General features: G+C 48.0%; 8 protein-coding genes, 1 non-coding gene and 1 pseudogene across 14 annotated transcripts in view; 4 read left to right on the forward strand and 6 right to left on the reverse strand.

Annotated features, from left to right (window-relative positions):
• LOC112899742 (vacuolar iron transporter homolog 2-like) overlaps positions 1 to 1013 on the reverse strand; it is a 1102-nt gene extending 89 nt beyond the window's left edge. Inside the window, exon 1 of the mRNA XM_025968338.1 lies at positions 1 to 1013. This exon is cut by the window's left edge and continues 89 nt beyond it. Coding sequence (XP_025824123.1) covers positions 151 to 930 — 780 coding nt within the window. The 5' untranslated portion in view covers positions 931 to 1013 and the 3' untranslated portion in view covers positions 1 to 150.
• A 2698-nt stretch (positions 1014 to 3711) lies between these two features.
• Positions 3712 to 7941, reverse strand: LOC112899741 (autophagy-related protein 13a-like). Of its 4 annotated transcripts, none has more exons than XR_003230100.1 (4): positions 6531 to 7934; positions 5625 to 5752; positions 4151 to 4515; positions 3712 to 4066 (listed from the first exon to the last, which is right to left on the reverse strand). XR_003230100.1 is itself a non-coding variant. In XM_025968337.1 (3 exons), the coding sequence occupies exons 1-3, from the start codon at positions 7611 to 7613 to the stop codon at positions 4224 to 4226; spliced, it is 1497 nt and encodes a 498-aa protein (XP_025824122.1). In that variant the 5' UTR covers positions 7614 to 7941; the 3' UTR covers positions 3712 to 4223. The 4 variants fall into 4 exon arrangements, 2 of the variants coding, with proteins under 2 accessions (XP_025824122.1, XP_025824121.1); XR_003230098.1 differs by having other exon boundaries at positions 3712 to 4071; XM_025968337.1 differs by having other exon boundaries at positions 3712 to 4509; positions 6531 to 7941.
• A 2550-nt stretch (positions 7942 to 10491) lies between these two features.
• On the reverse strand, positions 10492 to 16166 carry LOC112899849 (kinesin-like protein KIN-7F). The gene is given in 16 exon segments (XM_025968485.1): positions 10492 to 10915; positions 10998 to 11314; positions 11486 to 12349; positions 12439 to 12546; positions 12712 to 12912; positions 12914 to 12982; positions 12985 to 13039; positions 13173 to 13297; positions 13375 to 13440; positions 13555 to 13622; positions 13697 to 13778; positions 13876 to 13989; positions 14088 to 14188; positions 14286 to 14375; positions 14944 to 15232; positions 15853 to 16166. Coding segments are annotated over 15 exon segments (2832 nt in total). The 5' UTR covers positions 15191 to 15232; positions 15853 to 16166; the 3' UTR covers positions 10492 to 10590.
• An 8984-nt stretch (positions 16167 to 25150) lies between these two features.
• Positions 25151 to 26068, forward strand: LOC112901401. Its single transcript, XM_025970311.1, has 3 exons — positions 25151 to 25391; positions 25470 to 25587; positions 25710 to 26068. Exons 1-3 carry the CDS (start codon positions 25216 to 25218, stop codon positions 25941 to 25943), a joined length of 528 nt encoding a protein of 175 aa, XP_025826096.1. The 5' UTR covers positions 25151 to 25215; the 3' UTR covers positions 25944 to 26068.
• A 645-nt stretch (positions 26069 to 26713) lies between these two features.
• On the forward strand, positions 26714 to 27867 carry LOC112900374 (NAD(P)H-quinone oxidoreductase subunit M, chloroplastic). Its single transcript, XM_025969205.1, has 2 exons — positions 26714 to 27240; positions 27437 to 27867. Exons 1-2 carry the CDS (start codon positions 26776 to 26778, stop codon positions 27611 to 27613), a joined length of 642 nt encoding a protein of 213 aa, XP_025824990.1. The 5' UTR covers positions 26714 to 26775; the 3' UTR covers positions 27614 to 27867.
• An 87-nt stretch (positions 27868 to 27954) lies between these two features.
• On the reverse strand, positions 27955 to 31686 carry LOC112900373. Of its 2 annotated transcripts, none has more exons than XM_025969204.1 (6): positions 30914 to 31686; positions 30690 to 30788; positions 30444 to 30560; positions 29485 to 29716; positions 28458 to 28540; positions 27955 to 28086 (listed from the first exon to the last, which is right to left on the reverse strand). In XM_025969204.1, exons 1-6 carry the CDS (start codon positions 31634 to 31636, stop codon positions 28012 to 28014), a joined length of 1329 nt encoding a protein of 442 aa, XP_025824989.1. In that variant the 5' UTR covers positions 31637 to 31686; the 3' UTR covers positions 27955 to 28011. The 2 variants fall into 2 exon arrangements, with proteins under 2 accessions (XP_025824989.1, XP_025824987.1); XM_025969202.1 differs by having other exon boundaries at positions 30690 to 30794.
• Positions 31687 to 33483: 1797 nt separating this feature from the next.
• Positions 33484 to 36663, reverse strand: LOC112898869. 2 transcript variants are annotated; one of them, XM_025967173.1, is made up of 4 exons: positions 35922 to 36663; positions 35399 to 35642; positions 34342 to 34418; positions 33484 to 33914 (listed from the first exon to the last, which is right to left on the reverse strand). In XM_025967173.1, exons 1-4 carry the CDS (start codon positions 36627 to 36629, stop codon positions 33837 to 33839), a joined length of 1107 nt encoding a protein of 368 aa, XP_025822958.1. In that variant the 5' UTR covers positions 36630 to 36663; the 3' UTR covers positions 33484 to 33836. The 2 variants fall into 2 exon arrangements, with proteins under 2 accessions (XP_025822958.1, XP_025822959.1); XM_025967174.1 differs by lacking the exons at positions 33484 to 33914; positions 34342 to 34418 and adding an exon at positions 34426 to 35055.
• Positions 36664 to 39614: 2951 nt separating this feature from the next.
• On the forward strand, positions 39615 to 41555 carry LOC112900940 (annotated as a pseudogene).
• A 5379-nt stretch (positions 41556 to 46934) lies between these two features.
• Positions 46935 to 47006, forward strand: TRNAP-CGG. The gene has a single exon. It is a non-coding gene; the product is annotated as a tRNA-Pro (tRNA).
• Positions 47007 to 47711: 705 nt separating this feature from the next.
• Positions 47712 to 52118, reverse strand: LOC112901299 (SH3 domain-containing protein 2-like). Its single transcript, XM_025970179.1, has 10 exons — positions 51828 to 52118; positions 50659 to 50772; positions 50508 to 50577; positions 50236 to 50387; positions 49647 to 49748; positions 48980 to 49180; positions 48821 to 48883; positions 48533 to 48688; positions 48350 to 48424; positions 47712 to 48085 (listed from the first exon to the last, which is right to left on the reverse strand). The coding sequence occupies exons 1-10, from the start codon at positions 51879 to 51881 to the stop codon at positions 47969 to 47971; spliced, it is 1104 nt and encodes a 367-aa protein (XP_025825964.1). The 5' UTR covers positions 51882 to 52118; the 3' UTR covers positions 47712 to 47968.
• Between the last annotated feature and the right edge of the window lie 15480 nt (positions 52119 to 67598).

Raw genomic sequence — 67598 nt, forward strand, 5'->3', positions numbered from 1 at the left:
TATTCCCCTTTCCCCGTCCAGGCGACTGCTAGTTTGCTACACTCGATCAAAGACATGCAGGGTTTTTTTCATCACATCCCGATCGATGTCAAGAGCTTAGGCCCCTGGCTCTCATTATTCGATTCCCCCATTAGCCCCAGCCGCCAGCCATCACACCGACGAGACGTCAATGTGGAACACCACCCCGAACAGCCGGAGCACGCCGTAGGTGACGAGCATGGCGAACCAGCCGCCCAGCAGCACCCTCAGCACGGACCTCCGCATGCTCGAGCCACCCAGGTACGCGCCCGCCGCGCCGAACCCGGCCAGGCCGACGCCGCTGGCGGCGGACACCGCGATGAGCCTGGCCCACAGCGACGGCACGAACACCCCGGACAGCAGCGGCAGGATGGCGCCGAACGCGAACGCCAGCGCGGACGCGAGCGCGGCCTGCGTCGGGCTCGGCAGGGCGTCCCTGGCGCCCTCGTCGCCGTCGGTGCCGTCGCGCTTCAGCTGCGAGACCTCGATGTCATACTGCGCGTACACGGACACGAACTCGCCGATGGCCATGCTGCAGGCGCCGGCCACGAGCCCGGCCATGCCGGAGACGAGCATGGCCTTGCGCGACCTGTTGACGGCGCCGACGCCGATCATGAGGGAGGCCACGGAGACGAGGCCATCGTTGGCGCCCAGGACGGCCGCGCGGAGCCACTGCGCGCGCGCCATGTAGTCGACGCCGCCGTCCCCGCCGTCGCCCGGATCGGCTGCGACCGCGGCCGCGGCCGCGTTCGTCGTCGGCTCACCACCCGCCTCGACGTCGAGGATGACGACCGCCGCCGGCGGAAGCACGGCACCTCCCGCCTTCTTGCCGTCGGGAGAGCCACCGGCCGCAGCAGCCTCCGCCGCCGCCGCAGCGGTGGCGTGGACGTGGGAGCTGAGGTGAGGGTCCATGGAATGGAACGGATCGAAGCCGCAGGCGAGCGGAGGCGGCCGAGGAGGAGTGGGCAGAAGACTGCTGTGGACAGATCGATGGAGATGGGGATCGGAGCGTGGCTGCCACACGCCCCGGGGCGGGGTATTTATAGCGGAATCCGCTAGGGTTCTCAGGAATGGAGGGCCGGGATCGCGCCGCCTGTGGCGAGCACGCGCCCCCATGCTGAGGTGTGCCGTGTACGTGAGCCGCCGCCGCGGATCCCGCGCGCACGGCGGCACACCACATCCGTTGCAGCCGCTGCCGCCGACGACATCCCCCCAAGGCTATGACGCGGCACGCATCCCACTGCTGGCCTCGCTAGTTTGTTTGACTAATTCACGTAATCTCTTTAGGTATATGTACTACAAGTGCATTGCCTGCCGGCCAATATATAATATACGTATATACATGTACGTATCTAAATACGCATATCTACTTGCTTCGAAAAAAAATATGCATACCTACCTTTTTAAAAAATGCATATCTAAAGAATATCCGAAAACGAATGATAATTCACCCACGAGATCGATGGCCTAACTGTTAGCACTGGTCTTATGGTCCAGTCGGAGCGCATTACCGCCCGGGTCACCACTAACCTCGTGGGGTTAGCATTGATCTAATAGTTAACTGATCTAGTGGTGGTACAAATCCACGTCGAGCACAGCGCGGCTGTCTTGCACTTTATTAGCTAGGCCGTTCGGGCATGGCAATGGTCGAGAACTGTAGCGATTTCTGCATCTTTTACTCGGGAAAAACTTCAGTCGAGCGCCGAGTGGGGGACACAGAAATGCTCGAGCTGTTCGTGTCTTGTATAAAAAAACTGCGGAATGTTCGTGGCGCGGCCACTGGCGTCAGGAAAAAGGTCAGATGGGCGCGTGGCCACCACGGGTAGTGCGTCCGATCCCTCGTGGAGTAGACACCGGGCTATCGCCATCATCAGCAAAGTGCGCGAGGAATTATGCGACGCATTAGGCTTCAGGGGGCCTGATGGCATTCGACACATACGGCTCGTGAACTTGGACGGTATATAGTTCGAGGACATCGTCGTAAGGACAAGAGCAATTTTAATTAGTAAATTACTTAAAGCGTATGCCATCCAGCCCGCACTGATTAGGAATTTTGGGAAGTGTTGCATGCTCGGTCGATCCACACCGTTGGATGCGTGCGGCCGGGTAATCTTTTGCGTGCGACCATTTGAGTGCGAGTCGCAAAATAGGCGGCCGTTTTTAAGGTAACGGACAAGTCTTGCGAGATTGGATTTTTTTTTTCAGTTATAGTTACTTGCTAGTCATGGTGTTGCTTACGATGAACACTTTGCGTACAACTATTTGAGGGAGAGCCACGATCCGGGTGGCGGTTTTAAAGATGGGCGGATATTGCAGGATTAGGCTAGCTGTTTCAGTTTTGTTACGGTGATGCTTCCATCACAATACAACTGATTAACTTGCACAATCTAATTCAAAAAAAATATCACCAGACAACAAAAATTTTGGCAAATTACTCTATAAGAAAATAATTTTGGCAAAATTGTTTGGTTTGAGCCTATAAACATCTGACCTATCCAGATAACGAATGTCATCCCGGGCGCCATAGCTGATAGGAATTGTTCGGAGGATGCAAGCAACAATACATTATTATGTGCATGCCGAAATACCAATGTATGCGTACAAGGAAATACTTTACGTGCAACCATTTGCGCGTGAGCCGCAACCAAGGCGACAGTTTTATTAGACTGCCATCCAGTAAGGCAAAGTGCAGGCCTCGCTTTTCAGTTTCATTTGCCAAGCCATGGTGGTGCTTCCTTTGCAGCTAGTGCTAGTTGCCATCGGGCGCGTCATCCGTACGTGATGCTACTATAGTTGCACTGCAAACGCATGTTCGTTACAGTTGGTTTGGATAATAAGAGAGGTGGCGCGTCACCTGATCTTCCGAGCGCGGAAGCCCCGGCCGGTTCAGGAGCAAAGGCACGACTATACTCCACCGGTGGGGTTATTTTCAGGTTTGGCTAGTGATGATGTAGCCATGGTGGCGCTCCGGACCCGACCGGTGCTCTCCTTGGCAACTTGGCATCTTGGAGAGGCGAGGACGTGCGCGTCCATCGTGATGATGCACCTCCCTGACTCCATCGGCGGTTGCATGGTCTGTTCGTCTGGCGAAAAGCGGCGTCGCGTCACCCGACTCCATCGGCGGTTCGCGCCCGACCCGACTATTGAGAAGAGGTGGGTGGTAGGTACGCGCCTGACTATTTGCTTGCGGTTGGCGGCCGGGCCAGGCAAATGCAGATGCGGCCCGCGGGCCTCTATGGAACACCCGCAGCTACCACACTGCGCGTGTGGTAGCCACGCGAACAGGTTCCCAGCCCACCTATAAAACAGCAGCGCTCGGGTTGGGCCTGTGCAGGGGATCGCGATTTAGCGCTGGCTGGTTGTCCCGAGGCCCAGAGGACGAGTGGCTGAGAAGCAGACAGACAGGTCACAGGGAAGAGAGCTGGGAAACTCTCTGACCAAGACCGCCGGTCAGGCGCAGGCCGCCTCCTACCGATCCACAAGACAACAGCATCAGCAACATTTCAAACCGGCGAGAGACTAGCGCGTTTGTTGAAGAGCAGGTAGGTATAGATGAAATAAATCCGAGCTCCTCTTTGGGAAATTCTCGCCTTGTTTACCTCACATCTGGTTCTCCGGACCGTGAACAGCGACGAAAGGTTTTTATTTTCTTGAACTCCTTCATGTCATTTTGCATTAAGATAGGAAAAAGGATAAACACCAAATCACAACACACGATATATCTAATCCTCTTTAACTAATGCAGACAGCCAATCCATAACTTTCCAGATCAAACAGAAAGATTAAAGAAAACTAGTCTTCTGAAGCGCGAGCGATTCTCCAAAGATTGGTGTCTACTGAACCACTTGGTTCCGAGCAGTTACATAATTTACAAACGCACACCCACACACGAGCAATTCATCCATCACAGGCTCCCTCCCACCTACGCGTATCTACGGCTTCACCTCCCATATACACAAAATAGTATGAACAGCGGCAGATCACGGCCCTCACCCTTTAAGAACGATGAGTGGGTGATTCTGTTGCTGAAATAGATTGAAGCTGGTTCCTTCTCTTCAAACCAAAGCACCAATTTCAGCAGTCATATATACATGAGCACCTCAACAGAAGAGAGGATGTTGGCTTAGCTCACCGTGCATACTGCATTGTTGTTTGGGGTCTCTTATCAGCGGTGATGTTAAGAGAAACAAAGGAAGGAATGGTGGCTATGGTTTCCCTGGTGGCTCTTGATGTTTTGCGCTGCTCCGGGACTGCAGTCGCTCCCTTATCTCTTTGAAGGACTGGAGCTCCTCAAGTGCGTCAGATGTCCTACGGGACGTGGTGGAGCTTGCTGAGGCTGCTTCGCTGGACTCAGCCCTTGATGTTTGTAATGAATAGCTAGGATCTCGCAGTGGACGCGCGTTCCTCAGCAGGTAGACTAGAGAACCGACTTGTGCATCTTGAGATTTATGGGACGACGAACCTGCCTGATCACTTGTTTCCTTCCCATCACTGCTCCTGTATAATCCAAAGAAAACAATTAGATTCCTAAGAAACTCGACAGTGGAAATAATATTGATAACAGGTGGTCAGTCAACACCAAAACATTGCCAACGGATGGATTATAAGGTGTATTTCCTGACAAACAAATTGGATAACCTTGTTTTGTTGATTGGACAGGGAGACAGGCATATAAAGATATGGCCGTATTATTTACTGCACAACTGAAACTCTGGTTAGTGCAGGGAGCTGTCAAAAGGGACTGCCTTATGCTATCAAGTCGACTGAGTAACATCTTGCTAACAATAAATATAAGACAGATTATTGAGGAATGAGTGTTGCGCGGCGCACCAAATAGCACTGTATTGCAAAATTTGCCAATACATAGTCATGATTCATGATCACTAGCCAATAGCCATTACAAAAGTCTGTGGTGCAACTATGGAAACGCCACTTGGGTGCAAGGCCATCTAGGATGCGTTCGTCACAGTTGCAGCAACGGAACAAAAGCTTTCAGCTGCAGGCCCAAACTAATTGCCAATTAATTGTGCTACTACTGATGGCTGATTTCCAATATTATATTCTGTACACTAATAAAAACACTATAAAAACACTAACTTATTAACTACTCTATGAAGTTTGTTCATGCCAAGGTCTTTAAATACTCATAGTAAACAACAAATTGATGATGTACAGAATTTTGACAGGATCATTCATGTGTCTGCGTACAAGAGCTGAAAGCTTGCACATCAGTCAAGAATATAGCTCTAACATTATTTACCAGCTAGATCCATGAGTGGTTGGCTAAATTTGCTCAATCTTCTAATTTTCACAGAAGCCTGCCCCAACTTTCTTGGGAGTAAAAGGCTTTTTTGTTGTTGTAATCTCTACAGACAGAATACTCCATGAAATTCCTTTATCCAATGCACTACCGCGCTACCAAATGACAGTAGTCGACCTATCTATATAGAAGGAAGTTGTAACTGTACTACTGCCTACTGAGCACACAAAAGGTACAATATTTCATTCTATGTTCTTTTAGTCAGGACCAGATAAAGCCACTAGGGTTGAATTACTGAAAATCAAATAGCAAAATGATCTAGAAATGATATTACTTTTAAACATACCCAGGTTGGGAGACTGGGGGATCAACATCATCCACGAAAAAAGGATAATCATCCAGATCGTCTTGCCGAGGGGAATCACATGAGGAGAGTGCAGAGAACCTGCCAGATTCATCTTTGTTGTCCTTGCCCTGGACTCAGCAAACAGTGTCAATGGAGAGTAACAGATCAACTTAATTAACATTATACAATTGGAAATCAAACTTGCTGAGAGCTATTTCAATTTATAATTAAGATTTAGTAGACTGCATAGAGTAAATTTAAGCCAGTACAGTACAGAAGAAGTACCAAGACAGAAAATTACTCAGAAAATAGAACAGAAGGTCCAGAATCCAAAGCGGTTTTTGGCAACATGAATAAAATGAGATAAATTGAGTATCTTGTTATAGGTTATTGGTTCAATACAAGATTAGGTATCTTTGTATGTGCCATGGAAATTTCCATCAAACATGGTAACTGAGTGAAGTTTGGTAAATAAACTCAGCAAGAAACATGACCTAAAAGATTAGGTTTGAATTTAATGTTCATGCAAATAGCTGTAGTTGTGATTCTTGGGCTCTGAATAACCCATTTTTATATCTGTTGTCTGCGTATTTCTGCTCCACCTTGCTCTAGAATATGAATTGGTGAACTGAGGGTGCAAAATATGAACATGTTAAACTAAATGTAGTAACTAAAGAGCAAAGATTATAAGCTGACAATTAGTGCCTTATCTACTCAGATTCCAACACATATAAACAGGTAATTCTAGGTCAGGGCTTCAGGTATCCTAGATGAATTTGGTGTCATTTTCAAAGCTCTCCCGGTCAGAAAGATTCAATCAAATAAACTATGAATAATTGACGCTCACACATAATTATGGATACAGCTGAGCATATGCAGATCAGTAGAAGTAGAGTCATGAATCACCTTATGTCTGGGTGACAATCTCCCAATCAACCGGCCCATCTCTGATGGAGACTCTTGAGCACCTGCTGCCCCCATGTCTCCTCTTCTCGGAGATGGCGGTGGCAGCGTGTTCTGGCGGTGCACAGGGCTCCTCCTCTCAACCAGCTGCGGTATTGGCATTGGCGCTGATTCCCCCCTAGTGAGACGCTTCTGCAGGTACCCACCTGGAAAATGAGGCGGCGAGGGCGTGGGCGAGGCGTAAAACACCTGCTGTGCCGGCGTGTACGGCCAGAACACAGGCGGAGCCCAGCTGTGCGGGCGCTGCAGCTGATAGGACGGTGGGAAGGCGGAGCCCGTGGCTTCGGTAAGCGAGGCCGGGAAGGCGCGCATGGGCTCGGCGGCTGGGCTGCCGACGTAGTCAGGGATTATCCTGGAGGGCGAAAGGGAGGTGATCTCCAGGTTGAAGGAGGCAAGGCTGGGGAGGTACTGGACGGAGACGACGAGGCGGCCGAGCTGGGTCTCGACGGGGATGAAGCGGTGGGAGCGCATGGCGGCCTCCTGGGGGCGCGAGAACGGCTCGGCGAAGGTGTCGACGTGGTGAACCATCTCGTAGTTGTAGGAGTGGTTGGCGCAGAGGAGGCGGAAGACGCGGTACGCCGGGAGGACGCGGAGCACGGCGTACACCGACCTGAGCAGCGTGAAGCAGTGCTTGTACGCCCGGTTCACGGCCACCTCCTCGCCGCCCGCGGCGTCCGGCCAGGGCTCGCACGCCACAGTCCACCTCTCCACCACCTCCCCTCCCGCTCCCGCTCCCGCTCCAACGCCGGCAGGGGACAGCAGGACGTCCACCACGAGCGGCTCCCCGGGGGCCAGCGGCTCCAGGCGGTCGGCCGCCTCGGGCGGCGGCGGCGGGTCGTGTAGCGGGAGGTGGAACCACCTGTCCCTCTTCCGGAACGCCGAAGCCGCCGCTGGCGCCGCCGCGGCGGCGAGCGGGCAAGGCGCGCGCACGGCGAGGACGGCGTGGAGCACCTTGAGGTGGAACTGCTCGACCATCAGCTCCGCGCCGGCGCGCCCGCCCCCCGCGGAGTCGGACATCCCGGACATTGCCGGCGACGCCGATCCCGAACCGCCCGAGCGCCGCCCGGCCCCTCCTCCTCCTCGTTCAAGCTCTGGCCCAAGCTGCTGCCGCGCGGCATGGCTGGCGCTCGCGGCAGTAAGACTGCATAAATCCGATCCGCTGGTGATCGGCCTGCGCGGGTGCCTGGATCGGACCGATCGAAGGATCCGTGCGCCGCTGACAGGAGATGAGAGGAGAGGTTGGAGGAGTTGGGGATTTGGGTGGGGAGAGGGAGAGGAGGTTGTTTATCTGCAGGCAGGGGGGATTAAGGATCGCTGGCTCCGCGCTGGGTTTGGGTTAATACGTCGCTGTTTGGTGTCGTCACGATGGGATGATTATGGCGGTGCCGGTGAAGACGAACCCAGGGACTTTATGCGACGATAAATGCGATTTTTCAAAAAATTAAGATGCCAACCCTCATCATAAAATAAATTAAATTAAATCCTTTTTGATCGAAGGCGATTGATTCCATGGGACCGATGAGCTTGTCAACTAATTTCGCATTTTATTTGTGTTCCTTTTTCTTTTTTTCAGGGACTGGACAGAAAATTCCAACGAAAAACAAAGCGACATGGTCATTTAATTCTTGTTTTGTCTATACACTGTACACGTTTCTTTCGTAGATACTCCTATTACTACTACACCGACAATAAAGACTATTTAGATATATTCCAAGTAAGTCTTTTAACTCTGACCATAAAAAAAACTACAGGTTGACAACACAAAATAATGTTAGGTGCATCATGAAATCACTTTTATATGGCATACATAATTCTCTATACTTTATGGTACATAGTGTTATTATATTCTATCATCCGTATTGATATCCTAACCTAGTGTATTCGGGATCGGAGAATTAACTAAACTTAACACGCACATGAAATTGACGTACTATTGTTCTTTATTTTATTTTAACGAAGAAGAAGATAAGATAGTTGGCCTGCGATTAGAGAATTGCGCCTGTCTGTTCAGTAGCGTAAGACGGAGGTGCCGTGCATTCTTTCGAGTGCTCTATCTATCTTTACTGCGTTGTTCGATTTTTCTTCTTTCCGCGACAACAAAGAGTTGATGTAGATGAAACTGGGATGCTTCTGTGCCTTTTGTGGGATGCTCCGTAGATTCTGTCAGCGCCTAATTTTTCTTTTCAGCGCAACTTCTTCTTGTTTTTCTTAATGAAGGATTGATTGGCCATCCCTGCCTTTTCTTTAATCTATCACGTCTTCCTTTCTGCAAGGAGATTCTCTCTCCTTCATAGGCAGGAGTACATCTTTGACAAAGCAAAGTTCCGATTGATGATTGCTGCTCAACCGATGCATCATCCTGAAAAACCTTCCCTGAAAGCAAATGCATGTGACTCAGCCGGTGGGCAAGATTGCAAGAAGCTTATCCATCAGAAAGGGTTTGAGAACATGAACACAAGATCAACTACCCTGAAACTACCTGCCGGCGCCTGAATGAAACAACTGCCTTGTTGGTAGGACGGCTTTGGAGCGATCTGCTTGACTGCGTCATGATCGAATTAATCGTTCACTTGCACCTGCAAGAAACAACGACCTGGAGCGACGGAAATGCAGCGCACTTGCGCATATAATACCAGACGCCCACAAGATAGATGTTCCTTCCACCGCCGTAATGGCACCAAGTTCAGTGGCAGATCCCCTTCCTTGTCATCCAGCATTATAAAAACTGCTTACCAAGTTACCAACCATTCTGATTTCTGAAGCATTACTTGTTCGGACAACATTCCGGCGAAGTCATGTTCTATGCCTTTTACCGCGTCCTGATCTGATCCCGGGGAGATCTCAACGAGTTGTCAAGTTCAGAACAGCTCACTGCGCACGTGGGTGTATCGACGACGAGCACCACCCAGTCTGACATGCTAGAATTCTGGACTCTGGAGGCTCGTAACAGAAATTTTTTTTTTAGAGTTTCAGGGAGGGGACACGTTCCCCGTCCTGTCCACATGAATTGCAGCAGGACCATCAGATCACTGATCCCATGTTTCGGTTAACAATTCAGAGCATCTGACTCTCGTATCATCTCGTTTTCTCTGTTTCGTGATTCGGTCTTACTGCACTAAAAAAATAGAGATGCCTATCTGTAAAAATACTGATTAATTGTGATTTTTTCTGTACAAAGTCAAACTTGGAAGTTCTCAAAACGTTCTTTTGTAAAGTTCTCAAAGGTTGTGACCAACGGATGTAGAATGCGTTCTGGGCTCCAACTGCATCTTGAAGTTCTCAAGGAGGCCCTGCCACTTCGTGGACGTCATGGTGTGGGCCGCGGTCGAAGAGGCCACGCTGGGGGGAACGGCCCACGGGGCGGCGGTCGATCCCGTCCCTGTCGCCGACTCCGGCAACGGCAGCGAGAGACCTATCTTAAAGTAATAATAAAAAGACTATCTTAAAAAAAACCGGCAGCGGAAGACGACGAGACGTGACATTGGATGGTCTATGGATATCTAGCTCGGTCACATTGATCACGGATCGTCACGGCGTTGGCTCTGTCAGCGAGAAAGAAACAGTGGTGCCGTTGTTTGTTTCTCTTAGAACTTAAAACTTGTACTTTCTCGTTCCAAATTGTAAATTATTTTAACAAATCTAGATATATAAATTTTGCTAAATTGTAAATTATTTTAACAAATCTAGATATATAAATTTTGCTATGCATCTAGTTATACATTATATTTATATATATAGCAAAATTTATATATCTTAATTTGATAAAATAAACTATAATTTGGAACGGAGGGAATATCCCACTCAATTTCTTCTCGATGGTTCGTAAATTGCATGTAATTTTAGAAAGCGTAAAGCTTGATATGTAAATGCTACGGAATTTCATCGCGATCCATGGCACGACTCGTCACAAAAGAATGTTCACGAATTTCTATTTCCAAGAGGGCAGCACCATTCTAGTACATAAACAACGGAAAAAGGAACATCTTTTTTGTCAGCAGTTCGATCAGTCCAGAGAAGAACGGCCATATCGCCAGCTATTGTGCGATCTCCGGGTGAACTGCTGCGGCGCGAAGCTGAGTCCAAACATCTCCCTCAGGGCCTTCCCCGGCTCCAGGAGCCCGATCATCCTGGCGACGAGGGACGCGCTCTCCCTGACATGCTCCAGGTCCTTGGTCTCGGTCCAGAGGCGCCGAGCCACCTGCAGCCGTCTCCTCTTGGAGGACAGCGAGACCCCCCACTTGGTGTACATGCTCTCCCGTTCCTGGATCGTCAGCCGCTTCTGCATCTGCCGGCAGAGCATCTCCCTCTCCCGTTGCAGCTTCTTTGCACTGCATGAGTGCATATCAGGTCACTGAGTTCGGTTGATGCGACGAAGCAAAGTTGTGCGGAAATATGGTGAAGCTGAGTTACCTTGAAACCAGAGAAGTGTTCAGGCCGGCTGCTACCACATTACGTCCCATGCTTCCGTTGGAGTAGGTATCTTTGAGGAATGATAGCCTCCTAAGCTCTACTTCCATGTAGATCGCGTCGGCTGGGTCCCCTTTAAACAGCAAGAAGAAGTAAGTCCTGTGGACCAAGGAAACGTTGCATCCATGCCACAGGTCAATGATCTCTTGCTGTTTCTTCTCGAATTCCAACGGCCAGCGTGAGGGTGATTGCAAGGCATCCGTTATCGGATCCAGTCCCACACTCCTTATGGTTCCTTCTGCTAATTCTCCATTCTCACCCTGAGAATCATTACATTATTCTAATGAGTAGAAATCAAATTATAGTAAAGCATAGCATCATGTCAGCTAATTAAAACTGTAGGACAATAACTGCATTCTGAATATTATGGAATTTGAAATAGTAAAATGAGTTGTGTCAGCATGAGCACAAAAACATTTCCAGTTACGCACCTGATCACCGCGTTGCTTCTGATACTGAACCTGGGCCATTTCTTTTAGCTCCGCGACAAATTCACCTATGCCAGCGAATTCTGTGTCACCAGCAACAGAGCCATTTGCCTTGAGTCCATCCCTTGCAGTGGTAATTTCAGAAAGCATTGACCCTGCCCTTGATAAAGTTTCACTCTCTGCGTCATAATTTAGTGCAGATACCCTTCTTTGACACCCTTCAGGTCTCCCTGGGTGGTCCATGAAATGTCTGCTTGGAGGGGTGCAATCTTCCTTCTCCAAGTCTTCGAACAAAGTAGAACCCATCAAAGACCTACAGCTCCTACTTCTGCCAATTACTTTTGAGCTTGACGAATTACGTGTAGAGGATCCCAGATCCATGACAAGATTGGCAAATGGTTTTTTGACATTCTCCAAATGTTGTTCTAGGGTAATAGGAGATACATCATGCTGTCTAGAATTCACAGATGGATTTGGATCATTATTCCCATGCATACTAGAACCCACATTTGAATCTTGCAGACTACTGCTTCCCATAGCGGACGACTCTAAACATTCATTTTCTTCTGTTTCATTTGTCTCTATACACCTGACTTCTTTGCAAAGATCCTCTGAATCTTCATTAGATACTTGAGAGTGATCATCTCTGCCGTTAGTTGGGGGCATCCCACTGAATGGAGGACTGCAGACTGAATAGCCAAGTGGTAAATGTGCATTATTTTCAGATTGCTGCGACCTATAATCCCTTTGTGCTATCTGTCGTCCTTGAAACCTGAAACTTTGGCCACTGCTGACCACTTCTGATGCTGTCGATTGCTCATCCTCACATGGCTGAGGAACATCGAAAGTAAAGTTTCTTCCAGAAGCCTATATTTGTGCAGAGATAAAAATATCTTTTGTTATGAGCAACAACTAAGACTAGTGAACTAGAGTAGAAAGCAGTAAAGTGCATGTACCACGGGGTGCTTCGAACCATGGTTATCTCCAACAACCTGGAGCAAGTCTTGCAGTCTAGATTGAGCAAGATCACGTTGTAACTTCAATTCCTTAATTTCTTTCTCCATCTGCAAAGAAGAACACATGAAACTTTTGTGGAGGTAAGGAAGTTGTCCTATTTTGGCACTTAAAACAACTGGAATGGTAATAGTTCACTATGGTTTTTAAGTTGCTCCATGTACAAAGAAGTGCTGAAATGAGTACAGGAAAAAACAGTCAGAAGTAGCAGTTACCTTTCGGATTTGGTTGTCTTTTTCCTTCACCAATGTTTCAAGACCGGAATATGAAGTTGGGCATCGCAATTCACTCTCCAACCTTGCAAGTTCTCTTTGCAATTGCTTAACTAGTGCTTTATCAGACATAACCACGTTGACCTGGGCATTCGTGACCACTTCCTTTGCACAACTTGCAAACAACAGAGTATTTCTTGACTGTTCCATATGGCTTCGAGCTGGGCTCATTGTACAAATAATTGCTGTTCTTGCATTGCCTCCCAGAGAAGGCTGTAATATGCGTGTGAGCTTTGAATCTCGGTATGGTATGTGCCCATTTCTTACCTTGCTGCATAAATGAAAAGAGTTAAACAATGAAAGTTAAGGTTGATCTTGGCGGTAATAAACAAGGCTTCCATCCTACAAGGAGCAAACTAAACTAGAACTCAAGACAGTGCAAAACGTCGAGTTAAGGTTGTAACCTTAGTTTCCGTATGACAGTTCCCAGGGTAAGTAGACTTCTATTGATATGACAACCTTCCTTCAGCCTAGTACCAGCTGATAATGCCTGAGATGCACGTTCACTTCCAGCCAAATCAACGAAGTTCTGCACAGACAACAAAACATGATTACACTTCCCATTTTATGATATGAAAGAAATATGAGCAAAATATTAGTTCTTACCACACTAGCAACAAGTGTAGTTGACTTGTCCTTACCCACAAACTCACGAGCAGAACTTTCAATAGTCTGAAAGAATCAAAACAAGTAATAAATGATGAAATTAGGCAGCAACTATTTTTACACAAATCTGCCTAAGACCTTTTCATTCTATTTGTACATGCCATCAATTAGAAGGCAAACCAGCTTAAGTATCTGATGTGATCTGGAGCTGTTTTCGTTTAAGTATGTCTCCCCAGTTCTCCTTTGAGCTGGTACAATCACACAAAATACACAGAGATGTCAGTAATCACCATATATTAAACGAAGGACAAATAGTACCCACCTTCACACACAGAAATAAGTTCTTTAAGGTGGTCCGAGTCCCTCAAGATAACCTCAGTAAGGTTTTCTACATATGTTCCCTTCTGTAGAATACATAACATCAAACTATTATCAGTGCATGGGCACAGCAGGATACTTTTTACCACCCCTCTTTTAAATAAAGGTAAGTGTTGCTCTGACCTCCGCATCGTCCCAAAGCCTAAGAGATGTGCTTTCTGCAGTAAGAAGATCCCTTACAACTTCATTATATATTTCAATTGCTGAAAATTTCAATACAAATGCTCTCTCCTCATGCTGTAAAAAAAGGCATGCTTATCAGTTCACAAACCAGCACACAGTAGAATTTCAAGACCTGTTATGAATTAAAGCACTAGGAAGAATTCTTCGGTTACCTTGGCAATGTAATCATAGATATCTGCTGCTGTATGTTCCGTTATTCCAGTCATGGTGTATGTCTTTCCACTACTTGTTTGACCATATGCAAAAACACTTGCTATTACAGGCAAATAAAGGGGGAAAACACATTTTAGTGAGTTCATGGAACACTTTGATTTAAATAAATCAGAGTAAGATAGGCAGCATGGACTTACAGTTAATACCACTAACTACAGAGAGGGCAACTGCCTTGGCCCCTTCCTCATATACTTCTTTGGTATTGCAATCAGAACGGAATACCCTATCTGCAAAGGAACAGAATTGTGTCAAAGAAGCTGCACCAGGACATAGCTGGAAAGTAATGCATACTTGTGAAAAGAGCAAACTAAAGCCTCACTGACAATCTGTACTATAGTGAGATGAAAATCTGTCCACTAGACTAGGATCATCCAGGTTAATTTGTAAACTGTAGTTAGTGATTTAGTTCAATTTCAGGCGAGTTTCTTTATGGTAGCTTCTTAAGGGACATTCTTGCTGCACCGACATAGTGGCTTCAAGTTGTTGTTGCTGTTGTTGTTGTTGTCGTCGTCGTCGTCGTCAGAGCATTACTCAACTTAGTCGAGTATATATCGCAATAGACAACTGATGATCTGGGAAAGGAGTTCAGACAGATATCAAAGTTTCGAGCAGCGCCTTCTCCAAAATACAGCTGACAATTGGTATGTGAATGTACCAATTGGACAGCCAATTTCTGAGGAAAACTTGCAGAGCTAACAAAGCATGCATACAGGAAGACCAAAACAAATGAATATATAGCGATACAATTTGGTAACGAAGGGCACCAACCAGATTTGATATTTGAGAACTACTAACCAAATGAATATGCAGTCGGTGCAGTCGGCCGGTCTGGGAATGTGCTCCGGGAGATGATGGTAGTGTCGTTGATGCACTCCCACTCTGCCAGGTCCCCCCTCGCAATCTCCTTGTCGCTCAGCGGCCTCAGCCTCACCGAGACCAGTATCTTCTCCAGCCTCCCCGCACCGCCTCCCCCGCCATTGGCCACCTCGGCCCCGTCCACCTTGCCCCATTGCACCGGCTCGTCGCCTCCAATCGCCCCCATCTCTCCCTCCCCCTCTCCTCCCCTTCCCCTGCGCTACACCATCTGCCAAGATCACAGCATTATAAGCGACAGGCAAGCGCACCCACATCGAAAACAAACAAAAAGCCAGCGAAAGCAACTGAAAGGGGAATTCGAGCGCCCCCGCCCGCCCGCCCTACTCGAGTGATCTGGAACGGGGGAGCGGAGCTAGCTAGCGACGCTGCCGGGCGGGCAGGTAGTTGCTCTAGTAGGTGGCGGAGCGGAGGCGGCACGGCCGTGCGGGCACTCCTCGCGGTCGCGGGTCCCCTGCTGCAGCTGATTAGGACGGTGGTTAGCGTGTCGCCCACTCCTACATCGGAATCACACTGATTAGGCCGGGGACGACAAGCAGGCCCGAATCTACCAGCGTAGCCCACTCATGGCAATGTGTTGACCCTTCCTGCTTCCCGAGAACACCGGCAGAGAGCCAGCCGGCCATTTCTTACGATCCCACCGACGGGAGCAGGATCGCCGAGCACATGGCGGGACAACCTCCCTACCGCTGGTAGTTTACCCGCGCCTCGCCTCGCCAGCCATCGCGGTGGCACCAAGCTAGTGCTAGATCGCAATCACCACGGCGAACCTGTAATGCTCAAGCGACAGCGACGAGGGAGCTGGTAGCAAGGGGGCGGAGTGAAATTTACCAGGCCTAGAGACGGGCCCGTGGCGCCGGCAGCGCCGCACACGGCGCCGGGGCTGAGCTCGGCGGCGGCCAGGGGGGCGGGCGCTGCTTGCTTGTGCTGCGGAGTGTTTCCCGGGCAGGAGAATCGGGAAGAGGAGGATTTGGCACTGGCGGTTGGGGGAGCGAGCGAGCGAGGGGAAGCACGCCAGGCCAAGGCACCCCGCGGCGAGCACCACCTCCCCCACGATCTGGTCGTGTCCGCTTGGGAGGATCGCACAGGACGGTGGCTAGCCTTTCCGTCCCCTTCCCCCGGCTTCCTTTTTCCTCGCCTGCTGGCTTTTGCGTTTTACCCCACACCCCGCACGGAGAGGGGACCGTTGATTTCCCCTTGTTTTTTCTACCGCCTACTTCGCCGCACGTTTTGCGCGCAGGCCCTCGGCTCGCAACCGTATTGCGGCTTCGAACTCGCCATTGCTCTGTGCCCCAGTGGCTGCGGCTCATCATGCAGGAGTCTTGCCGAAGCAGATTTGCGGCTAGTGGATAGGAGCAGGATATGGTTGGTTTATGATAATCGGCCTGGCTTGATCACCGGGATGAAGAAAAGGGGGAAGATTCAGGCTGATGGGGACCGGCGGCTACACTGCCTTGGTGGTAAAGCAAATTCTGTTCTGTGGGTAGCTGCACCGAGCGAGGTTACTTGGGTTTCACTCGAGGTGTGTCGCTCGTTTAGCCGTGCATCGGCTTGCCTTACTTTTCACTTTTTGCAAACGCACTTGCATCTCGGGCGGTTCCGTTGCTGGCGTGGAAAAACTGGATCAGGCCGCATCGCTCACCGAACTGACAAACTGATGAGCGCCAAGTCTCACTCACGCATCGCTCTATCCCGTGCAATCTGGGTCAGAAACTTTGTCGTACCATGAACGTGTGTACGTACGAGTGCAACTGCTCACAAAAGCCAACAGGCAGCAGTGGGCTGTGCACAGCACAGCAATGCAGTCCCGCCCGCGGCGCGACATAAAAGCCTCTGAATTTCTCGCCACCCAGCCATACCCAGCGGCTGCGCATTTCAAAGCAGTGCAACTGGCACAAGCGGAGCAGAACTGTCGATACGCGGGCTCACAGCACAGGTCGCTCCCAAGTCTTTGCAGTTTCGACGAGTCGTTGGCGGATACAGACCCGCGGAGAGCGCGCGACGAGGCGACGACCGACGAGGGGAGGAAGAAACCGTCAGCTGGTACGAGAAAACCGTGCAGGGGCCAGGGGGTGTCGTGCGTCACGCCGACGGCGGCCGCGTGTTTTCCTGCCGCTCGGAGCGACGCGAGCGAAGGCTTTGTTTGATTAAGGGTGCCTTTGGATTTAGCAGGAGTCACGTCGGATATTTATAACTATAAAATTAATTAAATTAATTATATAAATGGAGACTAATTCACAAGATAAATCTATTAAATCCACCATTAGCACATATTTACCGTAGCACAACATTATCAAATCAGAGACTAAATAGATTTGGTGGATTCATCTCGCAAATTAATCTCTGTTTATACAATAGATTTTATAATTAATATATATTTAATATTTTTAATTAATATTCAAATATTCAATTTGACGAGACTAATATTTAATCCGGAGAAACTAAACAACTCTAAATCTCCCGGCCGGCCGGGTGGAGCGGCGGCCAGGTGCCCGCGGCTCCGTCGGTTGCCGCGGCCGGCACCGCGGGTATGGACAACGGAGGCGACAAGCGCTCCGATCTATGTGTCACCAAAAGCTGCTACGTAGGATTCTGAGATAGCCGGAACCGGTATGGGCGGGAGAGGAGATTGCACGGGAGCACTGTATTTCCTCTTGAAAAAAAAAAGATAATTCAGTGTTCGATCACGTCGATGGTTCGTATCATATGCATGGGTTAACATCTGTTTTCTTTTGTCACTGAACGAAAGACGAAATACCTTGGCCAGGGGCGTATTTGCTATTCCGAGAGAGTTAAGGGGTGTAGTTTAGAAGCTGGATGCAGATACTTGACGCAGTCCCGTCCTCGTGCCAGATCAAGAAATTTCTGTTCTTTTTCTCTGCCGGGGTCCAGTGGGCGACTGGCGTACTTTGGCATGGCAGTAAAAACATGTGCCGAGAATTCTTTCCTTCAGTGAGCCATGCGCTGGGGTCCAGCGACCTGCAGAGTGCCTGAGTGCGCGCGCTCCAAGGGACATCGAAAATTCCCAACTCATTTGAGATTCGGTAGGCTCGGGCGCTCGGCCTTCTGCTTCTTTGGCGAGCTGCAATTCGTGCATCCAGAATGGAATCCGCTCTGCTGCGGCGCCAGAATCGATCGTCAATTCTGGTGCATAGACAAGTTGACATGTTGGTGCAATAAAATTTTGCGACGCGTTAGCTTTTTGATTCTTTCTGCGCTGTCGTCCTGCGGTCCTGTGCGTGCGATGTTGAAACTTGAAAGCTACCGTCCTGACAGAGGGGAGAGGAGACGGTGCTGATTGACGCCGAGCGTGCATGCTTACCTTAGCTTCAACTCTAATCAAAGTGGAGTGTCTGCCGTCGACCATATCGCGGGTAAACATCGATCGAGTACCACTGCTGCTTACTCTTCTGAGCCCGTGTGATTTTGAGACGCATCGCCATGTGAGCACTGCAGCTTTTACCACGACGCAGACTACTCATCAAGGTGAAATCACTTGTCGCAGCTGCCACCGGGTTGGTCGTGCGAGCACTGCACTGCCCGCTGACCAAGCTTTCTGGGTGATCATGCACTGCACCCGGCCCGTTCAATCATTCCGCTCTCGCTCGGCCTGTCAACTACTGCCTGCGCTTTCCTAACAAAATCACTGCAGCGAGTCCAGCTAACACCGGACACCAATAATTGTGTTCTGCGAATGCAGTAACGTACTACCTGTATATCTCTTTCTAGGAACACACAACTCAACACTGTCCCGGAAATCCTAGTCAGAAACTGTATTTTCAAGAGAAAACAACTCGATCATATCCCAAACTGCGCGTACGTACGAATACGAGTACTCGGCAAAGCGGGGACTGTCGTTGTAGACGACACGTCGTATTGTGCACACTGCACAGAGAATCCGAGAAAGCCTTTGATCCCTCGGCAGCAGCTCCACTGCGCACTGTGCACGGGACACTGCGTCAGGCCGACGAGAGCCGCGTGCCTTCTTACTTCTCCCGCTTGGAGCGAAGCGAACCCGGCGCGCGCCGGCAGGGACCGACGAACCCCCGCCCAGGTGCGCGCGGTTTTTGTCGGTAGCCGCGGACGGGCGCAGGGCTGAGGCGACAACCAACAGCCTCTTCAATCGATCGCAGGGTGCGTTCGTTTTCTTCCTCCAGAGTCTGGATCCGGCACATAAAAAGAATCTTGCTATTTAGAAGTATTAAATAAAATCTGTTTATAAAACTTTTTACACAGATGCGTGCTAATTCACGAGACAAATTTAATAAGCCTAATTAATCCATAATTTGCCACAGTGATGCTACAGTAATCATCTGCTAATCATGGACTAATATACCTCATTAGATTCGTCTTGCGAATTAGCCCTGGGGTTCTGCAATTAGTGTCGGTGTTTAACCGGCTGCCCACCGAGGGATATACCCAAGGTGTTAAGTTTTGGGTGAGGGAACGCCGAGATCAGAAACTCGAAGGTGCAAAGAACACAAGACTTTAGACAGGTTCGGGCCGCACGGAGCGTAACACCCTACGTCCTGCATGGTGGTTTGTATTATCTTTGGTGTAGAATGACCTAATGATCTTCTGTTTTGAGGGGGGTCCCTGACCTCCCTTGTATATCCGAGAGGTCAGAGTTACAAAGATGCTAACCAACCCCCTCCGAAGAATCCCACCAGAACTGATCTCGAGTAGATCCTCTCTGTGTTGGTTAGCTCTATCTCCTATTTAAACGGGATGAATAAGAGATAAACAAGATGAATAAGAGATAAGACGGACTTAATCTCTTAGACCTCTTTAAACTACGTTATGTGCCCAGCCCGGTGACCCCGAGTCTGACAAGCCGCCGAGCTCTTCGTAGCTGAGTACTGCAGGCTTATCGAGTACTTTCGAAACAGTCTTCGACTTCTTCTGGATCTTCGTCTTGAAGTCCTTCTTCGAGTACTTGCTGGGCTGCATCGAGGCTATGAGGTGCTCATGCCCCGAATTTTTATTATGGTGTGCGATTTAAAAATCGCACTCCATATGGAGTAGCCCTCGAGCCTTAGGTTGAATCGGAGAATCAGGCTGAGGGTCCCATTAGACTGTAACCCTCCTTATCCTTCAAAGAAATTTGAAAAATAAGTAGTCGATGCCACGTACCCCGCAGCCCCCGAGCCTTAAATCCAAATCCCACAAATATGGAGATAAGGATCTAAAAACCGTGGCATTGGTGTTACTCTGGAATTCTGATAAAAACTCTTCGCCTCTGCATAGTGAAATTAACCCTCCCGCTGGTTTATTTAACCGTGCGGTGGCTTAGAGTTTCTTCTGCACTCTCAGTCTTCATATGAGTCGTTTTCGAGTAGTTTTACGGCGTCCAGCCCCCGAGCTTACAAGCCAGGAGAGCCGAATGAGTCATGTCGAGTAGTGTGCATCGCCCAGCCCCCGAGCCTGAGAACTAGCGAAACTACGATGGCACGCCGCGCTGCCTGGAAGGTTGTTGCTGAATCTTGATCTGAAAAAAAGACAATGCACACATTATGTAGCATAATGCGAAGATACCGAGTAGTACTCAGTAATAATATAAATACACCAAAATTTATTCGGTGTAAAAATTTCGCGTCTTGCTCTTGCTAGGCCATGTAATTTCCCCGGGCAGTTAGCCTGTTACGTTTAAGCACCTGATCCCTGATGGCCGTAGACCATAGCGTAGGGAGCTTAGCCGCATGCACGCGTAGGAGCATAGGCTTACAGAAGAGTCGAGGTTTCACGGATTAAGGCGTGTGCTACCCGAGTACTTTAGCAACCGTTAAGAGAAGACAAATAAGTTGTCATGCGACAAAGAGGATGCGCAGTGCGCAAAGATAGTCGGCGAAGTGTAGCTCTGGAGGGTTTCATGCCCATCGAGAGACGTACACGGACAAGTAATCGATCATGGTGTAGCCCTCGAGGGTTTCATGCCCGTCGAGAGGCGTACGAAAAAAGGTAGCCGATCTTGTGAAGAACAAGTCGGAAAAGGTATAAATCACTTAGCTTGATTTGTGGACGAATGTCGACGAAGCCGTGGAGCTCGTTGATGAAGCTGCGACGATTTGTTGATGAAGCTCGACTAGTTGGAACCGATTCCGACTAGTTTTCAAGTCGAGATGAGTAGTTGATGTAGTCGTCGGCGAGCTGCCGATCGTCCTCGCGAAGTCGAAGTAGTCGAACACGTTGCTGCCGCGCGCGGATATTGCGGCACGAGCCGAAGTTGAGCCGGGTCGTCGAGGTCGACGGCCGCGGTGCATCGACGCTGTAGCACAAGGTGAAGTCGAGCCGAGTAGTCGAGATTGATGTAGCCGTTCGCTGAAGGATCCGATCTCGAACTTGATGAATCGATCCGTCGATGCACATGCGTGAAGGTAGCAATCCACCACCTGGTGAACTAGAAAGATGCCATCAAGTTCGCCGGCGGATCTTCGACGTGCTCCCCTACCTGGCGCGCCAGCTGTCGGTGTTTAACCGGCTGCCCACCGAGGGATATACCCAAGGTGGTAAGTTTTGGGTGAGGGAACGCCGAGATCACGAACTCGAAGGTGCAAAGAACACAAGACTTTAGACAGGTTCGGGCCGCACGGAGCGTAACACCCTATGTCCTGTATGGTGGTTTGTATTCTCTTTGGTGTAGAATAACCTAATGATCTTCTGTTTTGAGGGGGGTCCCTGACCTCCCTTATATATCCGAGAGGTCAGAGTTACAAAGATGCTAACCAACCCCTCCGAGGAATCCCACCAGAACTGATCTCGAGTAGATCCTCTCTGTGTTGGTTAGCTCTATCTCCTATTTAAACGGGATGAATAAGAGATAAACAAGATGAATAAGAGATAAGACGGACTTAATCTCTTAGACCTCTTTAAACTACGTTATGTGCCCAGCCCGGTGACCCCGGGTCTGACAATTAGTTTTGTAATTAGACTTTATTTAATACTTCTAAATGATAATATTCTCTTTGATGTGACACCTCTAAACTTTAGATTCTAGAAAACGAACGCACACTCCGACGAGAAAAAATAACATTTGTCCCCCACACCCTAAAAGAATGGTTTGATCTCTAGCACACTAAACTCATCGATTTTGCTTGCAGCACACCTTGAATACTTAGAGTTCTCTACGCCACACCATTGCAAACAAAATAATAATTTCCACATGAGATGAGTGGTAAAAAGATCACTTTACCCTCTCTTGTCTAACGCCAGCTTCGTGTGAATCTTTCTTTCCCTTCCACTGGCTGCGCATGGTCGCGACCACCCCTCCTACCTTCCGTGTGCCCTTTTGCTGGCGGCATGCCTCTTGAGTGGCGACGTGAGCGAGCGTCGCATGGAGCGGCGGCGCGGGGTGCAGGAGGGCGAAGGCAAGGAGAGGCCACTACGTCTTGCTGGGCGTGTGCAAGTTCGAGCCCACCGTGGCTTGCTCGAGGGGGCCAGTCACATCAACGAGGTTAGCCATTTAAAGAAGAAAGAGAGGGCTCAAATGGAGGAAATCGGCTTGGAGAGCACCAACGGAGGAGACCAGCTCGCGGTGCTCCATATCCAAGATGAGCAGCAGCCAGCAATGCAGAGGGTAGCAAGAAGACCAGAGCGTTGAACTATATCTGTCCTCCAGCTTAGAGGAAGAAGAAAGCCATGGGCAACAAAATCTTTTAACTCATCGTTTATCTTCCAAATGATTATTTTATTTGGTGGAGTGTCTTGTAGATAAAATTACAAAATCGCAGTGTCCATCAAACAAATTCGCCGAGTGAAGTGTGCTGTGGACTAAACCACATTTTCTCAGTGTCCTACGGACAAAAAACCCAAAAAACATCCACTTCCCTTACTAGGTTTGTAACGCCGAAACTTTGAGATACCAGAGTTTTGCTTAATTTTCTTGGTGGCACAGCTAAATCACTAGCGAAAATGTGCAATTTTCTTGGCGGTTCTCATCACCTATAAAAAAAATACATTTCTTTAGCTTTTATTAGCACCTCCAAGTAGCGACCACAGTTCTTCTTGGGAGTTATATTATAGGGATGTTTGGTATTCCGGAGAAGTAAGAATATTGAATCTTTGTACATCTTTTTACATTTGGGAACATGGCATCTAGCTTGCATTTGTATGCATGCCAAGGAAGGCCCGTGTGATAGTTGCTTCACAACGAGGTAACGTGCTTAAAATTCCTTCTTGGTTGAGTTGACCAGAGTTCAGTATAAGATAAAACTGCCTCTCAGTTATCTTGCAACCTTATGAAAATAATTTATAAATATACGACCTACGCAAACAATGTACCACATGTGAAAGTAAGTTAGTCCAGTTGGCATCCCCCAATCATAACACCATAACAAGAATATATAACTATATTATAATCATATTACCTGTGAGATTGTATGAGAGCTAGTTGCCATTTTTATAAGCTAGTGACGTGCTCCTTAATTAATTGCCTCCGAGAAAATAAGCAGTAATGCTTAACTGAAGGAGTCTATTGAAAAGCAGCCCAGCATTGACAATTTTACATTGTCAAGTAGGGGGATCACGAGTCAGGTGAAAGCCAAGGTACTAATGCAATGTACTACAACAGGTCGGTCGACGGGTAAGGAGATTGGTACCAATCCTACGTGGATGTCAAAGTCTACCATGATCGTGATTCCGTAATTTCCTCATCGATTTCTTGCAAGAAGTTGATGGGTGATCAATCATGTCATGGAACTTGGAATCGATCAAATCACTAATAAGGGAACATATTATTTGCTAAATCATGAACATCGACGACGGCACCGTCATGTACATTTTGAGTTAATATTAATAATGATTAAAGTGAACAATTTAAAAGCATGTATATAGAGTATTTTATTTCTTGTAATTTCAAAAGTAAGTACTTTAGACACGGGTTTAGTGGTTGCTTTAAGTTATTATTATTATAATAGTACACGTGGGTAAGTTTATTCCGATTTAGCGCTTACTTTGTGTTATTTTTAGTATGATGAACCTATGTAAGACATTTAGGTGTAAAATTTAGGGGTTTATTTACAATGGCAGGAATGGATACTTTAGATGTATACTTGTGGTGTCACCTTAGTTTATTTTTCATAGAAGTGGGTAACCAGTAGAAAATTAGATCCAACGATTAAGGGTCTGTTTGGATCCACCAACTAAAATTTCTAGCTAAATTTAGCTGTTAGGGATCCAAACGACCTATCTAAAAGACCAGCTAAAGTTTAGATGAGTTTAGCTGTTTCAACATAGCTAAAGCTAGCTAAATTTTAGCTGGATCTATTAGCTGGAGGATCCAAACACATCAGCTAAAATTTAGCTGGGAGGACTTTTAGCTGGCTAAAGTTTAGCTTTAAAATTTTAGCCAGTTAAATTTTAGTTGGGTGGATCCAAACAGGTCCTGATTGTTGCCGGTAACCACAACAAAATAAATTATCGGATATTTTCTTTTCCGTACAAACCTCTCTGTTGTTTCTGGTGTGTTCTATGAGTATTAATGTGAATCGTCCAAAAAAAAGAGTTCAGCCTAAAACAATTATTGTTGTCCTTTTTTGAAATTACTTATTGTTGTCCCGGACTGGAAGGCTGGAACAAAATACTTAAGAGTGCAGTATTTGAGACATATTTGGGAACAAAATACTTAGCAGTTTGCTCTAGAATGGGTCAACGTCCTCGCAGTTCCTTGTTCGGGTTCATGGAACAAAATTCCTTGTTTGTAAAACGCGTTGCAGATCCGAGTGAAATCAATCCAGTCAGCATCCCGATCCTAAACCCATGAGCAGAAGATACGTACTGTAACAGAACCTGTCGCCATTTTCTAGAGGCTAATGCTCCGAAAAAAACAGGTACTGCTTCGCAGCAAAGAAGCAGCCGAGCATCGACATCGTCAGATCAGGGCATCACGGGTCTGGCAAACGCATGACGAAGCAGGTCAGCAACAGGCACGTCGGTGGACGACGAGTAAGGGGATTGGTATCGATCCTACGTGGAGGTCAAGGTCGTCTCACGGCATCTGGATTCCTGATTTCGCTATCCATTTCTTGCAAGACTTAGCTTAGATGGTTAATTGTGGTTGCAAGTCTACTGCAACTGGCACGCGCAATCTATAAATACATGGCCTCTATTTTCTTCCCCGCGACCTGAACCAGAAGTGCCGGCCATCGATTCAGCGGTCGACAGCTTTGTACGTAATTCTCCCGGGGAAAAAAAAACACCATGGCCATGGGGTCCGATGAGGAGCCTGGCGCTGCAGGGCCTGCCCTCCCTCTCGTCCGCCTGAACCACGTCTCGTTCCAGTGCGCCTCCGTCGAAGAGTCGGCCGCCTTCTACCAGCGCGTCCTCGGCTTCCAGCTCGTCACACGCCCGGCGTCCCTCGACTTCGGAGGAGCATGGTGAGCAGCCACTTCGTGCTGTGCCTGCTAGGCGATGGAAATGCTTGATGTTTATTCGCGCAAGGTGAAACATTGCAGGCTGCACAGGTACGGCATGGGGATACACCTGCTGCAGCGTGGCTCGGATCCCGACGCGCCGCCGGTCGCGAGGCCGCCGGCGGCGATCAACCCCAAGGGCAACCACATTTCCTTTCAGGTGAAGGCCGCGGTTTCAGTATACAGGCTCCAGAGCACAATGTTACAGATCCGCCGCCCTCGCTCGTCGTTCCTCCACAGCTAACGTGCGCGCTTTGTTTGCCGATGGCATGCATGGTGCAGTGCGCGGACATGGGGCTCATGAAGGCGAGGCTGGGGGACATGCGGCTGGAGTTCGTCGCGGCGAGGGTGCGCGACGGCGAGACGGTGGTGGAGCAGCTCTTCTTCCACGACCCCGACGGCAACATGATCGAGATCTGCGACTGCGAGAAGCTCCCCGTGGTACCCCTCGCCGATGCAGCATCAGCCGGCCTCCCCGATCTGGTGGTGCCGATGCCAAGGGACGTGCATGGCTAGTCGTTCGTGGTACTTCCTCGTAGCTTAGCACGATTATTTATTTGATTCGTTGGATTTGTGAGTTGTAACAAGAGACAGTTCAGTACGCTACTGTAGCTCATTTAATTTGTTGCCAAATGCCAAGTGTCCATAACACACACAAGTTGGGAAATTTCCGGTTTACTACGTACGTACGCGTCTTCCAAGCTGAATTTGGGGCTAGCCTTTTGAACAGAGGATTCCCTCCCGGGAAAGCTAAAGCCCGTGCAGCAGCGGCAGCTTTCGCTTTGCCTTCCGTGCGACGCGATCATCACGTAGACGAAACATTTCTTTTTTTTTTGAAACGGATAGACGAAAACATTTTCAGCCGTTGCGGATCTACTGCTGCTTTTGCAGTGACGGTAAAAGTGGCTTACTGTTAAGAATAGGCGTGCACCACATGCGAAGCCTTTTTATTTTTCTGAGAAATGACTGACAAGCGACAACACACGAGCTGGTCCAGTATCCGTGAGACACGAAACCGCGTGTGCACAGTGTACTCAGTCGCAAGGCGGCAAACGGGCGCCAGCGTTCACCGCCCAATATTTTCTTGAAGCCTGCTTGGCCCAATGGGCGCAACAACAACACACAACCGGGAGGCGCCAGCATCGTTCACGGCCCAATATTACTGGAAGCCTGCCTGGCCCAATTGTTCGTGTGGCGGAAACAGCCCTTATCCACTCCAAGTACGCGACAGCGGCACGAGCGACGCGCGGTAAGACGCCTGTGGCTGCGGTGCACGGCAGCCGCTGAGAAAAAGGCAGAGGAAACCATCACCGGCCAAGCAGACGCCAAGCAGAAAGCGGCCACAGGCATGGCGACCACGGCGTTCCTGTCCCCGGCCAAGCTGGCGCCGCAGGGGCGCCGGTTCGCGGGCGCCAAGACGCCGGGTCGCGTCAGGTTCCCTCCGGCGCGCGCCCAGCCGCAGGAGCAGCAGGTGAAGGAGGAGGAGGCCGAGGCCGAGGCGGCGGCCGTGCCGCCGGCGCAGGGCGGCGAGGAGCCGGCGAAGGCGAGGAAGGGGGACGCGCAGTCGCTGCCGCGGCAGCCGCTGGCGGAGAGCAAGAACATGAGCCGGGAGTACGGCGGGCAGTGGCTGAGCAGCGCGACGCGGCACGTCCGCATCTACGCGGCGTACATCGACCCGGAGACCAACGCGTTCGACCAGACGCAGATGGACAAGCTGACGCTCATGCTCGACCCCCAGGACGAGTTCGCCTGGACCGACGAGGCCTGCCAGATGGTCTTCAACGAGTTCCAGGACCTCGTCGACCACTACGAGGTAAAGTATCCTCTCTTCACTGCTCTCGCTGCTACATGTCTCAAAAGCAGATAGATTTGAATTCAAATATCATGTTAGAACAAACATGGCAACAGAAATAACATTGCTGAATACTGTGAGGATATAGACCTGTACGATACTAGATGGCTCAGCAGGGCACGTTGATGCTACCTGATTCGTTCCTGCGTTGAAACAGGGGGCCGAGCTGTCGGAGTACACGCTTCGGTTGATCGGATCTGACCTTGAGCACTTCATCCGTAAGATGCTGTACGATGGGGTGCTCAAGTACAACATGAGGTCCAGGGTCCTCAATTTCAGCATGGGCAAGCCCCGGGTCAAGTTCAACAGCAGCCAGATCCCAGAAGCAAAATAGAATGAATCCAGCACTGAAAGAGAATGGTTTCTCCATTCAGTTGCTGAGCGATATGTATACTTTGCAGTTCCTGCATTCCGGGACTCAGACTGCACAGGTGCAAAGTCATACACGATTTCTGTTACAACATTTCGGCACTCTGCACAGTTGTACCCACATAAAGAGTGGCTGGGCAAAATAACTACTGTCTAAACTCTAAACAACACTTCTGTTTCTAGAGCACCGAGATTGGGTACCTGTTCTGCAACCCCATAGTTTTCATAGTTTCTTCTAAATAGTTATTACCGATGACTCCATGAGTATTACCAGCCAAATTTACGCACTAGCTGCCACGCTAAATCAAGAAAAGACTTTGTTTCTGAAACAGGAGGGAGTTTCAGCTAGTATGGGTAACCCTCTCACGTGAAGGAAACAACTCGGTATCTTTTGAAGTCATCTGTCCATGGCCTGAATTGGTCTTCTCGCCCAACATTCTACAAAAGTAATACAGATAGAGATAAGCAATCGAATTTTGCACATATGCTATGCTGTTGCTGAGTAGCATGCACTGCATGCAAGTAAGAAGACAGTACAGAGTAATGGTACAAATCAAATGATTAATCATGAATTCATGAGTGACGTCATTCCTAGCCTCATTTTGACTGTATTTTGTGGAGCTACATTTTGAAGGTAGAGCCTATCTCCACTGAAAAGTACGCCTTTTCTTTTAATTCTACCAAGAGAGCGTTTCTTCTAATCAATAGTTACTTGCTTTAACAAAAGATAGAATTATGAATTTTAGATGTGTGCCAATACACACTCAATTTGCCCAGATTATTATCAATAAAGAAATTGTATGCAGTACCTGCAACCAGAAGAAAAGCCCACGCAAAAGAGCCAAGCGATTGGGATAGTTGTTGTCTTGGAGTCTGAATTGCTCGGCAAGATCTGAAATTCAATAAACAAAGAGGTGTCAGTTAGTACATATGCAAACCAGAAAGTTGGAGAAAAATAGCATTATCCCTCCACTTTTTACAGATCAAGATGCGTAGCCGTACAACATCACAGAAAGAGCAAACACAGCATGCTTCCCTTGGGGCAAATGGAAAAAAAAGTTACAACAAAATATGATGGATCTACTATAGACATTTATGCTAGCATTCAAATCATGGCACTGACATATGCGTATGTGCTGAAAGTTAAAACAAACCAACTGTCAAGCCAACACAATTTATCGTCAGTATATATATATATATATATATATATATATATATATATATATATATATATATATATATAGTACCGCATAAGAAACCATTTCAAAATATCAGAATAAAACTTTAAGTGCTTCAAGTTTCAAAGAAATCTTGCGCTCAGATGAATGCATAGGATGTGAGGCATTAGAACTACAAAATTCCAGTATAGTGCAATAAGACAATGATGACTGTTACAGCAACACAAATAACTTTTCCCCCTTTCAAACAGCTACTGTTTAAGTTTACAAATTAAGAAATCCAGGTGTGGCGTGGAAGGAATATTTCCACAACTATAATCAGATATTAAAGCAAACCATCAATAAGCTCTTTTAGGCATATGCTAATTTAACTAGGGCATAAAACATGCAGACACAAAACAAACAATGAAGCAGCACAGTGCTCGGCTCAAGGTTCAAAATGAAAATAACAATTACAAACAATGGCACATACAAGTTTTATGAGGTATAATAGCTCAGTACAGATCATAGAACGAATTTGCTTTAGCAAGGAGATAAGCAATAAGCGTTACAAAAATTCTACATAAGGAAAACAAAAACGACAACAAAACATAACCAAAGGCCAAACAACAAAAGATTACACTGAAAAAAATGCAGTGTGCATGATATAAAAGCATACCTGGGTAACTATCAAAGTATGACTTGCCCATCTCATGCTTCCAGGGATAGTACACCACATTATTACGGGTCCTTCGTTCCTTGACAATCGGACTGCGATTAGTGGCCAGGGCAACATACCTATCATATTCTTCCTGTTTAAATGGTTTGTTGAGAATCTCCATCAACTCTTTTTTGAAAATTGAATTTGGCCTCTCAATAATATGTGGGGGCCATATAACGCCTTGTAATTCCTGTGAGTAAACATCAGCAGAAACAAGAATACTGCATGAGACATAGATTTGGCCTTATCTTTAAAGAAAAAGTGAAAACAGATCATCGGATATGAACAAACATACTAACTGTATTACAAGAGACATCCGCTAAAATAATCCATTCAGTGCCTAGAAAATAACATTAGAACATCCATATATTACAAAAAGGGAAAACAATTTGAAAGGTATTAGATGATAAAACACAATTATAGTGTTTGCAATTTATTCTTCTATGACGAGCTCATGCAATAAGTATCAAAGTTCTAAGACCTGCATAAAATGATGTTTTTATCGCTAATCTACATTATCTAGAACCATCTTGATTGTTTTTAGTGTACCATGCAAGCCTTGAAATCTATTATGGTATGACAGTTATTTAAAAGGCTAAAACTATTGCGACAAATTATATGTAGTAAATAGGTCACAAGAACAATCAATGTATGGAGAAAGATGGTAAAAGAGAAACACTCTAATTGTAGACTCCTATTTGACAGCTAAGGACGCGTCAGTAAAAATCAGAGGAAAAAAATATTTGTATTCGTGCACCCCTATCTGGAGTTCTAAACAAGCACATAACATATATATGCTAGGAGCCTAGGAAGCATGGCCATTTATCCATTTAACAAACAATGCACACTGGTAAAAACTATAGCATGTACATAAACAAATAATAATTTCAATGACATCTACTATAATAATTTCTAACCGAAGCATTGTGAGGTGTGGCCGGATGTCCCTTGCTTGAGCTTGCTTCCCTGTTACATGGCTGTGACTCTGTTATTCCCTTGATTGGCGCACTCAAATTCTCTCCGTCCTCCTCCATCTATTTGGCCAGGCACAACATAGACGTGACCAGAAAAGAATGATATGGAATCAGTGGCGTCGGACACAAGGAACCTGCTCCTTGAGACATGACAACAATTCACAAGAGATGGGAATGGCATGGTGTTACCTCAAATTCCATAACATTGACAATCTGTAAATCTGATCCAGGCCCCACCTCCTTCCCCTGCGTGTCCTCCTCGCCCTCTTCTTCGCTCACCTCCTCCACCTTCACCTTTAAGCCAGACGAGTTAGAAACAACACAAGCAAAAATAGGGGTTGGGAATAGGTGCGTCAGAGGCATGGAAAACGGACATAACACCAATTCACAAGAGATGGGAATAGCGCCAGTACCTCTAAGTCAAAGACGTTCACGATCTGCAGATCAGAATCAAGCCCCGCCTCTTTCTCTCCGTCCACGTTCTCCTCCTCTTCCGTACCAACACTGTCCTCCCCTGAGTGCCCTGACGCAAGAATGGACACGTCTTCATCTTCCTCAGCGTCGCTATTGTCTACGGACGGCTCGTTCCCCATAAGGATGGTTGCATTCCCCATCTTCACCACGGCTGTGCCTTCATTCACCACACGAACGTGGCGGAGGAAGAGGCGGTAGTCCTCGTCGATGCCAGGCCGGGAGTCGTACCAAGCGGGTTCCCGCGCCGCCGGCGCAGGGTCCTCTTCCACGGGGACCGCGCCGCTCCGGACCTCGACGCGGGGGCTCGGCTCTGGGGCCTTGCGCTTGCCGCCGGAAGAGCGAGGGGAAGCGGCGCCGTACGGGGCCGCGTGCGGGGAATTGCGCGCGGCCAAGGAGTCCCCCTCCGACGGGGGAGGGCCCCGTTGGCCCCCGTACTCGGAGCCGGCGACGGGGTCCCCGACATTGCTGCCGGGGAGGGGTTGCTCGTACCTGATCACCTCGGGAGGGGAGACGCCGTCCTCGGACGGGATGTAGAGCGCGTAGGCGTCGCCGTCCAGGCGGACGTGCTGGAGGAAGAAGAGGTAGTCGGGGTCGACCTTGTCGGCCTCGGGCGCGGCCGCGGCGGCGGCGGAGCGGGTGTAGGGTTTGCCCGGCGGCGGCATGATCGGGGGTTTTCGGCCGCGGCCAGCTGGTTTGGAAGGGTGGGGTGGAGTCCGCGAGGAGGCGCAGTGTAAACAGTAGCGTGACTGTGTCCGTGCCTCTTATATGGTGGGACCATTTGAGCGAGACTTCGCGTAGTCCGCGCTGTCGGCGCCCTCATGTCTATCTTAAGACGCGGTAGATGAGAAGCCTCCTGCGCGAGAAATGCTCCGTATTCGATCCCTTGCCAATCCCATCGTGAAGACGCCAGCCACGTCTTGCCACGCTACGACTGTAGCGGCGCGTAAGCTGAGCGCCAAAAATCGACGCCACAACTAGGATGTGAAACAGCAATGGAGAAAGCTGTGATGACTTGATGAGCTATAGCTTTTTCACAAACCAAGCACACACCAACTTTTTATGACGGAAGCGCAAGTTCACCGTGGTGAAGTGTGGTTGTTAGCCAAGCACCCTATATAGTATTGTATGACATTTATATATGTAGCAAGTATGTTTACTATAGGACTTCGGTAGCTCATGAATGGAAGAATAGCATTTTAATATACATATATATATATTAGCCGTTACTAATCATTGGCTTCATGAACTCATCCCTTTTCTCGCAATAAAATTATATTTGGATGCGGTTAGATTGAGAGGACTTTCCCGTTAGTAATAATGTGAGGCATCGGTTCTTTTTCGGTCCACATTCATTACATTCATTGAACTTACACCACCCCTCCATCTTTCTTTCTCCTTCGCTGTCTCGCCCACGCTTATCCTTCTTTCTCCTCGTGCACTGCCTCGTACCATCCTTCGCGTTACCGATGGTGCATCTGATGCGCCGGTAAGAACCATCCACCTTCATCACCCTCCTCTCACACCATGATTTGAACTCACACTTCTCAACTATCATCACTCTACCGCCTTCGCTCGCAACCACTACAGAGCCAGCAGCCTAGAGGTAACCTCTAACCTGGAATTTCTGACCTAAATCCTTAATCTTAATGGATAGTTTAATTCCGCCGTGGCTCAATTTTATTTGGAGAGCTATCATAAACCGAGATGCCCCTCCATTTAGATTTTCCAATCATTCTGTTCATATTAGATTGGATAAAATATCGATAATTTGGAGGTATCATAGATGCACAACAGGCTAATAGCCTTCTGTCACCATTGGCTGGTCCGAACTTCTAATATACCATTTGCATGTGAAAAGAAAAAAGAAGGGCAAGAAGCATCTTCTACATCTACTTCAATTTGCAATCCATTCGTCTCGTCATCGACAGATCTCCTTGTTCCATATTCCTTCGTCTATTCACCATAAGACCATTTCATCCTCCAGGATAGCAACTCCTCTGCTCTCACCATGCCAGCGTTCTCAGGCGACCACTGACTGCCCTCGGCTTTTGTACCGCCGCCACCACTACACACCAGTTTCTGGTTGTTATTTGGAGTACGATTTTGCATGCGAAAGTTCTCAAAGCGCCCCGCTTGGATGCTGAAACTGGCTAGCTGGAAGCGTAATGTAGTCGAAAGTTCCGGAAATTTGGGATAAATTTTACAAGTTGAGGTTTCGTCAAGGTGTTGAGGGTGCCGGAGGCCAACAACTGGCCGGCATGGCTTCTGCTGAGATTCAGAGGAGGCACGGCGGCTCATCGTCGCGACCTGCCATTGCGCGTGGCGGTCAAGCAGCGCAAGGGAGCGTTGAGGGCGCTGCTGAACAAGTGTGGTGGACTGGCGGTGGTGGTACATCTGTTAAACTGGCAACCCTGGACTGATCTCTGCAATCCTGCGGTCATACGAGGGGACAGATTTAACCGGTTCGTTCTGGATCCTGTTTTCAGCATAACACTCGTAGACTGCTCGATGACAGGGAGATCAAGTACAAAAACACCTCAGTTACAAATTACAATCTGGGCAAAAGGGTCACATCCCAAACGTAATCACGTAAGATAGAATATCTATTACTATTCCAACAGGGAAATGTTTACTCATCCAATAGCTGATAGAATGTTTATGAATTCAATAGGGAACTGTTTATTATCCCGATATCTGAACGGCACATGCACCAAGAGTGAACATGGTATTCCAGAATCGGGGCCTCACTTGTGCAAGGCCGCGCACTCTCTGCTGAGGACAATTGGTCACAATCGCAGAGTTATTATCTCCATAGAGTGAAATCAAGCAAACTAAGGGTATAGCCACATAGTCGGTGCGAGCTCAGTCCATCACAGGAATCACCTCTTGATCTTTGGAATCATCGACCCATGGCTTGAACTGATCGTCATGAGCATTGTTCTGCAGAAGGATGATATGGAGCTCAAAATTTACAAATTCAATTTGAAAAGGAACAATGGTGCTGAGGCATGCAATGGCTGCAAACAAACTGATTTCACTACAATTGACATCAAGCCTGCTTAACCAGATCTCCTAACGGACTATATTGACTTACAGCTTTGCAGCACAGAAAAAATTCTATTTCAATAAAACCTTTACCCAAAAAGTATATGCACTCTAATTGTGAGCAATGTGCAAGTGAATAATAAGTAGTTCGCTATAGGGAACCAAAGTTTTAGGTTGGGCAATTGTGCTTGCACATCAAGTGGGTAGAAACATGTGGAATTCATATATATGATAACTGTTTTCAATAAAGGAAAAAAAAGATGAAGAGAACAGGCATTGGCTAAATAGTTATTAAGAAATACAAGAAGCACTAATAGGTTACCTGCAACCAGAACAGAAACCCACGCATCAGAGCTAGACCATCGCGACGGCCACTGTTCATAATTTGTTCAGCCAGATCTGAAGGAAAGTAAAGAAAATGCATTAACTAGTAGTACAAAGAAAATATGACCCGTCAAGAACAAACATCACTCTTTCTCAAACAAACACAAAATATTTTGCTTAATGACAATTACAGATGTGCTTTGCAGTTGGTTCTGTTGTTACTGCAGAGTGGTGCCAAAAAAATAGTTTGGTCACTAAACGGAAGGAAAGATAAAACTTCCGATCTAGTATAAAATATATTGTTATCCAACAGAATGATTCTACTGGGGGTTGACCATTCCTGCCATGATGCTGATCTCAAATGAAGCAATATCTAAGCTGAAATGAGCCATTTATCAATTGTAGGGCTCAACAATAAACTAAGTATTACATTTGAAATGTTGTATAACACAAATTAAATTGCTCCAAAATCATAGACATATTTCGCACAGGCAACTATAGAATTCAATAACTGAATTTGAATACTTCAGCGATAACAGTTGTTCAATAACAGTCATTGTCCACTGAACTTCTGCTGTTGAGCTTACAAATTCTAAAGGAATAGCCAATGTGAAGGTGTGACCTCAAAAAAGATTATGTCAACAACCATAGATCCGTGCTTCAACAATATCATCAATAAGATGTTTCAGTCGTGGAACAGGGAAGTAACACACTGTATATATGATGAAAAAAAAAGGGTGTAAACAAACAAAATGACTGGATACTGTTGACATAAATAATAATAGATACTCATCTAAAAACAAAACGAATAACAGTCATGGACTAATATCACAATAATAAAGTTGAAGAGGATATGACAAAACTGGGCATGAATTACAGGAATACAGATAAGACCCAACACATATCAGAAATCTACTTGCGGTTTAGTTAGAAGATCATTTAGAATGTTTATCAGAGCATTTTAAAAATGAAAAATGTAAGTAGCGCTTAAAGGAAAAAGCAATTAGGAGACATCGTTCATGAACAGAAAGTATGCAAGCAATACAACACTGTACCTGGGTAGTGATCCAAATATGAACTGCCCATTTCTTCTGTAGGATAGAATTTCGTTTCATTGCGGACCTGCCGTAGCTTCATTAACGGAGTACGGAGAGTAACCATGTCAAACAATCTATAATACTCTTTCTGAGCAACCGGCTGTGTAAGGGCCTCGATCAACCTACGCTTGAAATCTGAATCTGGCCTTCGGGTGATATGTGTTGGCCATACAATACCTAGTTCCTGTTCTACCTTTTCCCCCTATATCAAATGAATAGGAAGGAAGAACCAATCCAAGGCAAGGTAACGGATATGTCAAACATTCATCTTTTAGAACAATAAAGAAATTAATACACATAACTTCTATAAAACATTCCATCCACATGGTGCACGTTATTATTATGTTAAAAGAAACGTACTGGTATATTTTTAGAATCTTATCTGACACAGCTCTGGCGCTGTCCACTGAGAACAAGCACGGATGCACACAAGAAGAAATTCTTTGCGCACTGAGAGCTAATAGAAGTATCAGAATCTCACCGAATTTGTACGGCGTCCGGCACGACGGCCGTCGCTTGAGCTCGCCTCCCAATGCACGCCCTTCATCGTGCCTGCATCCGCTGCATTCGACAGGCCCTCATCTCCGCCATCCTTCCCCTTCACCTCACGCCCTGGTGACGGATCCGCGCGCCAATCGCACGCGTACTGCTCCGGAACAGCTGTTGCCGGAGCACCGGAGCCAACCTCAACGCTCCCCGCACCAAAACTGCCCCCTTTCCCCGGTGAAGGAACGGCCGCCTCCACCACCCGCTGCTTACCCTTCTCCCTCTGAGGCCCATCCACAACCGGCTGATCGTAGTTGATGACGACGCCACCGATCTCGAGAACCAATTGGCCATCCACCAGGCGCGTGTGCTGCAGGAAGAGGCGGTAGTCCTCGTCGACGTCATCGAGAGAATCGTACCAAGCGGGCCTCGCCTCCAAGGACGCCGACGATTCCCTCTCCTCAGCGCGGCCGTTGGTGCTGAGCCTGCCCGGGGAGGGGTCGGAGACGCACTCGCCGTCGGAGGTGCTGCCGGGCGCGGCCTCGTACCTGAGGACCGAGGGCGGGGAGGCGCCGTTGGCCGGGAGCTCGAGAACGTAAGAATCGCCGTCGACGCGGATGTGCTGGAGGAAGTAGAGGTAGTCGGGGTCGACGTCGCCGGCGGGGAGGCCGCCGCGGTCGAACTGGGAGCCGAGAGCCGGCATGGTGGGCAAAGGGTTTATTGGGCTTTGACGCTGCTCGGGGTATGGCCTCGTGGGAATTTGTAGAGCGGGTTCGCTGATTCCAATATGGAATGTGTTGGCAGATCTTCGCAAAACGTGTGGGCCTTATCTCCTGGTTCCCGGCCCAAAATCAGCTGCGGCAGAATCATCTGCCGTGCCGAGCTGAAAAAGTCTCACTCCTAAAACTAGCAGTACTGCCGACAGAACCAAGCCAGCCAATTGCCCGCCTAAACTGGTATTGACTCAGAAACGGTTTGAAACGCTTAGCGCAGAGCGGTAACTACATTTTGAAGGTGGAGACATTTGAGGGATCGAGCTAGATTCGTGCGGCCTCCGGTTGGAACGATTAACGACTCCTATCGAAGCTTAGACGTGGAATTGCATTTCTTCACAATACTGATTCTTTCTGGACAGCAAATTTTAGAATTACTGGATCTAGCTAATTTACGGTTGCTCGTAAATTAGCCATCTAGCTGTGTGATTTGGTTGGCTGTAGCAGCAATCGGATCTAAACGATTCTCAAACGGACTTTGCGAATGCAGAGAGAATCTTCATTTCTACCTGGCCAGGCTGGTAATATAATGGGACAACTAATTAACTGCTCTATTTAGCCATCTTGTAGCCTGTAAGTACGCAGACAACGAGATATCAACTACTTGCATGGCGTCAGTAAAGAAACTAATCACGCCCTTAGTGATTCCTAACCATTTCTTTTAACATTCGCGACCATGAGGAAATGGGAAATAAACAATGGACAGTGGAAACAGGAATCCAGTTAGTTTTAGTTGGTCAAATCATGAACCTCAAATAAAACTGCCCCATTATAAAATTGGATGGAGTACGTAGTGCTTTACACCTACAGTAAACGACAAATAGCGCACATTCAGTATTTAGTTAGCTCTAAAAATCTCAGCGTCAATTTTGCGGAGGAGTGTAGAGTGTAGTGCACCGAAAGCATCGAACCGACCGGTACGCATGAGTAGGCAGCAAGTCTTCGCCTCCACGCCAACAGCCGCGCGGCGTTTATGGCCGTTTTACTGCTGCCCTGCACCGCGGGGCGCGGGCAACCCTACGAACCAGAAGATTGATGAGGCTTGGTCCACGAACGGTCCGTGGACCAGACAGCCAACCTCGAGTCGAAACCGAAGCAGGCCGCGCGCGCGGTGGTCTTCGGCTCTTTCGCTCGTCGTCCGCTCTGCTGCGTCGGGCGGTGAGCCCGGCCCAGGACCATGAAGACGACCCGGTCCATCGTCTTTCGAGTCCCACGGCGCGCGGCTGGAGCCCACCCACCCAGCCGACTGCGCGCCGCACCACGCCGACCAACCCAGTCGGCGCCAGCCACGTCGCGACCGTGACGCGTCCTCCAGCCTGCCAGGTCGGATGACTGACTCGGCACCGGCGCGACCTTGGAAGCCGTGCCCGGATGAAAGGATATCATCGCTCCTGCAAATCGTCCACTGGCGCGTGGTCCCCGGGAGCGACGGGTCCCCCGAGCCAGCGTCACGAGGGAAGGGAACGTGCGGCCAGTAACCGCTGCCCGGGCGCCCCACCTTTGCCTGCTTCGGCCGCGCGAGGTGGCCTTGCCAGGAAGCAACCGGTTGCCGAAACTGCCCACGCGCCGCGCGCGGGCATGGGGCGTGGCCCGTGCCGCTGAGGCGGCGCCGGCGGGCCGCCCAGATTTTTCGACCCGGGGCATTCCGGTAACTTCTCCGGGGCGGAAGGAGGCTCCAGTCAATTTTGGCGATTCCACGTACGCCCGGCGGGTGGAGCCACGCGAATGCCGCCGCGGCATCGCGCAGGACGGCAGGAGGGGGGAATCGTTTTGAATTCGTTTCGGAAAACTTGTATAGATTTTAAAAAAACAACGTGTTTTTTTAAGAAGGATAAAATCATGGATGTGATGTTTGTTAGTTTGCAAAAAATTTGCCAATACGCATTCATAAATCCGGTATACCATCCCTTTCGTGTGGGTAGAAACATGGCATATTCTCGATATTTCCTAGAAAAATCGACATGGGAAAGGCCAAAACGAATCGCCAAAGCCCGGTCGTTGCTTGTTTCTATCGGTTTCTGATAAACTCGAGTTTGCTTCGCAGGCGAGGAAATAATATACTCCGCGTCTACCACTAGTGAACATGCTATTCCCGTGCTTGCCCGCCTAAACTTCCTTCCGGCCGCCCGCCAGGTACCACAAGATGAAACCATCAATGGCGCGCGAACAGTTTCCAAATCCAGCACGAACGCGCATTGATTCTCACCAGCGTGGGGTGCGTGCATGAGCCCAGATGCAGTGCGATATCGCTTCCGTATCCGCCAAAACAGTATACAGCCCATGAACTATGAATACCGCCGTATCCAAAATCTTTTCGTTTTTTTGAGAAAAAACCAAATTATTTTTGGAGACGATGAAACTGACACGACGCACGCACGTCCACAGAGTCCCCCAGCAGACCCGAACTGGAATCGGAAGCCCATGCCATGCGGCCTGCGTGCGCGGGTCCAACCAAAGTTCGAACGCCCTCCTCCCCCACCATCCAAATCCCCCCCCCCCCGGTAGCGAGGGCGAGGCGCCGGGCCGACCGCGGGCCCACCACGTGCCCTCGGCCCGGGCGCGCGCCACCCCATCCGGCCGTCCGCTGGGTCAGCGCGCATCACGACGCGCCGTTTCACCTTTCTTTTTTAACAGCACATCTTTGGTTTGGCTCCATTTCTTTTCGAAAGTGGGAGGGCGCCTGTACAAAAGTGGGGCGCGGTGGTAGTATCGGATAGCGAGGTGGCGGAAAATAAAATAACCCGGAAAAAACCCATAGGATATCGCGGCGGGGGAAATTAAAGAGAGGGGGGAAAGCGCCAAAGGGCCAAGGGGGAGGAGTCGAGGCCGGTGTGAAATTGGCGAAACGGGAGGGGGCCGAGCGGGAAACCGGCGCGTCGCCCCTTGTTGAGCCCACGGACTTCGGCAGCCATTCAATGCTCCACCAAACGCTCATCCCTTCCTCCTTTTCCCCCCTCCGTCTCCGCCTCCTCCTCCTCGCCTTTCCTCCACGCCTCCGACGCCGCCACAACGCCACCGGGTGGTTCCCCCCCCCCCCCCACCCCAACCACAGCGCCTTCCCGCCAGGCTCCGCCATGCCTTCCCTCGCGCACCACCATAGCCCCCTGGTAAGGAAGGGTGCCGGCCGGCGCGGATAGATGGTTGATTGATTGAGGGGGGCCGGAACAAGATTCTCCGGGTGTTTTTTTTGTTTCTTTTTTTTTTAGATAGAAAGAGAGGGGAGAAACGTTTCTTGAACCGTGCTGCTTGGTATCCGGAATTTGTGGTTTTGATGTGTGCGTGTTTTTCCGGCCCGGCGGTGAAGGATGATGGGAGGATGGACGCGCTGAAGAGTGATAATAGCTTCCCGCCGGAGGAGACGGCGGAGGACGCCGCAGCGGCCGCCGCCAGTGCGCTTGTTGAGAAGGACGGGTTCTCGGTCGAGGACCTTCTGGACCTTGAGGAGTTCTGCGAGCCTGACAAGGACGGCCCCGACGACGTAGAGGCGCCGCCGCCGCCGGCTGCCACCGCGGCCGAGGTGAAGTCGAACGAGGACTCGCAGCCGTTGTCGGTCGTGACTTACGAGCTGCCGCCGCCACCGCCGGAGATGGTTGACCTCCCGGTGAGTTTCCGGGGTACCCTTGACCGCTTCGCTACTATTCGCGGAAAGACGGCGGCTTTCGCGAGTCTTCTCCCTGGCGTTATCTTGGAAAGCTGATTAATTTATGCTTCCGTGCTCTGCGTTCCCGCAGGCGCATGACGTCGAGGAGTTGGAGTGGGTCTCCCGCATCATGGACGACTCGCTCTCCGAGCTGCCGCCGCAGCCGCAGCCCCCCGCGGCGTTGGTGGCGTCCATGTCGGCGCGGCCCCCGCTGGCGCAGCAGCGGCGGGCGCCGCAGGTGCACGACGGCGCGTACCGTGCGCTGCCGGCGGCCCCCGGCCCGCTGCGGACCCCGACCATCTGCGCGCTGTCCACGGAGGCGCTGGTGCCGGTCAAGGCGAAGCGCAGCAAGCGGACGCGGGGCCCGGGGTGGTCGCTATCGGGCGCCTCGTTCTTGTCCGACTCGGCCTCGTCCTCGTCGACCACCACCACCTCCTCGTGCTCCTCGTCAGGTTCGTTCTCGCCGTTCCTCTTCCTGGACTCGGCCCCGTTCAGCGGGCTGGAGCTGGGCGAGGGCTACTACAACCACTTTCTGCCGGCGCCGCCGTCCAAGAAGTCCAAGCACGGCGGCGGCAAGGGCAGCAAGCACAAGCCCAAGAAGCGGGGGCGCAAGCCGAAGCATCTTCCCCCCAACCCCTCCGCCGCCGGTGCGGCCGCCCCGCAGCCGGCCCCGGGCGACCGCCGCTGCAGCCACTGCGGCGTGCAGAAGACCCCGCAGTGGCGAGCGGGGCCCGAGGGCGCCAAGACGCTGTGCAATGCGTGCGGCGTCCGCTACAAGTCCGGGCGGCTGCTCCCGGAGTACCGCCCGGCGTGCAGCCCCACGTTCGTGAGCAGCATCCACTCCAACTCCCACCGTAAGGTGCTCGAGATGCGCCGCAAGAAGGAGGGCGGCATGGTCGCCACCGCCGCGCCGGCCGTCGCGTCGTTCTAGCTGCCCCTCCCTGCCAACAACAACGAGGCTGGCCACCAAGCAGCAGCGGTGGCTGTACATTTTTTCCGGCCGTAATAGCCTTGTACCGTACCTGAATTTCCCCTCTTGCTAGTATCGTCGTCGTAGTCCCTTGGGTTAATTAGAGTTTAGGAGCTTTCGATTAGGTCTGGTTAGGTTTAGCTTTGGTTCCTGTTAGGGTTCTACTGCGACAGCAGCGGGCGCAGCACTAGCGCAGAACTTAAAATTTCTAGCATTTCTTAAGAGGCAGCTTTTCTTTCTTCTTCCTTTCTCTGAGCTACTAGCTGTATAGCTTGTTTGGTCCATGGCATCGGTCAATGGCGATTGCCTGGTCCTGAGGCAGTTGAAACGGAGAATCAGCAACCCTGCGTCAGTGCACCTGGTGCTGGAAAGGAAGACGAGACTGATCGATCGACCGAGGCCGAGGAGCAAAGGGTGCAGCTTGCACCGTATGTATCGGGAGCAGGTGCGTGTTGCGTGCACCCTTGGTTACATCACATGGTGTTGTCACCTGTAACGACATGGTATGCTTAGTTAGGAGGGTAGCAGATTGGAGATAGCGAGGTGTGGAAGCAAAGCATCAAGGCTGATGTTGCCATCTTACTTGATCATAGGCATGAGCTGTGAAGTGGGGATGGATGGATGGACCGATGGAACAGGAACTCGGGGCTCCCTGGCCGTTTGATCTTGCCGGGTTAAGGCGACACTCTGCAGCTTTGTAGGCTGTCCGTAGTGGTTTCTTCTGACTCGCTGTACCTGGAACAGAGCTAGTACTGGCGAAACGAGCACCTAGCGCTTGGCTTGGAGGCTTTGCGCCAGGGGCCATCGGCTTCCGCGCTCACTGAGGTCTTTACTCCACACTGTAGCACGCCAAGCTTTTGGCTCAGGATGGCGCCGGCACATCCCTGGCAATCTGTGGGGGTGCTCCTCGCTCGCTGCTTGTACTAGCACTGTCAACCGCCATGCGCCAACAGCTCTGCCCCGAGCCCTTGAAATTTCCGCGGAGACGACGAGAGATTTTTTGCGCCCTTCCCTCTCAGCAGCCCTGCTGGCAGGGTGTTCCGGGTAGTGGTGGTGGCACAGTCATTGGGCGGACCCAGCGCCCAACTTACTTCCAACCTAACCTGGACGGTAACGGCGAAGTGGCGATTGGATTGGTGGGGCACCCAGGAGGAGGTGGTGGGGGTGGTGGTGGTGACCGCGACCGGGGCCTTTTTCCAATCGATTGCGGTGGTGGTACTCGCCTCTGCGGCGGTAGCGGTGAGCCGACGAGCTCCACCACCACCATCCGCGGCCGGCCGCCCCGCACGCGCCGGCGCCCCGCTGCTCCACTTGGGCGGCCGCCGCAGCCGCACGCTAATCCCGTGCCTTATCGTAAACAGCCACGCAATTCTGCCGCGCTTTGCTTTGTTCCTTTCTATCGGTTCTTGTCCATCCGGATTCTTTTCCCTCTCTTTTTTTCATCCAGTTTTCGTGCCGGGCTGTTCTGGTTCGAACCCAACCAGTCGCGTCGCGTCTCCTTTCGTTAGTGACTGTGAACAGAACGGCTGGGGGACAGGTGGGAGTGTGATGCGTGCCTGCGAGGCTGCGACAAGAGACTGGAAATGAAATTGGAGGCTGGAGCCTGAACATTTTGCAATGGCGCGTCGAGATGCGTAGCCGGCTGGCCGGCCGGTGGCCGAGCGTGTGTGGGGAGGATTGTTTATGCCCGGGAATTTCGCGACGAGGAACCGGGGATGGGTTTGGACGGGATCATGGGAATTCAGTGAGCAACGCGCGGATAAGGCGATCATGCACGCGGCAGCAGCGAACACACCAGTCCGCTGCTACTTCCGGTAGCAAGATTTTTTTAGCCCTTTGCTCGTAGGTACACACAGTAGGTCACGTGAGCCCTCCGGCCCCGCGGCGTCGGCGCGACCGGCTGCCGGCATTCAAAACCCTTGGCGCCCAAGTCGTTCCCTCCTTACGAGTTACTCAACGAACCGCAGGCGCAGCGGCGAGCGGCGGGAGCAGTAGTAGCATGTACGGAACTACGGGTGGTACGCTTTGATAGCGGTGAGGCCAGTGTGTGTACCCGCGGAAAAATGAAGCCGCCCGCTAGAGCAACGCATGAGGGTCAGGGGAGTAGCTTTTTACGGTTTTACTGGTGTTGGTCCGGTTTTTATCCAAGCATTGAAGCATAGGATGCTTGGGCAAAGGGTAACAAACAATCTTGTGATGTCGCCAGCTGAATTTCATTTCACTTTCACTGTTTAAAAACTGCATGATATAATGGACAGCACGCTATCAGTAATCAGCTCTACCCGCTTTGGCTGTTGTTCAGTTTTGACCTCTATGGAGGTGCCCAATTCTAGAGTCCGCAGGCTCCAAATGTCCAGTTCCCAACTCCCATGGATAGCGGACACCTTCCATTCGATCCTGACGGGGCCTGACAGCAACACGTCCGAGAGAAACTAAAATAGGGGTGCCATCGGTCATGGGCCCATGAGTCTCCCTGTGGTGCAAGGACGGCTAACACTAAGCATTTGGATTACTTTTAGAAATGGCAAGCTGAGCTGCAATGTGCGGGCCGTCTATTTGTCGCATTTTACGACTTGCGCTGGTTCAATTGCGGAAGTCCGGCTGTCATCTTCTTCCTCTGACCGTCCTTCGCCCCGGCCAGTGGCTCTCGCCACCGCGGCCTTCGGCCTCCCCCTTCCCAACCTTCTCCTCTCCCCCACCGCCGGCCACCGCCCACCGGATGTCCGGCCTCGCCTCCTCCGCCACCGAGCTCCTCCTCTAGGGCAAGTGGCCATTGAAGCCCCGGAAATTCAAAACCCTAAGCTCCGCCGCCTCGACCACCACCCCAGCCGCCGCCGGCCGCTCCCCCCTTCCCCCCTCCCCTAACCATCGCGAGCTCAAGGAGGAGTGCTCGCGGGCCCACCTGCAGCGACGGGGCATCCCTTCTGCAACGCAGCGCCTCCCAACTGCGCGCGTGAGAAATAGATTTGCCGGCAATGACCCTGTTTGTTTCAATTTACATCAGATTTTGAAGGCTCAATTTTGAGAAATTCAAAAATCAGATGGCTCGTAGAATCCAGAATCTATAATCAATTGAATTCTCGAAGTCATCTGACTTTTGAATTTTCTAAAATCAAACCTTCAAAATCGGCCAGAAGATGAAACAAACGTGATCAGTTTGCAGCCATCTTAAGCTTTGGGCGAGCACCGAGCAGCCGGGAAAGATTCGAATGGCTCGCACAGTTTCCTGACACCGGTCAACTTGCGGCTTCGTTGGGGGGGGGGGGGGGGTGAGGATATGCTGCTGACTGTTTCTATGCAACTTCAGCGCTCTCGCCAAACATTGCGTTGCGCGTGACCGCAGTTTCGTTCGATTGTGATAGGGAAACAATAGTATTTTTTTTTGTTGTTGGTAAACACCTGTCGATTTGCTCTCTCATCCCAACCATCAAAAGTCTTGCACCGAACATGCGAAACCGACAGTGCAGGGAAAATCAGCACCGGTGGAACCGTGGAAGGGCGATCCAAATCCAACACGGTTGACACAGCACAGGAGTGAAGAAAAATCTCATCAGCCTGGCCGTAGCTTCTGAATTATTGGGCCTCCCGCGTGCGCCGGCGGGGCGAGCTGTGACGACTCGTAATGGCTCACCCCGTAGTGTCGTCCACGACATGGTCACATGGACATGGAGGTGGAGACTGCATTATACGCCCGGTCAGTATCAAAAAAAAGAAAACGGAGAGAAAACTTATACGCCCAGCACGAGAAGCTCCTCCCGGAAATGGGACGACACCGTACTCGTCCAGATGCTCCAACCACTGAACCAGCCACACAATTTCCGGATACAGCGCCTCCTAAACCGTAGCTACATTCGCAGAGATCGATCTTGGAGAACACCACCATGTGCTGCATTCCAAGAAGTCAACACGAAGAAAGAAGGGTCTGCCAGTTTCACGCCCGGCCCTGTGCCCTTCGCTGATTTCCAGCGCCAAGCCACCGAAACCGCAGTACAGGCTATGGGGGGCAGTGGACAGTGGTAGTTCAGTAGTGCGGTCTACCGCTGCTGCACTGCGCTCCTCTGGCTTTCCTCCCTGTCCGCTCGCCGCTGCAATTCATTCCGGCAGGCAGCAACGCAACGCAGCATACCAACACAGGTCGGTCAGGAAGTGGGTTCAGCTAACCCAACAAAGTTCAGGAAGGTTAGGAGCAACGGAACGCGAAAGCGGGGAGCCGGCACGCACCCATCCGGCCTGTTCCTCGCCGTCCATGTGGGCGTTGGCCTGGAATGATGGGTGCCATCCGAAAGCGCGGCAGCTGCTCATCGCTCCCTGCAGGTGCAGGGCGCGCAATGATTAGAGGCCTAGGGGAGGGTTAGCACTCGCACGGTAACGGAGCACGGAGCGGCGCGCGCGGACGGCCGGCGAGGTATTTTTGGAACGGCGTGCTGGCGTCTCTCGCGCGTCTCCGTGTTTTCTTTTCTCTTTTCCCCCTCGCGCTCGCTGCATCTTTTGGTCTCACGATTCTCGCCCGTCGCCGGTCTCGCCTCTTTCCCTGAAAGAAATTCTCACCTATCACCTCGCCCCCCGCTCGCTGTGATTGAGGAGACGCCCAGGCCGGCCTGCATCTCCCTTTCCCTTTTGGTCCCGTGGCCCGTGCTGCGCGTCCTAGTCACCGCCGCGGCAGCTGATTTTGACCCCCTCCTCTTTCCACCCACGGACGCACAGCCTTTCACTGCCAACCGGGGGCGCCGCGTAGCTAATCCTCTCTCACGGTCACTACAGATCGCCCCATCAAAGCACCCTCAAATCAAATCTTCGGAGTTTTGCTGATAAGTTGATTCGTGGCGGATTGGTTGAACTGGACATTCCTCGTCCTATCGGCCAGCTCCGTGGCGTGGAGCCCTGGTCCGTGGACCCTTGGCTGCTGTTGCCTACTGTGCATCCCATTTGGCGACGTCCTGGCCAGGCAGGCCCAGGGAGCTCGCTGACACTGACGGCGTGGTGGATGCACAGTCAGACGCGAGCTCCGCAACGATGAGTGCCGGTGACGTGTGGCTAGCGGACGTGACGGCCGTGCCCCGTGGGCCGGCGCCGTCGCTGCCGCTGCCAGCGACGTCCGGCTAGGCGCCAAGCTGCACCGACGTGCGTGGCGACGGCTACCTCGCCCGCGGCGCGAACGCACGCGATCAGCGTCGAGGGGGCCAGGGGTCGATTGGCCGGATCGCTGGCCGCTGGGCTGCGTGCGACAAGCAAACTGATTTCGGTTTAACCACCGCGAGACGAGGTACCGGATCGCGGTAGGTCACCTACGCCGAGGTCACGCGGCGTGCGCCGTGCGTGCGTATGCCTGCAGGGCCACTGGGGGCGTGGGGGTGGTTGTTTCCGTGATGTAATTCCGGTGATTTGCTGGAGCTGAAAGCGAAGGTCTTGACATGATTTCTCTCGCCTTAACTTTGTGGATGCTGACAATAGAGCTCACAACGCGTCCCGAGGCTTTGCAGCAGGACGGCATCAGGTTAGTGTAGAGTGGGCAGCAAGACCCGAGCATGCAGTCTCCTGTTTGTTTCATAATAAGAGAGCTTAAAAGAACAAATCTTCACAAAGTATTGTTTATATATAACATGTTTAATACGTCTCTATCAATCCGGGTGTTTGGTCTAGTGGTATGATTCTCGCTTCGGGTGCGAGAGGTCGCGAGTTCGATTCTCGCAACACCCCCAGTTTTTATACATATTATTTTTAAATCTGCTAAAGCCCAACTAGTTGCGGGAGTGGCCCAAGGCCCAAATGGAGCGGCAGGAACAAGAGCCATGATGAGCAGCCTTTTGCACATTTTACAGGTCATTTTTTACACCTTTACAGTTTACACCAAGGCTAATACCGATTTACTCCTAGATTACCTGCATCCAATTCGTTGAATTACCTCCAACTGCCCAGATGGGAACTTTCTTCTAGCGGCGTGCAAAACGGGACGCTTTGACCTACCCTTCGCATACTTTGCCCATTACTGCAGACAGATGGGCACCGGTGCACAGCCGCTACTGACCAGTGCAGCGGGCAACCAACTTTATGTTTATCGCTCCGGGGAAAGGGTACAAAAGCCGTTAGCTCACAATGTCTGAATCCAGTGGAATAGGGGGAACCCAAGGTTTGGCACCCAACAGAGCGGTTCGTTCTATCTAGGGCAACTTTGATTTCCCATGAACAAACCTTGATTTCCACGCAACGCTGTCCGGGCGGTTGGTTGATTCTTCCAGGTCTCACAATCAAATGGTACTCCTGCGGTAGTAGCTTACATTCCCATGCAACTTAACTGTTTTGCGTTTTACCTCGAGAGACTCGAGCAGCGAAATCATCAGTGGTTGTGCAAGTTGCTGTTACTTTCGACAAGAAACAAAAAAAGATGTTCATCTGCCACTGATAAACACAAAGTTATAAAATCATGTATCTATTTCACCATTTCAAACAACATCAAGACAACTAATGTCCGATCAGTCTCCCGAAATGTTTACATTCAGAATCTAGTCGAAACTAAAAAGGCTGAAATCAAAATTTTGGCCTATACACATGACACACGGTAAGTACATCGCAGAAACTAAGGCATATAAATAGAAGTCAGCTACTGTTCCAGCCTCCAACAATATAAAAATCAAAACCACGTAATTGACAGTTCAAGACTCCTAAAAGATATGTGGAACTTTGCTTGCTAAAACACGTTCTCGCCTTTCAATATAGGCATGAGGGAACCATCCAGCTTTGCCCTTGCACTCGCCTTCTGCCCACCCATTGCTTGAGATCTGTGTTTGCACAAACAGCATCAGACTACTGGCAGCCTGAATGATAATCTATGCATATCACAGCTGCTGGTGAAAACATAAGCATTTTACACAACCCACACTTCGAAGAAGCAAAAGAGGGAAAAAAAAGACCACTAGATCAGATGAAGTTAAAGACAGCTAAATGATGGTGTGTTTATCTGCTAAGACTGCATTTAAAAAAAAGCTAAAAACGGTATCAGCAACGTGGAGAAAAGAAATGATGATTGTGAAAACATATGATACCTTTCGGACAATTACAATGTCACCAGCTGACAACGTAAGCTCAAACTCGCTTTCTGCTTTGAAGGAATCAAGAGCCTGGAACACAGAGAACAATAGTCATATTCAAGAAGCAGCTGAGATAACAATAACAACTTGACATCTGGACAGCTGGTGAGACAATTCTTTATTGAAAGTATGTCGCACCTCTCCTAGGAAGAAATCGACAGATTGGATTGTCTCATTAACAGAAGTGGATGCAAACACTCCATTAACTTCATCATAAGAAGGTGGTGGTGGTGGCATATAATTTTCTGCCGCTGGGGTAGGAGGTGCTTCGATTTTTTGGCGCTCAGACACCATCTAACAATCAGAATATAATTGTCAAACGAACATATAAAAGATTCTGCATGCTTTAGAGTTCACAAGAACCGTTCCAACAGGGCAGACCAAGCTGTAAATCTGATCGAATGATAAAGCAGATAGCATATATACCTCTTCTTCCAACTGATCAAGTATCTCCAGAACTCTCTGATGGTAAGCTCTCTCAGCCTCAACCTTAAAAAGTAAAAACAAGAATGATTAGTAACCATGAAAGTACAGCAACCTGAAGGATAAGAAAATGTTGCACCAAGGCGCGCCTTTGATGATTACCAGTGCAATAAGGCGCTGTAAGGTCAACCGTTGCTGCTGAGCCTCAACAGCTGACATTGCTGCAATAGCTTCCTTCCCTAATCCCACCATGCTTGATTTCAGTTCTTCAAGCTTGTACTCAGCAGCTTCCAACTTTGATATCATATCACCATTCCCAGGTGATTCCCTCACTCTGTTCTGCCGTCTTGATACTTCAACAACCTAAAAAGAGACAAAAAAGGAGGGGGAGAATAAGAGAAATAGTACTGTTTTATGCTGTAGAGAAACAGAGACTTCGCACAAACAACAGATTAGTGCAGCTGATTCATATGATCAAAGAATGTAATAGGATTCTATGTACAAGAGCCTTGGTGTAACATATGATTAACAGGACTGTTGAGGTTAAAGGACTTGGCTTCCCCATTGGATAGTGGTAAATATTATAATGATATTGTTACATTTCTACTAACAATCACATCTTGCAGTTACCAACCAATGAGGTTATAGTATAGCATGGACCATGTAGCTCTTGCAGCTCCCTGATTGGCTGTTGCCATCAACTCTTAGAATAACTCTTTTATGTAGTAACTCCAGCCCTAAAGATGTCTTCTTCCATAAACTCTAACCGTGAAGAACAAAGTTTCACCATTGCAGGGAACTTAGCTTATAAGTTCGCAAAAATAGTCACCTGTGCTTCGGCTTCTTGCCTCATTCTGTCATATCTCTGGGCCAGATGTCTAGCATCCTCTAAGGGTGCACCCATTACCATTGCTCGCAGCGGCTCTGCCACCTAGAATTCAAATAAAAAATTGTAACTCAGTTTGCTAGAATTCTATATACCTTGTCTACATCAGTGCAAACATTAAGAGAAACTGTGATATTATGCTTGAAATAAAGCACAAATTATGAGAAACCAAATATCAATAGATATTTACAAAAGCTCAACATTTTTTGAACAGATATCGTGTGCCATATTTTTAGTAAACTAGTACCAGCACTGCTAGTCCGCCCTTCCATGAAGTAGGGGGAGAATTGCTCACAAAACAAAGTAGGGGAGAGAAATTATTACAAAGGCCCATCAGATAGTCTGGTAATTAACATGATATGTAGACGACAATTACAGCTTAATAACTCAGCTATCAGCAACTTGCAAAAAATAATGAAAATTCAGCGGATTAAGAAAAATCTAGTTTGAAGTCTCAAACAGAATAATTTCAATCTTGCAATTTCATTACGATCCAGTACACAACAGCAAATCCAGAGTTAGGAACACAGACCTGTGTGCCAAATGCTTTCAACATGCTGCCACGCTCCTTTTCAATCAGTGAACGCGCCTTTCCGAAGTATGTAGCAGCTTTGGATAACGTATCGCCACTTGTACATGTGTTTTCAACACCATATTTCTGGCTGTCATCAGACAATTTATTCCCTAAATAGATTGCACAGCTTAACAGTTAAAATCAATTTACTCAGACGACAATTTAACTGACTAGTACAATTTAGCATAAAAAAAACTTCATTCGGCTGATAGATAGTAGAAGCGAACTACCTATTTCAACTTGTTTGGATCCTGTGACTATATAGCCCTCCACGCCCCGAACGATGTCCCTTTGAAAATGCTAGCAAAAGATGCCAATATTTTTGTCAGGGAAAAAGGAAGATACATAGAAAAGGAGACAAGAAATATGCCTTCATCATACTTTAGCCGCACGAGTCGATAAGTAAAGCTTTTCCAATCTCTGATGCAGTTTAACCTCTGACTCATCTGCAAACGAGTTGTCTGAATTTCCATAGCCAAACTGCTTGAACACACCCTGCAGTGGTGTTGACAAAATAAAATTACATCACTTCTAGGTTCTAACGAGTTACAGAAAAAGATTTGATACATTTAAGACGGATAATTATACACTTATTTGATGTAATCAAAACAGTAAGAAAAACATCAAAGAAAATGTTATATGTAGTACAAATAGGCTATCACTGAGCAGCTAGTGAGTGGTGATAATATGGGAAAAATATGCAAACGAGTTCTAGGTAATATCTATTTTGAACACGGTATATGTAACTTGAGGCAGGTATGTTTGATGCTCATGAATATGCAGCAAGTTTTGCAAATTACAAAAACAGGCATTCGCAGTTCAGTGTCGCTTTCAGATATTAGCTGAGAATCCCTAAATCAATTTACCAGCTGGTCTTGTCATACTTTGAGGTAGGAACAGCATCTGCAAGACAGCATCTTATCATACTTTGAGTTAGGCTTCTATACGCCTAAAATCTACATATTCTAACAACTCATATATTTCATCAAGAGTAACGATCGAACGAGGCCACCTGATCATTGCCAACTACTATACCATATCGGCTTTTTATTATTTTTTATCTTCATTTAAACACTTGTAGAGCTTGTAGCCCTCTAAGCTCTAATACATTCACTTGGGCGTTCCTAAGCCAGCACAAGTCCAGATTCCGGTGAAGCATTTCAAGTCTGTTCAAGACAAATGCAAAGCAATAGAGTGGCAATCACTGCAACGATGCATGGTGAATAACAGAGAAAATGTCAATACGGCTCTTTTTTTCGACAAGGAAATGAGAATAAGTCAACCAAACCGATCGCAGCCTTTTCCCCTCGAAACCGCGATCCAGCGCCCACTTCACATGACCAATAATCGTGGACACGGCTAGATCCTATGCAGTGCAGGCAACCTCGCACGCAGAAATCAGGGACCGAAACAAGCACAGGCTCCCCTTCAAGCGACATATGTCATCAGAAATTCAGCGTCGACGGCGAGCCCGGTGCGTCCTTACGGATATGCTCAGACGGATCGCGATTCGGGAGGTGGTCGGCGGGACTCGGGAGCGCGTGACTGACCTGGCGGGCGACCTGCTCCTTGAGCCTGGAGGCCTGCTTCCACAGCGCCTCCATGCGCGAGGCGGGCGGGCGGGCGGGCGACGAGACGGCGAACCGGACCCGCGGAGGCGACGAGGGACCTGGGTCCGGCGGTCTCCGGCCCCTTCTGTTTTCTGCCCCCGATTCGCTCGCCTCGCCTGGATTGCGTCGTCCGTCCGACTCTCCGGCGCTTTCGCGGTGGTTGGCTTCCCGCACGGCCCTTTCAGTTCAGGCCAGCCAGGCCGCTGCGATGGAACCGCGTCCGCGTGCGTGTGCTCGCTCGGTCGGTCGCCCCGTCGTCGTCCGGAGGAATAATAAAAACGGCTCTGGCTGCCAGGCCGGGCCCGCGGGACGGTTTGCCCGTGGCTGCAGGACGAGTCCGTGTGTCGTGGGTGCCTGCCGGAGGGCCGGTCACGCGGACGCGGCAGGCTCGATGCAACCGCCTACCGCCCCCCTGTCGGCGCGCGTACGCCGAGAAAACAGACACAACACTGTTCGTTACTCCAAGATACTGTAAAATCAATTGAACCACAGTAACAGTTAATATTACTATTAGCAGGTAAGGAACATTCGAAATGTGCTAAGTGCTACCTAAAGCCAGTTTTCTGCATATGCTCTCCAGGGAGCAGTTATCGAGGCCCGATAACTTCCGGAGTGTAGAGCTAGCAGCTTTTCGCGTCCTACAAATGGTCTTTCTTTATTGTGAATTTGTTAAAAATGTTAAACACAATGTGATTTAAATTTTACGTGTCTGTAATAGTTACGGTTTTGAAGTCTGAATGCTTTTCTCTACACTAGGACAGGAGCGTTCACGAGACGTAGCAGTTAATGTCTGTGTTTGCTCCGCCTGTTTCGACAGGAACAAACTGGCAGACGGATTGAACAAAGGGAATTCCCTATATAGCACCGAAAAAACATGATTTCTGGTATAGCACTAGAAAAATTTACTTCCCTTTATTGACACCAAAAATTATATCTCATTCTTCTTTTAGCACTTCCGTTACATATGTTAGCATATTCCATTAAAAATATACTGTTGGTCACGTTATAATTTGATATTTGTCAAATGTAACTCTCCCTCCCTCATAACCCCACGACCCCTCCCTCCCTCGGAACCCCCTGACCCCTCCCTCAACCCCGATGCCCTCTCCCTCTCGTGAACTTCTTCCTCTCCCTCTTTGTCACATCCTAAAATATTTAATTTTAGAATATAAATATCTTTTAGAATGTGTTCATCCATCTTTAATATTTGTCGAGAATTTTCCAGATTTTTCTGCCAATTATTCTCTTTTTCCATAGAGCTAAATCTATTTATTGGAAAATTCTAAATTTTTTCTCAAATTCCAAATATTTTATTTAGACTTTCATGTCCCAAACCATCTACAGGATTCTTCTATAATTTTTGGAACTTTGAGATATATTTTTTATGGTCGAAAATATCTGCCTAGAATTTTCTAGATTTATTTTAAGTTTGAAAGTATCTTCTGGAAAATAAATTCGTTTTTTCATCTTAAACTGGATTCAACTCGTTTTAGGTCTAATCCGCTTAAATCCTAAAATCGTGCCACGTACAAGCTTAAGCTTGACCACCGCCATAATCTCATCATCTACCGTGTTTTGTCGATAAAAAGTAAATTAAAAGCTTTTCTTTGATGTACTCAAGAAAACACTCTTGTTTTTTTTTCCTTTTGCCCTTCCTTTTCAAAGCTTAACATCTCGTCGAAGCTAGCTGACCGCCACCCACTGCGATCACCTCCCCCCTTCGTTGAGTTGGAGTTGTCCAGAAATTTTTTATGAGATGAGGAAGTTCCCAAGCTTGTTTCCCTTTCCTTTTCTCATTATGTAATTCTCAATTTCTCACCATACTCGGACCAATCCTTTATATCACCATCCTCTCTTTTTTCTCTTTCCTATCCGACATTCTAAGATGCCCATTTGAGTTCCCCATTTTCTAATCTTTCTCCCCGATCAAATCACACTCGAAACGGAGACGTAGCCCGACTCCGGTATTTTCCGATGATGGTCCGATATTGCAAGTTTTAGCTCTACAACATACATCACCGCTGCACGATCCTGGCCTGATGCGATCCCGTTTGGCTAACACCATCCCCATCCTTTCTTTTCCTTCCTCGATACAGCAGTTATGTTATGCCAAACTTAGCTTTCCTATATGTGCGTGCTAGGAGTCGTTGATCGAGTCCAATATGGCCACACATGCTGATCTCATTGTATACATGTATGCAACCTGCTAGCTGAGCTAGCTTGCTATTTGCTCCGTGCTGTTTTCGACTTCATTCAAGATCGGTCGGCTCTCGCAGCTGTCTAGAGGTATACGTCACGCAAGCCTGACTGTCCGCGCCCTATAAAAAGTTTCAGCCTGCTCACCCCTTTCTCTCTTCCTCTTCGGTTCATAATCTCGGACAGCCCGATCGCTTTCGGCAAGCCTGTTTTCCTTTTTCGGCTCGCGAAGAAAGCCAGTTCGGCGCACACAATTCTGTTTGTGGCCCGACTCGACTCGAGTCCACCTCGGTCACATCCTCTTTTTGGGGCCGAACCAGGCTAATCTGCCCTGTTTGGAGCAGCCACTGAAGGCCGCCCTGCAAACGGACGCCTCCGTCGGCCGCCGCTGCGTGTGCCGAGGCGTGCGTGCCACGCTAGCGTCCCGAGCGCCCTATAAAGGGCAGAGCCCTCGCTCGCCTGCGCCCCTGCTGCCCCGCGCATCCCCTGCTCCGCTCGCCTCCTGCACAGCCGCCGCCATTGCCCGCTGCATCGTGCCTCCCTGCGCCCCGTGCGCACCACCAGACGCGCCAGGAGCGCCGCCGACCCTCGCGCCCCTGCTAATGCAGTGCCCCCTCCGCCCTGCAGCTGCGCCCCTGCAGCAGCACCCCCCTTGCAGCCACGCCCTCCCCCTGCAAGTCGCCCCTACCCAGCGTGCCGCCCAGGAACGGAAGCCGAGCAGAACCGCCGTTGCTCCTTGCGCCGTCGATTCCGGTCGCCATGGTGCCTCGCCACCGCCGGTAAGTCCTAAAATGGAATGCCCTCGACGTGCTCTTTCTTTTCCCATGCTTCCCAAATCCTATCGTGCCCTAAATCGCCGGCAATTTGACCCGCAGCGAGATTCTGTGCGCCAGCCATGGAGATGGCCGAGATTTGCAGATTAGCCCCGGAACAAACATGCAATTCTCTTGTGTCTTGCAAAATATGCATAAAACCCCCTAGTAGATTCCATCATTTCAACCTAGCCCTACCCGTATCTTTTTCAGATCTAACCCTGTTCTTTGACCTTTTTGCGAGCACTGTTTCGTGTGTCTTACAAAAGTTTCTGCTAGCCCTTCACGTCTATAGTTAATCGCAACTAGATCCCTACAGCTTTGTTTCCTCGTTTCACATCTGGTTTAGATCCGTTTTTGATCCGTTATTTTTACATTAGTCTTCTAAAATTCTAGGCTATAATTGAGCAACGCTTTCATCCAATAGTTCCTATTTTTAAAATCAAATATAGATTTATTTAGATTAATATTCTATCATCTAGTTTTTCTAAATAAAATCTAATTAGATCTATATTTCAGTTTTTATAATTAATGCAACTTGAATAATATCAACTCAAATGTGATTCTAATTTAATTTTTCTACTTCAACACGAACCATAAAGCTCAATGTTTAGATGCTCTCACCAGTTTCTTTTCGTATTAATTGTTTAATAAGTATAATTTATACGTAGATAATTATAAATAAAATTTGACTAAGTTCTACTCCGCTTTTGCAATTGCGAAATATAATATGAGTTAATTATAATTTTGGATATTTCTTTCAAATATTCTTTACATTCATTTTATAAATAAAATAAATAAAGCTTATAGTTTATTTATTCTCTTTTATAATATAAATCTTCTGATAGCCATTTCTTTTCAATCGTAACTCTGTTTTCCGTGTTTCTTGCGCTCTTGTGACCGTAGCAATGAGCCCCATCCTTTAAGTATGCCCTTTTAATTTTTTTTGTTTGGTGTATCTATTCGTAGTTGTTTTATTTTATTTGTTTGTTGGTTTGCTTGTACCGGATGCTTGTGTGACATTAAAAGGAGAGTGATCGAAGAGTTTTGAAGATTAACAGTTTTAAAAATAAGAGTTGAAGACTATGAGCAGCTATTCTTTGAAAGAAAGTTAAGTATTTTCTTAATCATTCTTTTATCCTAATAATCATAATAAATACAGCTTTTTCTTATGCATGCATGTGTCTTAATATTGATGGATCCTAATTAAGGATATGCCTAGTCTTTATGATCATTCCTTATCAACCTGGGTTTTATCCTCTTGTTGGGTAGCTTCTTCTTAGTTGCTATAACTGATTCCGGTTTAGGAATAATTTATAACCATGATGACAAGAATGATGATGCTACACCTATTTTATCCATGTTCACGGATAATTTGTGTTGTTAATTACAAGATCATTATTTTAGTTGAAACATGGAGAACCACCCATGAAAATAATGCAACCACAATACTATATGGTTCTGATCTTGGTTAATTAATTAGAAACACTAGCTTACAACAATCTTACCGAAAGGGCAAGAGGGGTTGCATCGTCGGGGTATATCTCGGTCCTCTTGAGGTTATGGTATATTTTTGGTTAAGGCGTCTTTCTCATTAGGGAGAGTTACGACTGCTTTGACTTGAAACCTTAGTGGATTGTCTGAAGTTAGAAAATCTTTGTAATGGTCTCATAGTGAATCTCTAGCTACTTACCTTGGAAGTGTTTAAGAGGTTTGCGACCTCGGATGATGTGGGATACACAAATTATGGGTAAAGTGTACAATCTCTGCGGAGTGAAAACTGATCTATAAGCCGTTCTCACAGTTAAAAAGCGGCTTGAACCGTCACATGATTAATAAACTTAAAGATGAAATAAATCATGGACCATGTTTATGGATATCGTTATGCTTCTGCTATATCTCTTCTGTTTCTTTTAATGGGTTGGTATATACTTATACTTTAGTAATCAGATGCTAATAAAAGACCAACTAAAATTGGTTATCGCAGTCAGCCAGTCTGCCTTTCCTTGACTTTGGTCTTCATGTCATATTATTGCCAACATTTGCTGAGTAACAACCATAAGTGTACTCATGCTTGTTATAATTGCTGCTTAGAAAAGAAAGTTGATGTGAATTCTGTTGAAGATGATGTTTAGTTCCAGGTCTACACAATCCCCGGTTGATTGCCTGTGAAGTTTGAAGCATTTGTTTACAGGATAAGTTGTATAACTCTGATAATCTTTATAGTCTTTTAGTTCTCTTTTCGTGATACTATTGTTGATTATTCACTGATGAAGTCACTATATTATGGAACTTGATCCTGATATATATAGTTGTGCATTCGGTTTTGTTCTTAAAACCAGGTGTGACACTCTTGCTCCTTGTCTCCCAACCCTAGATCTACAGCAGTGTCGGCAGCCGGCAGGAGGCAGGGCTGCGGACGGCACAGGGTTCTTTTGGACGCGGGGGGCGACCTTTTTTGCCAATCTTCGGCGTGGGGACCCATGGCTGCAGCTGTGGGCAAGCTGTTGGGGGCTGCGGCGACAGGTAGGGCGCGGGCAGCGGCGGGGAGGCCATTGGGGGCTGCGGCAACGGGCGGTGACGTCGGGCAGGGCGCAGGTCGTGGCAGCGGTGGGCGGGGCGCTTGTGGTGGCGGCGGCGGGCAGGGTGCGGGTGGCTGCGGTGACGGGCAGTCCTCGAGGGGAAATGATGACGACGCAAGGGAACGACTGTCTGGAGTATGGCTTCAAGGGTTAGTTTTCCATTCTAATGCATCAATTTTGATTGTCAAAAGGTAGTGCTAGGATATTGCTCATGCTCAAGTAGTGCTATTTTTACTCACATGATGGATCAAAATTCATGCTATTTATTAAAATTTAAACTTCTTGGCAACCTAGAAAAAGCTAGAAAGGATGTCAGATGTTTTTCATTTATGAAGTTTGTTAATTGTGACACAGCAAATTTTAAGGACTTTTTTGAATCCATAATGGACCAGTACATTCCGGGTTACAAGGAGGTTCCTCATGCCGGGTTACAAGGAGGTTCCTCATATTTTGTACTATAATGATGTGTTGAGAATCTCTCCAAAAGTTAAAACTGATTAAGAATTAATGGGAATGTTTGAGAAATATACTAAGACAAAGGTTGTCACCATGTGCATTGCATACAGTAGTTCTTCTAAACCGTATCAGCCTATTAAAGAGTGGTTAGTGATGAGCAGAGTTAGCCTATGCAAGAGGAGACTAATAATAACAAAATTAGATGAGGATGGTTACCTACAAAATCTGTTTTCAGGAAATGAACTTGTTGGTGTTGACGAGAAGATTATGTACTTACCAATTGAACCTGTAAATGCTCTAAATGTGGTCAGATGTTCTGATAACCTGGAAATGCTCTAAATGTGGTCAAGTGTTCTAATAGAGAAGAGGATAGGGACTATATCCCCGAGGATGAGTATGAATCAGATTCAGAGGTTGAGGAGGATGAGTTGGATGGAAATGACCATGAGGCAGAGCATGTAGTGAGCAAACAATTGTACTTGTGAATGCAAAGGCCTCAAAGAAAAGGAAGCAACCAGCTAAGAAACAAGGAAAAAATTTTATGCTCTCATTTGACAGCCCATTAATTGTGGCAGAACTGCCCGAATTAATCCAGCTTAAATGCGCTAACCATTACCATAGAGGCAATCCGGGCTGACTGAAAGTGCATTTGGCCCCCTAAGTGGGTTTTGGTGTTGATGACATACAAAATTAAGGAGCTAATAAGTTTATCAAGTTTTGAACAGGTTAAAATTCAATAAAATAAAAAAGAGCAACAAAAGACGCAAAATTTGCTTAAAGGATGGAGTTGGATTTAAAAGAAGATGTTTACTTATTTTATATTTTGAATTTGAGTTTAGGAAACACCGTACTATTAAGAGGGATGCGAATGGATTGCATGAAGGTGTCAAAATGCTTATTTAAAATGCTAATCATCAAGGAGAGACACAAAATTACACACTTGTGCACCTAGTTTTCTGTCTATTTTAGTGTGTATCGGAAGTTCCGACTCTAAGTCGGAAGTTCCAACACTTGTCGGAAGAAGGCTTCTTCCGACAAGGGGTCCTTGGCCAGCTGTTTTAAAATTGTCGGAAGTTCCAACTCTATGTCGGAAGTTCTAACAATCACTTAACCAATGCACTAACGGCTAGTTTTTAGGGTTTGGGTATTTATACCCCCTCAGCCCCCTTCCCTGGCTGCTGATCTAACCCGAGATAAACACCTCCAAAAGCAATTACCACTCCTCCCCAATCCCTCATTGAGCTAATCCTTTAGTTGATTTGAGCTAGGGCTTGAGTGAGAGCAAGATTAAGGTGCGAGACTCAACCTTTTAAGTGAAAGGACGGCTAAGTTCATCTCAAGAGGACTTGAAGCATCTTCATCCTTCGATTCACATTTGTTACTCTTGAAGCTTGCTTCTGAACGGTTTGGTGTCGTTCGTGGAGCGTCGTCTCGTGTGTGCGCGTCCCGGGAAGTTTGTATTACCCTATCCTTTGTGGATTCCATAGTAAGTGATGCAATCCTTCTTTATGGTTGATTGAGTGAGGTAAAGGGTTGATGGAAGACTTGGCTCTTTGTAAGCTCCTCAACGGAGATGTAGCTTCTTTAATGGAAGTGAACTTCTGGAACAAATCTCTTATATCTTGTGGTTATTGCATTTATTTAGTTCCTATTGACCTAGAGTTTGTTTTGTGCCGATATACGTACTCGAGTTATTATGCTTGCAAAGATCACCTGCAGAAGTCTCCTAATATCATTGTGTAACTTTTGATTCAGCTAGTATCTGTAGTTTCAAGTTTATTTTAAATTTTGTATAAAAACTTTAGTTTTGTTAGAAGTTACGGTCCAGTGTTGGAAGTTCCTACACAGTGTCGGAAGTTCGAATGAAAATACAAGATATTATGATGAAGCCCGTATATGACGTCATTCAGCGTTATTATCATTGGCCGGGGACACATCCCATTCTACTGACCAACCAGAAGGAAGAGCACACGGCCAAATCAATCTAGCAACCATATTCTCAAAGGTCTCACCTGAAAATAAAGCCACAAGTAAGGCTGAGTATACTAGTACTCAGCAAGGCTTACCCGACTAGTGGTATATACTTAGTCGACTCCTAGACATTCAAGACTTTTGGCTGAGGGTGGTTTTTGCCAAAAAGCATCTAAGAGTGAGTCCTTACTTTCAAGTTTTTGCATTAAGTTCTAGTTGATTAACCATTCTAGGTAAGCAACTATCCAAATCACATATGGTGGAAAAATAATTAATTGAGCATCCAACCAAATTAATCATCATCATTGTTTTTCTTCTTACTCTATGTGGTAAAAGGGTTAAGCAGTCTTAATGACCGCGAGAAACGGACGATCGAATTTCTTAACGTTGCAAGGGTAACCTAAACACACATCACGTGGTTGCTCATAGAGTTACATGTGCAACTTTCCCCTTTCTTCCTGGGTTGTGGATCAGGACCACCCCTCTCGAGTACAGGGGTCCGCAAACCACGGAAGGGCGCCAGGGCGTGGCTGCTCTTGCACTCACCATGTGCCCATAAGAACGACGTCAAGAGGATAGGGATAAAGTCTACTCTCCGGTCCAATCAGATACTTACGATCAAAAACTTAACCATCACTACCACACACCGCAATCTTAGCATTTTTGCTAAACAGACGGGACCTCAATCATCAATAGGAATATTGTAACATAGCCCCGTCCGTCGACCTTATGGTTCCAACATAATTAAAACAAGCAACTCCTATATCTTGCGAGTGACAGAAAATCACTGGACTTTTACTGGAGTCCTATTAGCATGGCAATCTAGCGACTGACACATGCTAGTACTCATATCATAGGTATTAGAATCATACAAATATGGTTTCAATCAACTCCTACAAATATAATGCACAATAAAAATTGCATAAGTCTAAAAGTAGAGATTATGCTCCGGGGCTTGCCTTCCTGAGCAATGCTAGCCTTGGGCTCTTCCGAACTTTGGTTCGGGTCTTTGATAACTTCAGTTAGATTGATCCAAGCTTCGCGCTGCTCACTCTCGGGCTCTGGCACCAACTCGTAGGTTCCATCAGCGAGAGTCGTCGATTCTATATGAATACATATGTATGAGTTGTTTCAATGGTACAAGATAAATAACTATTTTATTATAAAGTTGTAATTCAACAAAACTCAAGTTAAATTGTAAAGCACTTTATTTTCTTTTTCTTGGTCAGTCATTTATCGAGTAGTATCTAGATTAACTAACTTCATTAAGTGAGGGGTTTTGTCATATCATAAACGGCCATTTTTTAAAAGTAAAAATGGATTATAAATAAAACACTGCTAGAGATAGTTTCTGGTGTCGAGATTTTTATGCAGAGCATATTATTTAAGTATAAACTCACTGTAAAATTTCCAACTATTTTCATTTAGCAGATTAATCATAAAAAATACATTAAACAACTACTTCTAGTATTAAGATCTATTTATACAGAACAAACCATGCAAAAATTGGTGCTCAATATTTTATTAAGTACTCCTATGGTGACTCTACCGTAAATTTTTTCAGGTTTTAGTGTGCAAGATACAGAGCATAAAAAATAAATTAAAATAAATCTACATTAAAAGATTTATTTGTACAAGCAGTTCCACAAAGTTTTTTAGTCTCAAACTTTTTCAACATGATTATCTACTCAAAGGTAGTCTTTGGTTAAAATTTCTTATTTCTTTACTTTAATTTAATATAGTTTTTCTCAACTAAAAACATATGAGCAAGTTAGAGGTAAGTAAAAAGTTTCAAACTTTGTCCATAGCATTTGTGCAACAAGATTACTCTACTATAAAAGTTTCAACCCTAAAATATTAGTCGGACAACATAAACAAATAACTATAGTAAAATAGTACATCAAACAAGATCCAACGAAACTACTCCACGAAACTACTCGTAGAGACTTATTCTGGTCTTGAGATATTTACACAAGTCTTAATAAGCAGAGACCAGCTTACAGTCTAAAAATCGTCCACACTACTGTGCTAGATCAAGAGATACATTTATGAGCTATATAAAATAAGATTAATTTTAGATCAAGTTATAGTTTGTAACTAGTCATCCTTCTGTGCAAAAGTTGTAGGATTCATTAAGAGGGTCACAACAAATTTTAGTTTGCTTTTTTCTTATTGTTCTATGATTTTAGATTAATTTTACAAATGATAGCGTACTCATATAAGTCTTTGGATCTAGCAGAAAGGACCTAAAAAGAACTTGGCGATTGCAATATAGTCCCTGAGTGGGGCTGGGTGTTTCCCGGCTGAAATCCGGCGAGGGAACTAGTCGGCGGTGAGGGGAAAGAGGTGGGGAAGCACGAGGAGGTCGAGAGAAATCTATTGGTGTGCTCGGTTGAGGCTAGGTTAGCCGGAGGAGGGCGGCCGACGGTGAGCAGGAGCTCCGGCGAGGTGTGAGCGGTGGGCGGCGGTGGTCCGGCGAGGGAGGGCGGCGTGGGGAAGTCGGGGAGTACCAGCAGGTCGAGGGCAACCCGTTTAGAGCTTCTGTTTGGACGAAGAAGGGCGGAAAGTGGGGCTCAACGACGAGGTCGAGTAGCGGTGCTAATGGCGCGGTGGTGGTGGTACTCAGACGCGTGTGAGCGGGAACTCAGTGCAGCCCTTTTATATGCGCATAGGGAAGGGGAGGTGGAGTTAGGCGCGAGCAGACCAGGGGAGGGAGTGCCGGGACAGATGCGCGGCGGCCTTGGCGTCGCCGGCTTGCTGTGGCCCGGCCATCGGGCATTGCCCGTCGTGTGGCACGCGTGAGCTGGGCGCCAGGATTGCTTCGGGACGAAGGGAGATGTGCTGTTGGCAGCTTGCGGCCGGCAGGCATTAGCAGCGATGTGGCGACGCCGCGCTGCTATGGTCGGGAGAGGGAGGAGGAAGGAGAGAAAGAGTAAGGGTTTGGGTTCAAATGAATTTTTCTCAAAAGTTTGCAGGCAAACATTTAAATCTGTAGTGAACTTGAAACTCTATGACTTTTATTTTGGATCAAAGTTGATTTGAGTTTTAGTTTAGAAGTTATTTTAAATTTAAGACTACTAGGATTTGAATTCCTATTCATCTCATATGTTTAAAATTTAAATTTGCAAATGGTGTTTGAAGTACACTTTGTAAGATACTAAAATCTAAGTGTGTTTTTATGCTACATTTTTTATGATAAGTTGAGCATGTATGGTTATGAACATATTTATGAAAAACGTTATATGCACACATACGTGCACACGCACATACACATTCATACACATGCATATGCACACATATAATTAAATGCATTATTTCAATGATTTGGGATTATTATGCATGATGTTATATTTAGATTTCTTGCTTAAAATTTTAAACACCTAGAGTGTTACAGCAATAGCCATATTTGAACCTATTGTAGTGATCGAACCTATCACTAATTGTTCAAGTTGAAATCTACTGTATTGTTTAAACCTCGATAGCCTAAACTTTGATCTATTGAATTATTAGATGTGAGGACAATAATCTTTATTTTTCTGCTATTGAATACTTATGCATAGTTCATATTTGAATATAAAGTAACAGAATAGATATGTCAATAGAATATGAACCATCGTTCATTAGACAAGATGAGGGGTAAAAATATTTTTTCAGGTTGGACTCAACAACCCAGTTAACGGAAGTGATATAAAAGCAACCAAATAAAAATTCCAGTGCCAGTTAGGAAAAATAAATTTTTCTAGTGCCATATAGAGAATCATGTTTTTTTTCCAATACTATACAGGGAATTGTCGCATTGAAAGGAAAGGGAATGCGCGCTTGCTACACGTTGGGCCGGATCTTAGTCACCTGAACCACTTGGATCAGGCCCAGACGAAAAGAAACATGGGCCGGCGACTGACGCTTTCCAAGACCAGGAACAGATCTTAAAATGCGCCGCCGCTGGTCCGGACAGCTGAAACTGAAAGACTCAGTGTGAAGATTGAAGATGAAAAATCCTCTCATAAGAAATCTGAAGAAAAAAATAGTCTCCAATGCAGTAGGGCCACTCGGAAAAGAAACTCATGTGTGGGATACAGGGAGACTCATCATCCAAACCATCGACGCTCCAACCAGGTGTCCACTTCTCCGCCAGCTAGGAGGAGGCCAGCAGATACAAGTTGTGTACAACACTCTACTACCAGCAGGTACCAGCTATCGGATCAAGATCATCCATTTAGAAAAATGAAAATACAGAAAAAAATATATAATGTATCCGGCGTAAGAGTATGTCCAAGAGTGCCCAAAACTCACGTCAAAAACTAATTTTATGAGCAAACCACAAAAATACCTCTCCAACAATAGCCTAAACTGGTACCCAATCTTTTCGCGCGCCCAATCCAAGCGGCGACTCGAGCCAAATTCCGCCGCTAGATTGAGCTCCCAATCTCCGATGGCCTTCAGCTTTTTTTTTTTCCTCCCGTGTGATTTCACCTCCTACGCGTTGCTTTTCCTTCAGCCCATCGACTTCTCTGAATCTTCACAGACGACGCCAACGCCAAATGCATCCACTCTCCTTCAGAAGGCCATGGTGCGGAGTACGGACCCTGCATCTCCCCAATAGCTGTTATCGTCTCGCTCATGGGCAGTGAGGAAGAGACCTGGGATGCCGCCCCTAATTCTGGTCCCGTCACCACACCAATCCGACGCCCCACCTACCATCGCATCTACCATCGCATCTCCCCGCCACGAGCCTAATCACAACGGGAATTTCATATCCCTATTTCCAAAAATACCATATCAACTTGGGGGATGAATAAAACACTATACCTCAATGAATAGTTTCATTTCACTGTTTCCAAAGCTAACCAGTGTAATTAAATGTTAGTTGATCTATTGGCGCACGGGATCCCCCATGAAACAACGGCGATCACAGTGATCGTTTCACGCCATTTACAACGTCTTGGAAACGAGTTATCAGAGTGTCGTGGGGATGAAACTGGTTCCTTCTCTTCCCTCATTAAATCAGTGCCACATTATCAAAAATGCTGATGTGTCATAATAATTAATACCATGAAACTCGCTATGAAATCTTATTGTAATTAGCATGAGAGGTCACTTGAAGTCAAGGAGGGCAGAATCGAAGCGGCAGTCAATGAACTAGGGAGCGGGAGCGACTTGTGCCTCTGCAGGCGCACAAACCAAGAAGCTCTGGGAAGTCGTCATGCTTGTGCCATCGGTTGCTTGTGTACCCATGAGCAGATATATAAGTTGCTTGTGCTCAAGCTCATCTTTGGCATCGGGATAGGTTATTTAGACCCCGCTTTGATTTTGTGTATGCTACTAGGCATCAAGCCATTGGCAAGGATGAATGAGAAATTCATAGCTGAATTCGCGGTAACAACTTTCAATGCAGATGCCTTCTGAATTCGCCAGTGGAGATAGTTTTTGAATTGAATGAACCGGGAGAGATAAACATGAACTATATGTGTGCAAGCATTCCCAGGAGCCAGGAGCACATATAGGAGAGTTGTTTTCTTAAATGCACCAGCCTCTTGTGTATCCAATGTGAGTCTCACACCAAGGATAGATGAGAAGCAACTCGAGTAGGGAGAGGAAGGAGATGCAAATAAGGTGCATGGTGGGTCCATATTTGGATGATGTGGCAGCAATTAGATTTATTTTGGGATGAAATTTTCAGAAACTGTTGGACTGGTAGTTTTTTTTACCCCATACCATTTTGGATATCTATTTTTTAGATATTTTTGGAGATGCTCCGACAGCACGCCCGATTAATCGTGGAGAGGAAGATGACAAAACCAAGCTTTTCTCGGAGAACACACGCGATCGCCGCGCAGGCGCAGCAGCCGCAGCCGCAGCCGCAACATCCAGCACGCACGCCCGCACGGATAAACCGTCGCCTTGTTCTTTCCATATCGCTGACCGAGAGGAAGTTCCCCGGCCGGCCGGCCGTCCGTCGCTATGATCCCACGCGTACGCCGTCTTATCGCCATCGATCGGGCCCTGCGATAAGGCGCGCCCGGCGGCCCATACCTCCGCCGACGGCGACGCCGCGGGGGGGTAAAGCGACCCCCCTGCGGCAGAACGGCATGTCCCGCTCCCTCCTCGTCCGGGCGGGCGAGCCGTGCCTTTCGCTAGCTCTCATGCCCGTCGCCTTCCGGTGGCGTCTCGTTTTCCCTCTCTGCCCGCGGCGCTACGGTCCTGCGGCGGGGGGCGCCGCTCGGGTTGCCGTCCCGGCCGGGGAGGTCCAAGCCTGTGATCACCATGGGGATTAATGGGGCGTCATGTCCTCAAAAGGTTGGCTTTCCCTGTGATCCTCCCCCTGATCAAGTGGAGTTATGATAGAGCTTCAATGCGATGGCTGGCGTTCACGCTGAAAAAGCACCAAGAGCTCGCACCAGGCTTCGCTAATCGTGCTTCTGAATGGATGCAGAACCTTGTCGCCTGATTGATTAGGATGCCTTCTTCAACATGAGCCAATCGACCAAAAACGCACGATGGGGCTGTGGTTTTGCGCGGATGGATCGATCGGCCGTGGTGTGAACGGATCCGCCGTATCTTGCGGACTGCGGCGGGGCTCTGTGACTGGTAGTTGCAGCGGCGCAGCGCTTGCGGGTTGAGAGGACAGGCCGCTGCATTGTTGGACTTGGTCGAGGCGTTAATTCCTTTCGGTTCGGATTGCCTTTTCGTCCACGCTGGCTCCGCGATCGCCGATGCCGTGCCGCCAACTGAGAAAGCGAGCACGGCCAAGAATGCCCTTTTCGGCCGCGAGGATGGATGGACCAGCAGCGTTCTTTTGTGTGTGCTTGCCTCACCAACACTGTGCTCTGCCTCTGAATTAGTACTTGTAAATAGGAACAAGCTCTGAACATATACGATGGAGGATGCAGTATGCTGTGCCTGCAGTCCCTTCGAAGTAAGCAAGTTGACAGTGATTTACAGGTAAGGAGGTATTTGGTTTCCTAGGATTTTATTTTAAGCTATATCACATCGAATGTTTCGATATCAATTAGAAAGATTAAATATAAACTAATTATAAAACTAACTGGATAAGTCTATGCTTATTTACGAGACAAATCTATTAAATCTAATTAATCCATGATTAACACATATTTACTGTAGCGTCATGTAGACTAATCTCGAATTAATTAGACTTAATAGATTCGTCTTGCAAATAAGTCTAGAGTTTTGAAATTTATTTTGTTATTAATCTATATTTAATATTTCTAATTAGCATGAAACATTCGATGAGACGTTAAAATAAGTTCGGGAAATATCAGCGATCTGCTCGTGCCACGGAACTATCTGCACGTCCAGTGTCTCGTCCTTTTGATGTACAGCTCGCTAGTACGTTTGAAGTTTGAACGACCCTGCCTGCCCATTTCAGTTTCGTGCAAGGCCTTTAAACCGTCAGTCCGTCACCCAGATCATACGCGCGGGGGAAGCAATTCTTGTTCTGCCACAACCGTACAACCTAACACATCCCACGTAGTATATGATTTATCTCGTAATGCCACTAACAGTGTATGATCAAGCAGCAGCCTTCATTTGATTGATGGATTCAGGCCCCAAACTCTGGCGAATCGGGGCGCCTGAGGCAACATGGATTAATGAAAGGAGAATTGGTAATGAGGTCACCCGTGACCTCAGCGGAAAGGCATTTTGGCGAAGCGGTTGGATTTGATTATACACAA

The sequence above is a fragment of the Panicum hallii genome, chromosome 7 (assembly GCF_002211085.1).
Source record: "Panicum hallii strain FIL2 chromosome 7, PHallii_v3.1, whole genome shotgun sequence".
Taxonomy (NCBI): Eukaryota; Viridiplantae; Streptophyta; class Magnoliopsida; order Poales; family Poaceae; genus Panicum; species Panicum hallii.

Coding starts and splice junctions, on each gene's coding strand:
- LOC112899741 (XM_025968336.1), bottom strand. CDS start 7,613: ATGTCCGGGATGTCCGACTCCGCGGGGGGCGGGCGCGCCGGCGCGGAG. Junction 5,753..6,530: donor GATTGTCACCCAGACATAAG/GTGATTCATGAC, acceptor TGCTGAGTCCAG/GGCAAGGACAACAAAGATGA. Junction 4,516..5,624: donor CCCCCAGTCTCCCAACCTGG/GTATGTTTAAAA, acceptor TGGATTATACAG/GAGCAGTGATGGGAAGGAAA.
- LOC112901401 (XM_025970311.1), top strand. CDS start 25,216: ATGGCCATGGGGTCCGATGAGGAGCCTGGCGCTGCAGGGCCTGCCCTC. Junction 25,392..25,469: donor CTCGACTTCGGAGGAGCATG/GTGAGCAGCCAC, acceptor GAAACATTGCAG/GCTGCACAGGTACGGCATGG. Junction 25,588..25,709: donor GCAACCACATTTCCTTTCAG/GTGAAGGCCGCG, acceptor TGCATGGTGCAG/TGCGCGGACATGGGGCTCAT.
- LOC112900374 (XM_025969205.1), top strand. CDS start 26,776: ATGGCGACCACGGCGTTCCTGTCCCCGGCCAAGCTGGCGCCGCAGGGG. Junction 27,241..27,436: donor ACCTCGTCGACCACTACGAG/GTAAAGTATCCT, acceptor GCGTTGAAACAG/GGGGCCGAGCTGTCGGAGTA.
- LOC112900373 (XM_025969202.1), bottom strand. CDS start 31,636: ATGCCGCCGCCGGGCAAACCCTACACCCGCTCCGCCGCCGCCGCGGCC. Junction 28,541..29,484: donor ATACTTTGATAGTTACCCAG/GTATGCTTTTAT, acceptor ATTGAATTTCAG/ATCTTGCCGAGCAATTCAGA. Junction 28,087..28,457: donor GGCTTTTCTTCTGGTTGCAG/GTACTGCATACA, acceptor TTACTTTTGTAG/AATGTTGGGCGAGAAGACCA.
- LOC112898869 (XM_025967173.1), bottom strand. CDS start 36,629: ATGCCGGCTCTCGGCTCCCAGTTCGACCGCGGCGGCCTCCCCGCCGGC. Junction 35,643..35,921: donor CCGGACGCCGTACAAATTCG/GTGAGATTCTGA, acceptor CATTTGATATAG/GGGGAAAAGGTAGAACAGGA. Junction 33,915..34,341: donor GGTTTCTGTTCTGGTTGCAG/GTAACCTATTAG, acceptor ATCCTTCTGCAG/AACAATGCTCATGACGATCA.
- LOC112901299 (XM_025970179.1), bottom strand. CDS start 51,881: ATGGAGGCGCTGTGGAAGCAGGCCTCCAGGCTCAAGGAGCAGGTCGCC. Junction 50,578..50,658: donor TATCGACTCGTGCGGCTAAA/GTATGATGAAGG, acceptor ATCTTTTGCTAG/CATTTTCAAAGGGACATCGT. Junction 48,425..48,532: donor TCGATTTCTTCCTAGGAGAG/GTGCGACATACT, acceptor TCTGTGTTCCAG/GCTCTTGATTCCTTCAAAGC.